The 71537-nt window shown below is 42.5% G+C and overlaps 1 protein-coding gene across 1 annotated transcript; it reads left to right on the forward strand.

The window, feature by feature from the left end:
* The first annotated feature begins 499 nt into the window (after positions 1-499).
* Positions 500-57970, forward strand: TAF4B (TATA-box binding protein associated factor 4b). Its single transcript, XM_075024301.1, has 14 exons — positions 500-621; positions 1409-1513; positions 5477-5644; positions 5752-5874; positions 8080-8169; positions 11483-12058; positions 17157-17292; positions 17831-17936; positions 23459-23628; positions 26489-26619; positions 32315-32440; positions 33495-33551; positions 46325-46444; positions 57748-57970. The coding sequence occupies exons 1-14, from the start codon at positions 508-510 to the stop codon at positions 57913-57915; spliced, it is 2190 nt and encodes a 729-aa protein (XP_074880402.1). The 5' UTR covers positions 500-507; the 3' UTR covers positions 57916-57970.
* Positions 57971-71537: the final 13567 nt, after the last annotated feature.

The raw sequence follows: 71537 nt of genomic DNA on the forward strand, positions 1-71537 counted from the left end.
CCATATCTTCACCTGTAAGTGTGTGCCTAAATGTTTAGAAAGTGAAAACGTGTAGAGGCAGCCAAGTGTGACAGTGGTGATGAATTCTGCCGGTTGAAGAACTGCTTCAGGAAGTTACTGTTAAAGTAGTCCCGGAGTGTGTGGGGGGGGTGTCTGTCTTTTTCACGTCCACAATACCATTTTGACTCGAATGATGAACTGCTTCGCTATTTGCACCTTGTATGCACATAGTGTTTCAACGTGACTGTCTAGTTAAGTTTTTCTCTTGACTTCAGGAATTGTTTTCTGTCATAAAATGCAGAGTAAAGTTGATGTATGCTTAGCTCTTACATTTCTTGGCAGCTGTTCCTTGGAGTAAGAAACTAAATACTAAATTATCTTATCAGAGTGGTCTAGTTATTTCTTCCACAGAAGCATAGGATAGCCATAACATCACTTAATTTCTAACAGTCTGGGTGTTTTTCTCCACCAGGAGCTGTTCTTATCAGAAGCAGTAATGGCCAGCTAATGCTGGTATCTCAACAAGCAATAGCACGAGCACAGAACCAGCCACAAAATAACACAAGCGTGAGACCATCTGTACCTACCAGCACACCTGCAATCAGAATATGTGCTGTACAGGTAACTTCTCTCATAGCTTTGATTTGATGTAGCTGTATGTTATGTAGTTATAACAGGGTTTGCAAATAAGTTATGGAGGGTTAAATAAGCATTTGAACGCTTTCTGAACAGCATGATGGTGTTTGGTGTTGACCACAAACTTCACTATGTGCTTTGCTTTCTCAGTTTGAAAAAACTGCTAGCTGTTACATATGGTATAATTCAAATTAAGGAATTCCTCTCTGATGATGATGTAAAGGGTTTTAAGGAGGAAAAAACCCAAAAACCCACAAACAAACCAAACAACCCAAAACCAAAAAACCTACCTGCATGGTTACTGCTAGTAACTGCAACCTTGCAATCCTGTGGAGGGATACTTCTCTGAAGTTGAGTGAAGCTGAGGACCTTTCGCATGTCCCCAGGATGTTTTTCCTTGTCTGAGCTCTGCTGACTTTTTGCTTCCATCTCTTGTAATGTGGTCAGCATGCAAGAGTAAGAGTGGGTACAAAAAAAGTAACCATCTGCATATTTCTTGCCAACATGCTTGTCCTTTAACCATTTTATTCTGATTAGACATTGTGCCTAAATATCTCCGAATCTGTTCTTGAGTGTTGAACTGATAGACAAATAGCTTTGAACAGTGTTTAAACTATATGGATTACGTGAATGATGCCTGTATTGTTACTGTATGAGCAGTTGTCTTGGTTTATGTTGGATAAGAGCAGGTACTAACTTCAGTGTCTGTTTTGTCATTGACTTGTCTGATAGCTGTTCTCTGCACATGTATAATTATTATTTTTTTTTTAAGAACTCTGGCACCCAGTTACTAAAGAAAGTAGCAACTACTCCTGTGAAAACATCTCAAACAACAAATGCTGTGGCTTCTACTGTTCAGTCACCTACTGTAATACAGGTAGGTGGGAAGCTTTATAGTGCAGTGGAATAAGAATAAGTGACAGAGAGAACTGAAGAAAATATGGATACATTCTTGTTATTTCTAACTCTAATCTGGTTTTCAGTAAGGCTGGTAACTTTCGTCCTCACAATAAATTCTCTCCTGAATGTCTTTTTTTAAATGCATAATTTTAATTATGCTTCCGCCAGTGTGTCAGATCATCTTATCTCACTACAGTAGAAAGCGCATGAACAACGGATAAAATAAATAGTTCAGAGAGCCATTTCCAGTGCTTTTGTACTCTGTGACAGAGCTCTTTCAAGCTCTAGCTGAAGCTTTTCTGGGAGATGGAGATTTCCTAATGCTCTCTTCTGTTGGGGTTCCCTGATTCCTTAGGGGGAAAAAAAGTATACCTGAGATGATCTTGAGGTGAAAATGAGCTGTCTGCACCAGTCAAGCTGTTTCTCAGGTGTACGTTTTTTTCCCCTCATTAAAAACTGAAGGAATGTCATAGCTGAAGACTTCCTGTCTTCTAATTGAGTTTGGCAGACAGGTTCCACAGATATGACTGTAAATAGACAGTGGTTGGAAATGCCTCATTATTTTTAGGTAGTGTTTTTGTCTTAATTCCTAGGTCTTATTTATCTTTTTTCAGAGAAAAATGTTGTAGGACTCTTCTGAGGAGGCTCTTGCCACCTCTGTAGAGTATGATACTTCTAGATACAGTTCATCCTCTATTCTTGGGGACCAGAGTTCTTGATAAGCACATGTGATGTAAAGAAAACTGCTTCTATCTGCAGCTAAAATTTTCTGTTCTCCTCATAATCTGGAGGATAAATTGGGAGGAAGCCTGGCTTGTACATACTTTTTTGTGAACAAGAGCTTGAAGGAGACTAGGCTGTAGCAGTTGACCAGGCGCTCTACTAAATGAGCAATATCAATCATTCAAAAAAACATGCTGGATGTATGTTCTTGACCTTGAGGGTGTTTGAAGGATTGGGGGATATGCTCACTGACAGTGGTAACTAACAGTCTGACTTACAAATTCGTTCCCCTGCTGTTCTTCTGTATCAGCAACTGAAAACTACTCACAGCTCTGTCATCTTTTTTTTTCTCGTCCTTCTCACTACATATGGATAATGTTCGGGCTAAAGGGGAAAACCCAGAGGCCTCTCAATACATTTTCTATTTTGTATGGAAACAACATACGCTTTGTGTCTAAGAACAGTAACCAGTATTCCTTACCCACTTTTATTTTTGAATACTAGCTTGCAAACCTTGTGCTTGTGATCTCCGCATAGAGATCTTTAGGATATAAAAGCAATAGTCATCTACTCTACTACCCTTGCACTGGGGAGAAGAGATGAAGGTAAAGATTTCTTCTGTCTGATGGATGAGGCTGCTTGCATCCTCACACTCTCATGTGGGTAAACATTGAGACTCCTCATGCTATTAACTTTCCCTTTTTTAACTTACATCTGCCTTTGACTTGGTTCTTCTGTACTTTCTTAGTTCAGTTTTGATGTAATCAATTTAACTTGTGTTCTGAGATATTTTAAGAGGTAGACATGCAATATTTTTTGTAAGCTGTATTTTTTTTCCATTGTAGAAACTTGAACACTTCTAATAAGCCATAGGGCTGGATTTAAACAGCAGGAACAATGACTCTAGGAAATGATGGCATCACAAAAAGTAGGAGACAGTGGAGAGGAAATAATCCTTGGCTTGGTTGCGTATCTCCTGTCCTGTGCGAAGTACAGCTTGGAACACTACTGTCTGCAAAACTCTCTTTAGTTACTGACTCCAGGATTATTCTCCTCATCTACAAAAATATTTCAATTTTTTGACATTCCTGAATGTTTTAAGCTCTGAAGTTAGACAAAATACCTGCACATTTTTATTTTTTACCTTCTTCCCAGATGGGGTAACGAAGCTGCAAAGTATCTAATTAGCATCATGCTGGGGCACTTTCATTTAGATGCAGAGCACTTCTCTTGAAATTACTTCAAAATATGCAGGATTAATGCCATTTTTTTTTTTTTTGCTACCGTTTCTCTGTTGTTCGAAGTGAGAATGAGAATTGTCAGTAGTGAAAAAGGTTGAGGGCAGATGACAGAAGTTAATTCCCATATATTCATCTTCCTGGGAAAAAGGTCCAGCAGACTTCCTGTTGTTCCCTCCCTTAGCTGATAAAATGCCGTTCTGGTCTTGATGTGTAAACATGCTGGAATTTGCAAGAGATCAGCTCCCATGAACCTCATGTTTTCGACTTTTAAAAGCCCAGGGCATTGCAGCTTGACAGATCTGTACTCTGTCCCCTTCCGTCTTCCTCCCGTCCATCTGTTTGTGGGATTCCCGTGCCCAGTTTGTGTCCCTGTGGTCTTAGAGCTGTTGAGCCTCATCCTTGGAAGAGGCAGTGGTGGTGGCAAAGATCCTGCAGAGAGCTATTAAAGTGTTACCAACAGTGGGAGCCTGAGCTGGAAAGCTTTCTGCTAGCTGCCTGCTTCTTTCATGTCAAGCTGGCAGCAGCTTGGTGGGGGACAGGGATGGGACACACGAAACGGGATGGACCCACCCAGGAAGAAAATAATTTATAAATAAATAAGAAAAGTGCCAGTTGTTTGCTATAGCTTTAAAAGTTTGTTCATTAATTTTCCCTATCCTGAAAGGCTTTTAAAAGCCCTTTGATATTCCACATGATGTCTGTCCAACTGTGATTAGTTTTTGTTTTATCCATGGTAGGGTAAGTTAGGCTCTTGTGTTGCTGTTTTATCATTAATGCAATTAGCTAGTATTAATTTGTGATTGTTGGACTAAACTGGGGTGTTTTAAACATGCTAAGAGTCAGTGAAAGCAGTTGTGCTGTGCAGATCTGAACCTGGAATTTGGCCTGCAAAACCAGACTTGCCCTTTCTCTTGAGAGGTTTGGAGGAAAACCAAACCCACCTTCAGGTTTCAAATGCTAACCTGAAACACTTGCTTTTCTGTAACCTGCAGGTTCAATCTGGCTTTTTAGTTTTCAGGTTGAGAAATTGGAAGTAGTGGGTTTTGTAGAGGCTAAGTCTTACTCATATTGTATTCTGTTGCATCAGAAGAACTGTGTTGCGTTTTTTCGGTGTGGGTTTTTTTTTCTCTTTAAAATCTGTAGTAGAAATACTTCAGTTTGGGAGGTTTTTCTCTGGAAACTACTATTTAGCTTGGTTTGCAAAGGAGAGAGGCAATTGTGTTCTTACTTTTTGCTAAGCCTTCATTAATCTCCTGTTGCTGGAGCTTCTGAATCTGTTGATAAATTCTAATGAGATTTTAAAAAGACGTCTCAAAATAACTGAATTTTGTGAGGGTTTGTGTCTGGGCAGAGAAGAGGGAGATCCAAATTGCTGCCCACAAGGGAAAGGCAGGAGGAACTTGTTGGGTGCATTTGCTCAGCTTGCCGCTTCTGCTGGCACATGTATCCTTCGAAAGTGGACTCGATGTCTTTTGCCTGCTGCTTGTGTGATAGGAAGAATAAGGGATATTGCAGTTGGGAGAGGAGCTGCAGGGGAAGAAAGGAAGATAAATAATCACTTAAGGTCGTATTTATCTTCAGAGTAGTATCACCTGGCTTAGCATTGTTCAAAATTCATTAGTTCTTGGGCTGTAGGAGCCTGACAAAGTTAATATATTGGTTTCTTCTAGACAACTTTACCTTTCTCTCTTCACTTGAAGTTGCAGGCAGTGCTTCAGTCTGGGTGAGCCTTTGTCATTTCTTCCCCCCTCCCTTGATTTAAAAACAGAATTATGGCTGGGGCGGGTTCTGTCACTTACTGTATTAAATAGAGCCTCTCAGAGCAAATTAATCTAAACTTTAAAAACAAAGATAAAAATAATTTCTTTATGTTTTAAATAGTAGTGTGGAGGGAGGGTGCTACCTTATACGCTAGCAAAATACAGTATGTTTGTCACGTTAGTCTTCGGTTAAAAAGTGTTAATTTTTCTTTTCAGCCAGCAGCTGCAACAGCTAGTGTTACTACAGTTACTGCTGTAAAGCCTTTGAGTACTGGAACACCTGTAAAACTTCCAGTTACAGGACCACCTGCACAAGCTATCTCCCAAAAGGCAGTCTCTGTGAAAGCAGAGGGCACAACAGTAGCACAGACCAGCGCTTCTACAGTAAGGGAAAAAAAAAGTTTTTAATTAAAAATTAACATTCTCTATATTCATCAGAGGTTGGAGATCCAATGCAACTTCTAACAGTCTTCTCTTTATTTCCACACTAGGAGATGCTAGAGAATGTGAAGAAATGCAAGAATTTTCTTGCTACACTAATAAAACTGGCATCTAGTGGACCTCAGGCCCCTGAGATGGGGCAGAATGTGAAGAATCTGGTGCAAAATCTTTTGGTGAGACTTTATTTTTTTAAACAAAGTACGCATCATTGGTGTATCGCTTTTGACATTGACTTAATCATAGTTTTATTCCTTGTCTTTTTTTTCTTCTTTTTAAACAGCTGAAGAGTTGGATTTGTGTCTGAGTACACCTGACCCTCTTTGAGTCTTACTTTGTAACTCTTATTTTAACTGGATCCCATGCTGTATTTTTTTTGCCCCTCACATTCCTGTTTCATTTTATGCACACAGATAACTGACAGCAGGAGGAGCTGATAGTGTTAACACAGCTCCTGGGTCTGAGCTGCTTTTTTTTTTCCATGTTAGTGTAGTTTTGAGTCCTCAATGGCAAGAGTATTACCACGGAGGTTGCAGTGCAATGCTAAGTCCATACTACTGCTTTACTCCAAGACAGAACTGACTTACAGGTTGACAGTGAAGTTCCAGGGGAACAAGCATGACATTATCTATCTCTTTAGACAGTGGGATGGGGAAAATAATGTGGGGACTGCCAATCTCTCCCTCTCCTTGCAGGTGGCTTCCGTATGCTGCTTTGTGCTGTACCCCAGCACAGCTGGGTTTTCTTGGTAACGATTTCTCCTGCCACTTCTTGTCTTGGCATTTGACCGCTGCTGCTGTTTTGTTGTTCCACCATAGCAGAAGGCTGTGGGCTGGTGGAGGGGGATGGCTTTGCTAGTGGTACCAAAGGACTTTTCAGTCTAGAAAAGTGTGGTGTAGACAGAGGTGTAATTTCAGAGAGCAGATTGTTAGAAGATGCAGCCTTGCAAAAATTGATTCCTCTGCCTTTGTATCCCTGCTGGACTATACACCTTGCTTCTGTAGGAAAATACTAGAGTTGTTGCTTCTTGTGCTTACAGTACTTTTATTTATTTATTTATTTTAAGAACAGTGGTTACCAGACATTAATACATCAGTAACTGTGCACTTGTTTGCTTGTTGTAGTATTTTAAAAATGCTGCTCTTCTGCCATTCAGTATGTGTACATGATTTAAATGCAGAGTAAATTAATGTTTCGTATGCATGAGGAAAATGAGTAAATGGCAGCTGTGAAGTAAAATGGCCCTTAAGGCAGCATCTCATGAAGTGGGGTGTCAAGTGCCTTGTATGCACTGAGATGTATAGCATACCAAATCACTGCATCTGTATCTGTGAGACCTCAGTGACCTGTATGCACAGCTCAGTGAGACCTAACAGGCGGCAGATCAAATGACTGAATAGGAGAGCATTTATATAGAGTTTGTCTGTGAATATACAGTCCTTACAAGTCCTGCACTGGTCATGTAGCCCCTTGGAACGGTTGTTCCGAAGGATAATATGGGCGAGACAAGCAGTTTCTCTGCAGAGGCAGAGATTGGTGCTGGGGTCCCTCTTCCTTGTGTGTCTGTACCTTCTTGGAGGAGGCAATGTTCTCGGTGTCTGTGGCAGGGTCTCACCTTGGAGGGTGAGAAAGGGCAGCAGTGTCTGGGGCTACCCACCACCTTAGCTCCATCGTGGTGACACTGAAGTAGTGAGTGAGGGGTCTCAGAAGTCTGCTGCAGCTTCCTCACCCTCCCAGGCCCTTGAGTCTGGTGTTTGTGTTGGGGCAGAGCCGAAAGCATTGAGAAAGGAGACTGTACTCTACAAGCCAGAGGGCTGTTATAGCAGTGGTATGTGGAAGTGATGTTCTCATGTTCAGCTTCTCCTGCTTCTGAAAGGCATGTGAAGTGCTCTGCTTTATTGTGCTATGTATGCATTAGACTAGAATTGTCTTGCAAAAACTACTGAGTTGTCTTTTGTCTCTGGTCCCTTTCAATTGATCTTTATGCAGATAAACTACCTTTACAGAAAAAAAAAAAGTACTTGTAGTCGATTTTACATATCTCTGCATGACAATGAGGTACTCAAAAGGATCAGTGCTACTTATAAACTTGTTTCTATCAGTTCACTTCAGTGAATGGATGTTTGAACAAGTATCCTTAAGTGTGTTAACTGCCTGTAGTTGAAGAAAGTAATTAAATTTGATAATACTATATCTAAATTATAACATCATTCTATCTTAAAATCTTTTGTTTAACAATACAGCAGGAGAAAAGCATTTGAGTACTGAAATTGAACAATTACATGGTAATGTAAATTTCCACAAATTTTTGATACATCTGGGGAAAAAATATGGTAGATTCATAGTTATAACTTACCATTGTAATTATACTTTCCTCTTAGGAAGCAAAAATTGAACCAGAAGAATTTACAAAAAAGCTATATATAGAGCTCAAGTCGTCTCCACAGCCGTATTTGGTTCCTTTTCTCAAGGTAAGTGTCCAATTGTGGATATATAGTATTTAATGAGGGGAGGGAGGAGGACCAGGAAAGGAAAGGAAAGAATCAGAGCATTCAGATAGGTACTTGCTCAGGTCAGTTGAGGAAATGGTGCTTAACCTAGCCCTGTTGCTCTTGGCAAGAGATTTTGGGAGGAGGGCGGATTTCAGAGGAGTAAGTTATGCTGTGTTCTTAAATTGGAGAATAATGACCCTCTAGTTGTTAGTGGAGACTAATGTTTTGCAAGCTGGTGCATCTATAGTAGAGCAGCTATACTAAGGTGACCTCTTACTTTCTTATCAAAACTGTAGCTCTTCTGAGTTCTAATACAGAAGACTGGCAGCAGTGGCTGTACACAGTTTATGCAATATGTAAGCTCAAAGAATCTACATAAAGCTAGTCATGTCTGCTGGTTTGTGTTTAACTGGAGACAGAAAAAACACCCACCCCTTTCTCCAGAAAGGGTCTGACAGGACTACTGCAGCTTAGGAGAAGTAACCCAGGACAACTCTACCTCCATTCAAGCAAATAATCACATAAATTAAAAAAAAAAAAAGAAAAAGCTCTCTTAACACTTTTAATCATATGGTAGAATGGTATTAACAAAATAAAAATGAACATCTTTGTTGTACAGCAAGCATTAAATCCCAGTGAAAACATGGAAAACTTGGTTACATTTACTTAATTGCAATGTACACGTATTCTTAGGCTTGATAGATCTGTACTTTTCCTTGGCATTCATTATAGGCATGGTGGAGAATCAAAGAAGAATAGTTAAGTGGTAAAGCTGGGACAGAGGTTTTCTGGAGTTTGTCCTCTTCCTTAGTATTTGACAGCACATGCAACAATGCATGTGATAATATTGATATTACTTTAGATGCTTGGTGTTAATCTGTTCAAGTGTGAGATAAATATTTTTGTTACAATGGCAGCCTTTAAATGCTTTGCTAGCAAGTTTGCCGTGAGTCTAGGAGACTACAGTCATCTCTGCAGGGCTTGATATAAAATTTTTATATTGGTCATTTATTCTCTGTTTAATTCCTTGGAGGCTTCTTAAATGCCCTTGCAAAAGCTAGAAAAACAAACAGCTCGAGTATGGGCTTTCCTGTGTCCAGCACAGCTCTGGGTGCAGAAGGACCGGGCTGTGAGTGTAGGGTCTGTGTGACTGGCAGAGGTTTCCTGTGAGCTGTGTGGAGTCTTAGCAGAGCTCTACCAACTCCCAGGGCGAGTTTGGCTTCCGAAGTGGCGTAGCTCCTTTCTGCAGGGCTCTGGCTGATGAACCCCCTGGACATGGGCTGGCTGCGCTTGCGTGGGGCCACCTTGAGTGCTGCTGTGCTGTGTTCCCAAAACAGCACAGGTGAACCTCAGTAGCTCTGCCCAGACCCAGCCTAAATCTGGCACAGCTAGACCTTCTCCAGGGCTGATGAGCCCCAATAGCCCTGGAACTAGCTCATGCGGAGGAGCCAAGGGGTGGCTGCATTGTACTTGCTAATGTTTCCACTCTGTCGGGTCCCCCAAGGGTTTATTATTTATTAGCTCAAGCACAGCGCTGTCCTCGTGCACTTGCAGAAGTGCTCAGCCTGAGTTAATAAACCATCCCACAATGTGGAGAGCTGCTACACTTGGTGCACAGACCTTGACGCAGTTCTACAGGAGTTAAGTTGGGTTCATCAGCATGGGTCAGGAGTGAAGTTGGGTCATCAGCTGTTGCGTGTTTCTCCTGCAGCATGCTGCCAGGTACTGGTAATCATCTAAGTTTTTCTGTTTTGGGCACTATCCGTACCCCATAGTCCTTGACAAGGTGCTCTCTCCCTGTTGCACACTGTATTAACAAAGAAATACTGTGACTTCAGAATCGTTTTTAGACATTGTCAAGGTCAGTTAGCTGACTTTGTAGTGTTACTCATCCTTTAAAATGTCTTGCACCCTGATTGCTTTTTTCTGAAATACCTTAAGGATGTTACACACACCAATTAGGTCTGTCCTGTAACTCTTGAGGAGCTGTGACAGGACTGAGTGCCAAATGGAAGCTGACTTTAGGAGCACTTCTCTAAGGTGCTACAAGGACTGGTGCAGGCCTTGTTCGTGGGGGAAATGCTTGCAGCTCGAGTCTGGAAAAAAATGTGATATGGCTTGTTGCCAATTCACTTTTAGCTAGTGAAGTGGAATTGTAGGGAGGACTCTCTGGAGTTGTCTCTTATCTTTGAGCTGCAGGTTTTTGATGAAGTTGTTGCACATGTTTTGTCTGTTCCAGTAAGTGGAAAAGTACAGTGACTTTGGCTGTGAAGCCTGCTTGATTTTCAAATCTGTGCTGAGTGTTTTTGGTAAATTGCATTAGGAGCATGAGGAAAGCTGAGCAGCCTTTTAAAAGAAAAGGAAGTGAATGTTAAAGATAGGTGTACGGCAGAAGGTCCAGATGTGCAAACAATTTGTTCACTTGGTATATTAGCACATGAGATGTTCCTTTTGCATGAAACCCAGAGCAGTAGCTCTATGCTGGAGACTCTTAAAAACTTCAAAAACTGTCAAAGGGGGAAAAAGGGGGTTTGAGAATATACAGGTAGCTGCAGAACTGATTTCCCCTGGTTCTGAGCCATAACAGGTTGTACATAGTCAAGGAGGAAAATCTGTAGAGGGCTTGAAGATTATTCTGTCCATTAACCTTCTGAAACACAGCTGTAGTAAAAAATGAGATGTTGCCAGGTGCCTTTACTGATGTTCTCCTGTTGCAGAGAACTATCTGGCTTAAGTTGTGCTGCTGCAGCTATACAGACATTCTTAAAGTGGTATCCCCCCCTAGTGTAGATACAGCTGTATTGGTATAGAAGTGCTCATATCTTCAGAGCTTGTTTCTGACTTTTATTGGATAATTTGTAGTTCTCTGTCAGACAGGCTCTGTGGAATAAACACAGCTGTTACAATATAGCAGGGATTTTTGGCAAAACAAAGTTTTTTGATGTAGTAAAGCAGTTAAAATGGTCTTACTCTGAAACATAAATTCCAAATTGAAAAATCTAAACAGAAGAATGAAGTTATGGGTGAGTTTCCCTATAGATGGGATTTGCTATGTGCAGTGAAGCTATGGTGACTGTTGACCTTTGCTCAGCCTGTGCTGGTGATTCTTATGGTCTTCACTGAGCCGTATCGTCATCAATGTAAGGGTCTCTGAATTCCAGCAAAACTTGTTTGAAATAAACAATTTATTATCTCATGAAAAATTAAATTGGAAAGACTCAGTTGCTAATGTATCAGTATTGTGGAAGACTCTGCTGATGTTACGTCCAGTGTTTTTTCGTTTTTCTTCTAGAAAAGCATGCTTGCCCTACGGCAATTAATGCCCAATGCTCAGAGCTTTATCCAGCAGTGTATGCAGCAGCAAGTTCCAACCCAAGAAGCTGTTTCGACTTGTACCTCTGCAGCACCAGCTCCTTCAATAGCAGTGGCAACCTCAGCTGGAGCAGCAACTTCTATTCCAGTTGTAAAACCAGCGTCTGCCTCTGTAACAGTCACAGCCCGCCCGGTTATAAAACCAGTCCTTGCCAGCACATCAGGTTCTGTGCAGACCGTGAAGCCTGTTTCTTCCTCTGCAGTGGTGACAGCATCTCTTCGGCCTGCAGCTTCGGCCCTCACCACGACGACAGCAACATCAGGGCAGGCTGCTGTCCAGACTGTCAAGCCGGTCTTCACCTCGGCAGTAGCAACATCCTCTCTCCAGTCTGCAAAGCCAGTGCTGGTCTCTACAGCAGCATCTTCAGCAACAGCCCCTCTCCAGCCTTCTCTGAAACCAGCCATTGGAACCCCAATCAGTATTAAAATCTCACAGCCGAACTCCATCGTTGCGCAGTCAGTGGGTACTCAGCAGGTGGTTAAAGTGAAACAGTTGGTAAGATGAATTTCTCTGCTTCTGTCTAACTGGGCTTCTTTACTTTGACTCTTACAGTTTTGTAAAGAGGATATCAATTTGGATCTTAATCTAGTTCTGTTTGTCATAGTTTAGGGATATTGAGCCCTTGCTGAAAAGGTGAATCTAAAGCCAAGCTGTAAGCTTGGTCTCTTTCAAGATGTGCTGACCACCATTCCACCAGACTGAACATCCAGCTTGAGACACAAGGGGTATGAGTTCTGACCCCTGCTATGAGTGCAGCCAAGCTAGGTTGGCATCTGAAAGAAAAGGCAGGAAATGCTAGTGTCAGAAATTGCTGACGGGATGCTTACGTTAATTACTATTAGATGCCCTGTTAGGGCTGTGCATCAGCTAGCCACCAGGGATTCCAGTCTCTCTACCTTGGTAGTTCCTACCCTGGATACTTTGCAGGCACAGGTGGCTTGATGATGTTTAGTGATATGTTAACTGAAACGTACATACTAGCTCAAGGAGCTTCTCAGAGCAGAGTTCTGACCTCCAAATTTACAAAGACATGTTAATTATGAAGTCATCCAAAAGTGAGCTTTTTCTAACAGGCCTCATTAGCTAACAAATTCCAGGAGGAATAAATGTCTTATTAAAACAATACCCTCAAAAGCAATGTGTTAACATTTTTTTTTTCTTGGCACAGGTTAACTTCTTGCTAATGTTAATGCTAAATACCAACAAACTGTGGATCACAGGTATACCCAAAAGAGCAATGTTGTGAAAGACATTAGGTTTGGTTTATGGGTGTTTGAGATACTGAGTAGTGTGCTAACTGGTCCACCTGTAAGTAATGTTCTCATTTTTTTGAGAGAGAACAGTCTCAATTCTTGCATAGGGCTTCCTTGTAAAGATTTTTTTTTTTCTTTAAAAAGAGGAGAAAACATTAGACTTCCTAAGAAGCTAGATTTACTTTCCACAGGGCATCTAGTGTGTGAATTTCCTCTGTGGTTTGTTTATTGTGTATACTCGATTTAACAGTATTCAGACCCCTAAAATGTTTTGCTTTTTAAATTTTCTTCCTTTCAAATGCATAAGGTGGATGTAATAACAAGAATCCTGCATTCTAAATAAAGACCTCATGCTACTAGATTCTCACCTTTCCAGACTTGCTTAAAAAGAACAAAGCACTCAACTATATGGACGGGATGGGGGATCCTTTTTATGAGTGGGTTTGTTTTAAAAAACAACCCCTCCCCCAAACCAACCAACCGACCAAACCCCCAAACAGTTATCAAGCATATGCACTGACAGTCTTCGATAGTAGTAGCTAAAGCCAAATTGGAAAAGGAGTTGGTACCCTTACTGTCTTTGAGGACTAAATTTGAAATTCCAGCCAGAAGAAAATGAGGGCTTCTTAGGTTGTACAAAGGCTGGAGAGCAGTTTGTTGGCTACACAGCAAGTCATGTAATCCAGGGGAAAGGTTGACCATCTGTACAAATAGACGAGGAAGCCTAACTCTACACTGGGGAGTCAAAACACTTCTTGAATATGATATTGGGGAACTCAAGAAATTACTTCTGCCTCCTCTGCTACTGCAGTGTGGCAGCCTATTGCAATTGCGGTTCTTCATTGTGCCTGCAAACATTGAATTTCATACAAAACATGTTTTTATCCTCGTTTGGGTAGATCACAGGCACAGAGACTAAAATGCTTGCTCTTCAAAATACCTGTTTAATTTTGGTCTGGGATATAGTCAAAGGGCTGAGATGACCACTTTGCAGCTTAGCCATATCAGGAGCTTGTATTTGTTCAGACAACCTATTAGCACAAAGAGCGAGTTAGTAGAAGCGGTTGCATCTTTTAGGGCTTCCCTGATGCCTTTCCTTGAAAGGACAGAGGGTCTGTTTCCTCCCACAAGAAAACAAATCTGGATCTCCTCTCCCTGAACAGAAGGGTCCTGCTGCCAGCTGAAAGGAAGCACACGCCAGCTGTGCAAATCTGTCCGTACAATGCTGCCAGCAATTTCTTTCCCTTCCAGCTCGCAGGGTTGTCTGATGCCACACACTCCCTCTGCATGCCCATTTCTAATTTAGGTCTCTTGTGCTTGAGGAATGTAAAGCGAACTTTCATGCGCCAGCTCCGTTGTAATGGTGGTGGTGCTTAAGAATGCAGCACTGCAGTATTTTAATATCAACATTGTGACCAGAGTGATGCAACATGTAACTTTTGTTTCTGTAGCATGATTATTGGAAGTCTGGGTTTGTATGCTGCACACTGAGGGACCTGTTCTTCTGGGATGCTGTTGGGATTGATCGATCGCATGCCTGTGCTGTGAGAGTTGTACGTTTGGAAGGGTTCCCTCCTGGTGACTTTCTTAGCACAGCCTCATTTAAGGGCATTGGCTTACAAAGAAGTTTCATCTTGGAAATAAAGCTTGTGTTGCTGTAGTATTGCTTTATCTCTTGTTAAAGCACAATAAATGAGAATTTACATTACTAGCTGCTGGCGTCCAATGGTGAGAAAGCTGCTGTGAGACTACAACTTCATGTTAAGCATAAAGAGCAGCAGTTTAATGGTGTAGTCCCTGCAATTACCAGTGAGACACGCTCCCTGGACATTGCTAATGGTTGAAGCAAGTAGTGAAGTGCTTGTGCTGTTCCAACTACTTGTTCTTAGTGAGTTGTTAGTGTCAAGTCCCCTCAGAGCTAAGCTTTCTTGAACAGAGTCTTCTCCATTATTTTTCAAGAGTTTTTTGTCCTGGATGTATGCTTTCGCATTCAGCTGGTGAGGCTTCCTTCGTAAAGCAATACTGCTTGTAGTGTGTGATGGTATCTCAACATGTCTCTGCTGATCTCTGAACTTTGCTTTATGAATGTAAAATAAGTTCAAATAAGGCTAATCAAAGTCTCTCTCAGGCAGCTGTCTATGCTGTCAGCTGGATGTTGCATTGCATTTTTTTTTTTTTACTTGAGAGTGTTGGTGCTTTTTATTCTGATGTCTCTGTCAACCTACTTAACGGGGCACAAAGGAACAGTCCTTTTTCTTCATTACTTCTGGCTGCTAAACTGAAGAAAAGAGACAGTAACTCTTTCTCACAGATATTACCTATTTTTGTAATACTACTTTCTGGCATTAGATCCTTGCTGAAATTTCTAGGATTATTGCCCTTTCCTGTTGCAAGTCCCAAGGACTTCCAGCTTTTGTTAGTCTAGCAGCTGGAATGGCAAACAGAAAATCAGCTTTACTGCCAACACATCCTTTCTGTTTCTCATTGATCTAGTCTCCTCGGTTACTTGACTTATTTCCCAGTCTCCATCTAAACTATTGATTTAACATTGCCTATCTCTGTTCTTTTGTCTGCCATACCTTAATCTTGAATTCTTGCACTTCCTCCTGTGCTGTGTTTTGCATGCTGAAGATCATTCTCACGGGTGGTAGGAAGGATCTCTAGGTGTGTGTCTGTGTGGGTGCTGGTGTGGAGCCTGTGAGTAGTTTGTCCAGGCTGGTTGGTGGCTCAGTGATTATCTGAACACACAAATGATGCTGTTAACGTTATTTGCAACTTCCAGTGTATGGAAGCTGGATCTTCCAGAAAGATTGAACTGCACTTTGGTAAAAGCACACAGAAGTAAATGTTAGTGTCTGTACTACTTCATGAGGAAGTGCTGCATGTGTGAGCCTTGACTCTGTCCACAGTCTGTCCCTCTACTCGTGTGGTTCTTTTCTCTTATGGGTCTTAGGTTTCTTCTCAAGAACTGGTTTTCAGACACCACCTTCAGCTCAGTTATTCTACGTTACTGCTGCTGTGCCAAACCATGATGCTATGAATATGGGAGATGGGTGGGGTGTATCTTGACTATTTGATACACAGAATACCTCTTTTTGTGAATGTGTGGTGCTTATGCTGATGATGTTTACTGATAAATCTGAAGCTAGATGACAGAAGGAGACAGCCTAATTTCTGAAGTATAATAAATGTCAATTCTTTAATTAAACCTGTACAGTGTTGCTGTACAAGCACTCTTTAGACTTTCTGTAGTTAGAATAAAAGATGTAGAGGAGAAAAAGTGGTTTCTTGACCCTGAAAATTCCTTTGTATTAGGTTTTTGCTGCTAAAAAACTAGATTTAATCTGAAGATGTTGATAATTTTATGCTTTGGTAAAAGCACATCTTTCTACTACTTGTAATCAAGAACTTTTCCAAAGGATGTATCAAAAGCTGCAGACCACATTCTGCTAGCTAGGAGGCTTAGAAATGAGGCTTTTAGGGATGCTGCAATTTTATTACTTTCTTGCATTTTAATAGCTGCCCTTGAAGAGGAAGAATTAGTATTTATGGGCTGTGCCTGTAGGTCTGTGTTGTGATGACATCCTGCTGTCTGGTTTTGTTTCTTTCAAGAGCCTCTTTAAACAAAACTATCAATCCCCTTCCTTTTTACCCTTCAGCAGTGTACTGATGTCTTTGTGTAGAGGCTCTACTCACTATAGGTGTTGCTAGTTAGTACTTCATGTTCCTGCTAACCGATGTGTGCAGTGTACTTTTGCTTAACATTTTGAAACACAGCATCTCAATTTACAGTCGATATTGCATCTCCAAAAATTCATTAGTAACTTTATAGTGTATACTCTTTAATTCTTGACAGGAAAAGGATTTCATGCAAGACTTCTGGCTGTTTTGGTGTTCTCTCTTTAACTAGGTGTACGTGATACCTACTCTTTTGAACTTACTGGCAAGCAGACTCAATACTCAATTGTTAGTCTCTTAAGCAAGACTTACGGAGAGGAAAGCCTCTTAGTGTAATGGATCGTATAAGACTCAGTGAAACTCGTCTAATATGGTTATAGAGAGTAGGGGTGAAGTGTCTGTTAGAGCTCACTGAATGAGCTGGAGCTTAAAGCTCACCACCAGTTGTTAAGATTTCTTGTCATGAAGTTAAAAAAAAACCCCAAAAACAACAACAAAAAAAAAAAAGTGAGGTTTTTCTGAGCATGCTGTTTCCTTTGAAGTGAAAGCTAGACACACATGCATGCCCAGCGGCACTTCTGGCTAAATGAACACGTTGATACTATTTACTTCTCTGTATGTTTAACTCTTCTTGCTCTTGATATTGGATATTCCACTTCCAGGTGGTCCAACAACCATCAGGAACCATTGTAAAGCAAGTATCCACACTCCCGCAACCTTCAACACTGACCCTACAGACATCTGCTGGGGAAAGGATGCCGCTGAATACACTTGTTCAAACTAACCAGTTTCCTGCAGGTAAAGTGGAACCTCTCTAATGGAGAAGGGAGAGGACTGCTGAGGTACAGAAATAAGTGCAGGCTGTTGGTAAATTTTAGGAATGTAAGAAGGTGGTTGTCTATTGGAAGCAACCAGTCTTCTTCTGGCATCTGTTAAAAGTATGTCAATCAAACAATTTTTACTTGCTGAAATACTGCGAGTGAGCTCCTTGCAGTGAACTTCTTTTAAACCGTGGCGCTTTTGAGAGTCGTTTCATGAGACTTTGCTTTTTCCTTCAACAGATCCAGGTTGACACATAAGATGAGTTTGTCTCAGTCAGCCAGTTTTCACTAAAACCTTTCACTGCTCAGCACAGAGGAGGATGTTTGCTGAGAGCGTGTAGGGTTTTTGGTCATACAGAACATGTAGAGTGTAAGACTCCAGAGTGTCTGGTTTTCCAATGGACCTAGTTAGTTGCTATTGAGTCTGCAGTAGCCTTTGCTAGAAGTATGAACTGGTTAAACATTTGTCTTAGCATTTTGCTTTCTACTATGGCATGTTCTTTGTTTTGTTTTAGGTTCCATTCTGAAACAAATTACCCTGCCAGGAAATAAAATTTTGTCGCTTCAAGCATCTCCTGTTCAGAAAGCTAAAATAAAAGAGAATGGAGCAACATCCTTCAGGTAAAAATAAAGAATATCAGAAGTTTACTATAGGAAGGAGCAAAAGGAACAGACAGCAAGCACAGAGGTGGGAACGGAGCCCAAATGAAAGCAACTTTCTTTAGAAAGTTGTTTATGATAGGTGTTTTTCACTTTATAATACTAATTGGCAAGGGGGAACCTAAAAAATTTTGACCTCGTAGCAGATGTTAATTATTCTTAATGAAAGAAAACTTTCCTGATGAAGTTGGATTTTCATCACTATTACAAGAGTGTAATGATATAAACAGTGTGCCTCAGTAAGTATCAGTTTTTCACTTGTAGAGGAGGCATATTGATCTCTCCATCCTGTGAGTACTATTAACTAATTTAAAGCAAAGTTACCTTGTACTAAAAGCTCTCCATAGGGTTAAAGCAGATATAACCTCTGTTTTTTACAGATGGCTGGATAGCATTGAACTGTTTGTTGGACTGGCTGGTAACCTGTCTAAGGCTCTGTGCTGTATTTTGAAATTTTTTATTAGCTCTTCTGACAAGCTTGTTCCTGTATGTAGAGGTGAAAGTCTTTGACTACACCTCTTAATTATGACTTCTGGCATATTCTCTAGGCCTTTAAATTATAAGAGTGCTTACAGCTTTTAGTTCTGGTAACGTTAACTTTTTGAAAGCAGAAATTATTTTTGTAGCTCTGAAATGTAATGTTGGAGCAGAGGTACAGGCTGCCATAAGCATTACTGGTCTTATGAGTTTAAGGCAAGCTTGAAGTTGCTCTTGCAGGGATATAAGCAGATATGACACATTTGTCTTGTTGACCAGTTGACTTCTCATCTCTTGAAAGCTACAGCTTTGTGTGCACTGATACAGACAGAGACCTGTTGTTGCTTACAGTAACATACAGTATACAATGAACACTTAAAACACTGGTAGCCAGAAGTTGAAATGAAAAGCTGATGTTAAAGCAATAGCTCTGTTCAGCTGTCTCAAGCTCTTATGAAATATACTTCAGAATATAATTTGGGATGTAATTTTGGGTAGTGATGTTTGGGAAGAAAATCACTTCATAAATAACATAATTTTATTTAAAAAAACCCAACAAACAAATGAACTCCTACAAAAAAAAATAGAAACAATTATTTTTTTTCTGTCATCTTCCAATTGGAGTGTATCAACTGTGTTACATGAAAAAGTTTGAATTCTTGAAGTTCCTTCCCTGAATCGTTAAATTCTTAGCACAGGAAAAACTCTGCTTCTACACTGTGGTCTGAGATGGATTTCTCTTCTTGCCTTTGGATTATGATTTTCAGAGTAGCTTAAGTCCATGAGAATTCAGATTTGAAATCTCTAGCTCAAATTTTTCCAGTAAGTCTCTTGTTTCTGAAGAATTTGTCTTTGGATACACTCCTGGTGCTTCTTTGCAATGCTATAACTAAACTTTCCAATTTCAAAATCTACGTATGAGAATCCTGATATACCTGAACGTGGGCAGCATGTACCTGAACTTCTGGCTTCCCTCAGTCAAGTATCTGTGTTCTCTGAGCATGTCTAGCACCACGTAGTGTTAATCTGGCCTGGGCAGTAGATGTTCCCCAGTAAGCCGTGAAGTGGTTTGCTCTCTTCTGTCCTGACTTTCAGTATTCCCAGCACAGCTATTCTTTGTGACCTGTGATCCATCACCTGCTGATCATGTGTGAGACAGAGAGAAGCACCGTGGTCCCCTTTCAGGTTTTGTGATGGGATTCATTATGGGCAGAGAGCATGTCTTGTAACTGATGTGATTATATATGTGACACTTCAAGCTACGTATTCTCCTTGCAGTATGTCATTGAGCCTGACTCTCTCTGCCATTGTGTCGACTAGGTTAGGGTAGGATTCAAGAACGTAATACTCACTAAGCTGTACTTAATAAACTGCAATTTGACCTTGTCTGCTCTTTAATGGGCTGGTTTAGGTTGCCTGAGATGAACAGTAGAAAAAATGGTGATTCCCTCCCCCCCCCCCTTTAAAAAAAAACTTCTAGAAATTATTTCAGCTCAACATGGGCATCACTAGCCCACTTGATTTCCCCATGGCATGTATTGTAAAGAGAAGTCAGTTTTAAAAGCATCAAGATTTTTATAAGCTTCTCTACATACTTCTGTAAAGTATATGCTAGGGCACTCTGGAAAAAATAAGTCATATTTGCATCTTCAGATATTTGTTTTGCATCTATTCTGTTTAATAGAGTTCATCAAAGCACATACAAGTCTGACTTGTGCATTTTGTCTGGAAGGTACTAGCAATCTCAACTAGCAGACAAACAGGAGTGAAACAGCAGAGTGGAGAACATCTGGGCAGCTGCTCCTCCGGCCTGATGGGGGGCGGGGGGGCATTGCTGGTTCTCACTCTGTTGGAATTGTTCTGTCCCATGTAGTTGTCCATGATGAAGCATGGAGGTTTGGGTTACGCGTGCCTTTCTAGTTTTCCCTTTGACTTATATAAAATGCAGTAAAGATGGATTCAGACGGTGACATGTGCGTTGGTCAAACACCAGAGGGTGCCACAGACTCACTTTTCAGCCATTATAGGCACATTCATAGCTGTGAAGTGCATCTGCATTGCTTGGGCTTTTTTTCCAGTAGAATATTCAGTATAAATAGCGAACCTGGCTTCATGCAGGGTAATGCTCAGAAAGAATTCTGTGTTCTGTTTTCCCCCTTGTCCTGATAAGATTAAATTACTGGAGACTTATAACAGCTGGGAGAGTTTTTCTTGTTGATTTCTGGGTGTGACATGATCAAATGCAAAAAGCATTAAAGGGAGTGGTGTAGAAGAGGGGCATTACGGTGGGATTGCTGAAAATGAAAGCAAGTCAGTGTGCAACAGAAACGTCTGCATGTATACTCTGGAATATTTTAAATCTATCACCTTAGTAGAATGAGAATAGCCTCCTGGAAGTACATGATACTTTGCTTAAAATGATTGGGATTTGTTTGAACAGCAAGGAAAAAAGAATAGTAGAAAGTACAAACTTAACGCAGCTTCTGAAACTTGTGTTAATCTTTAGTGAGCACTACTTCTGAGGAAACTTAATGCTAATTTCTTTGGGTTAAGTAAAATATAAGTGCAGCAGTGTTTTCATAGGTGCAAATTAATCTTTCATCAAGGATAGTGACTCGGTGACTTAATGCAAACTTATGTCCCACAGTGAAAAAGTTAGAATTGGTCCTTAAAAATAGCACAGGCAGAGATGTCTGCTTGCATATAAGCTCTTGTATGTGTGTACTCACAAGAGAGACTGCATGCATGGAAATATTAAAGAAGATAGCCTGAAAAAGCTGGGTTTAGAGAACTGAAACTTGTGTACGTAGAAAGGTGGATAGATGTATAGTATAGAAGTTTACCTCCTCCTTACTTGAGTATTTGGAGAGTGCGGCGCGATTAAAAGCTAAAATGATTTGCTGAAACCACGTGCTATGTACCTGAGGTGGAAGCGTCCTTACTTGGATTCTGTAAACAGCTCTGTTGGGATGATGTCAGGTTCCAGCATCTGCAGATCTGATAGCTTGTGATCTATGCTCTTGGTGCTAGCTGTGCTGATTTTGTGATCTCCTTTATCAGCAGAACCATGACAGTCACTGCACTTGAGGTGGGATTCTTGTCTCTGCCACTAGCTTCCCTGTAGGGGTCATTAAGAAGAGGAAACTGGAGTGTACTTGTGAAGATGAGTTAGCACTCAATTAGCATGCAGTGAAGCTTCATTTACACTCTTCCTGAAAGATCAGGGTCTCTGTTAGGCTGATAAAGCATGAGTATACACTTGGAACTGCTCCGTGGCTGGTTGTGAAGGGGTAGGAGGAGGGAAGCTGTTCTGGCAGCAGTGACTTAAGCTTTGAATCCTGTGATCACTTAACCATTCTGACAATCCCAGGGTTTTAACACTTTTCTTAGCACGATGGATTTGGGGCACAAGCCTAGCCAGGAAGCTATGTCTAGTTAGACCTAATGAATGAAGCTGGTTTGACAATCTGTTGGGTCTCCTTTTCCCTGAACAAATCATGTAGAAACTCCTAGCCATGAGGGCTCACAAACAAATGGCAGGAGGAGTAGGGGAAGGCTGGACTCCTTTCCTAGCCTAGCTTCTCTCTAGAAGTCTGTGGGAGAAGACTTGCACCATAGAAACCTATTGAAGCCCAAAGGAGAAAATGCATCTATAGTTTAAGAAAAAATCCTAACTCTTTCTTGTGTTTTTTGAGTATTGCTCAAACCCAACCCACATTCTAGTAACTTCAGCTTTTACCTGTTGCCAGTCAGAAGACAGCCTCCAAGAGATCCCATTTCACCTAACAATGGCAAGTTTTTGACAAACCCCTTGTTCAAGAGTTATTTAGGTCACAGAGTATTTTCTGAAGATTTACTTCATCAAACCTTCCCTGTAAATACTTTTCAGGAGGGGTGTGTGTCTGGTTTGGGGATTTTTGTTTTCTTTTGTTTTCCAGATCCAAAGACCTTCAGACTGAGTGCTTCTACCTGTCTGTATTAATAGTTCTGACTTGCATTCTGGTTCTTAACACTTGAAGCCACCATTAGGGCCTTTGTCACTTTGTGAAGCAGAAAAGGCTTTCTTTTGATGATCTAAACTTAATTGAAAATAACTTGCGTATTTTCATTGCTAAAGTCTTGCAAAAAACCTTTCCCATATAAAATTTATTCAGTATTTTAACAAAATTATCTTTCTTTTTTCAAAGCTGAGGCACACAGCCTATTTGCTTAACATGAGCTCTGCCATGATTATAGCTAGTCTTAGTTATGTTAGCCCTAGGTACACCAGACTTCAGTTTTTATTTTGAACATGTAGACCAAAGCTGCTACAGCAGAATCCAGCTAACAGAGGGATGTTAAAACTAGAGTTCTGCCTCTGTTCCTCAGAAGCATAGCATCCTCCCCGCTACATACATAAGTACTGTATGGTAGGACTGATTCAAAGGGCAAGGTCTGGCTGGTTCTGTATACTACTGACAAGGAGAGTTTGTATCGTATTTTTTAAGGGAACTCACTAAAATAAAAGTGAAGATCAGGTTTGTGCTAATATGCTTGTGCTGTAAGCTTCAGTTTGTAGGATACGCATCTCAGAAAATGGGCCTGTTTATAAGTTCAATGAGTCAGCATTCAGCTTTATTCAACGCTTGGTTCTACCTGGTGAATTGGAGTTTTAGAACAAATTTCAGGCTTTAAGAGCAGTGGTGCAGGGTGGGGGGCTTTTAGGGACTTTTAATCCAGGTTTACCTCAGTCCTTGGTTTCCGAGCTTGCTCAGGATTTCAGTTTCATGTAAAGGATTTGCATGCCTAGCAACTGAGGTGTTAGTCAAGCTAACGTTTGAGAGGCACTTGACTGAAATGTGAAAGCTTTTAGGAGCTGTCTGCCCATGTCCACGCCCACACTAAACATCTATTGTATAGGGGTAGCCTCCAAGATACGGGACTGTGGCTGTTTGTTGATAGTTGAGAGGCTTTTTCTTTGTATGCATTCTGAACGAAGTATAAAATGTTGGTTTTCTCTTTACTAGAGATGAAGATGACATAAATGATGTGACTTCAATGGCTGGAGTCAGTCTTAACGAGGAGAACACGTGCATTTTGGCAACAAACTCTGAGCTTATTGGTACAGTGATCCGTTCTTGTGCAGATGAACCTTTTCTCTCCTCAGGAGCGCTTCAGAAGATGATCTTGAACATAGGTGAGAACAAAGCATATGTAACAGAGATATAGGAATGTAATATTTCCTTGCCTGTTTCATCAGCCAGCCTCCAATCTTTGAAGAAGGAGCTGGAACTATAAAGATCTGCCATCTCAATTCATGTGTTTCTACCAAACTATACTGAGTTTTTACTTCCTCTTCTAGGAAACAACTAAGGTTTTTGATTTTTTTTTTTTTTTTTTTGTCTAAGTTATTTACATGGAAGTAGTCTGAAGCACAACCAGAAAAAAGAAATTGGTGCTACTTTTACACGTGAGAATGGATTGACTATATTACTCTTAATGGAACACATAACAACCATATAGATGCTAGTGTCAAATCAAACACTTAAGCGTGCTTTTCTATTTCTGCAGCTCCTAACTTGATGCATTACGCTGACTTTCCTAACAGCTTTTGCATTCCTCAGCCTGTTCAGATATATGTACTCTATTGACAAACATTACAGATCCCGCCCATGTGATTAGGAATAAGTTTCAAACTGCCAATATGCATGGGGCAGACCTTTGTTTATGAGTCCTGCTATGGAAAAATCTTTCATTAATTTTATGTGAAAGAGATGTTAAAGCTGTTTGTATCTATGAATAATACTGTGGAACGTATGTTGAATGGCTGAGACTCAACTGTAACAGGAAGTTTTAGTGTATGTATCATCTCAGCTGTTAGTTTCTGAGCAAAATAATAACTGTTGCTTAGCAATGTTGTATTCCGTCAGAGCAGGGAGCATGCATTTGTGTAGCACCACACTGACTGGTACCACTGCTGTCTACAGCAAGCTGGGTGAATGTTGCTCAACTCCTTGCTCCTGCTGTCTGCCTGGTAGCTTGCCATACTGGAACAGTGAGTTTTACAGCTGAGCGTTCAGGAGAGCTTGCAGTTCCTACATGCAGTCATAATTCTGTCACAGTGGTTTAACTACATGATTGCAAAGTCTTTCTGCATGCAACTTGTTCCTAGCCTAAACTAAGCAGCTAGCCTGTGACATGCATGTAACCTGCAAATGCTATCTGCTACATCCCACACTGGTTAGCCAGATGTGCCATCTGAGCTGTATGGGGCATAGCTGAGTGAAGTAAGTGCTGTGCTACTAGTTGAAAAGGGAAAGTATACGCTGAAACTGGTGTCTAGAAGCTTTTCTCAAAATTCAGTAGAGGATTAACCAGTCATCCATGGAAAGTAGATATAAGGAAAGATAAAGACTGCTACAAAAACATAAACAGAAAGTACTTTTAGATAATTGTCTGGTTTGGAGTGTGAAGACAGTTCATTGAAAGATGGAAAATACAAGCCTGGCTGTTTCATGGCTGGCATGGTAGCTGCTCCATCAATCATCATCATAACAACAATAATAATTATTTTATTTAAATATTTATTCAATCATTATTTAATTATTTATTAAAAACTTATATTTTATTCTTATAATAAAGTTTATTATTATTAATGTCACAAATGAAAAGTGCTTTGATTGCAAGGAAAGGAATACTGTCAGGGAGTACAGCAATTCAGAAAATGAATGCTTCCTCTCTTGAACTGAGCCGACTTTGGTTTAGGAAGTGTGTGTGTGTGTGTGTGTGGAGGGAGGTCTTGAGGTTTGGGGGCATTTTGTTTTGTCTTTAAGTTGATGTTTCAGTATTCTGATGGGAATACTACTGAGGAAGTGTTGAAAGGTGCTTGAGCAAAATGAGTTTGCACTCAGCTAATGTACAGGTCAATGCTTACTGTCCGAGATCAAATAGTGGGAACGCTTTGATCGTATCTGGGAAAACTTTGTAGATTCTGCCTGTCTTGTGAGATTGTTATTCATTTTCAGTTAGAGTAGCAAAGGCAAATGAAATAGGTGATTAGGTTTTTTACAGTGTACTGTTTATCCATTCTTAACACTACACTTGGCAATAAATACTGAAATGGGTTTTGAAGGCGTGCTCTATATTGCACCATAAAGTATTACAGCTGCTGTAAATGCAGTGAGGGGCAAGGAAGAGCGCTTCTGATGGGTACGGCATATGAAGCGAGTGAAACCGCTGCCTGCCATGCCTACCAGGGAAAAGTTGCTGACATCCAGGTGTCTAGACGGAGTTGCGTCGAGCGATCGATGGTGTCAACCACGGGAAGGCTTCTCTGTCGGCAGCCTGCAGCCGCAGGAAGGTTGCGGAGGTGATGCCCAGCTCTGGGCACGGGGCTGGGACAGCTCTGCCCAGAGCTGTCGGCAGCCTCGGTCGCAGCTGCTGAAACGCAGAGAGGCAGCCCGAGAGAAAAGGTTGAAGGTGGTGGCACGATGACTCCGGCTGGACTTGATCTGTGGTGTCCGAGCTGCTGCCGTGGGATGGCTGGGTCTGTCCGCCCCGTGCCGGGCAGCCGAGGCAGGTGAGAGGGTCCCGTGCGCCTGGAGTGCGCTGCAAAAGCTATCCTTGCTCATCGAATAAATGTCATGAGTTGTTAACAAGTATGGTGTCAAGCAGGGCAAAATGTAATTCTCTATTTTTTTTAATTACTGGAATTAACAGAATATGGCACTAATTTTTACAGCTACCGCTTCTCCCCCTCCCCGAACATGAAGCTTGATTTGTGTTCTTATTAACTTTGTCCTATAAATGACCTTGCAAGGAGAGCGGTTCTGGAGGCTAAGTGAAACAATGTCTATATTTTCTGAAGCTCCAGGCTAAGTTTTATTAATGTAATGTCTAAGATCTTTGAAGTTGTGACTTTACCAGGAAAATCATAATCTCCAAACCTTTATTCATAATGGGTATGACTTCCAGGGGGAACAGAATACCTGCTGTGCTAATTATTTCAATTATCAGCTACTACTAAAACACGTAATGGATTTTCTCTGCTTCCACAGGTAAAAGGCATGACATTATGGAACTTAACTCTGATGTTGTGAACTTGATCTCCCACGCTACACAGGAGAGATTACGAGGGCTTCTAGAAAAACTAACTGTAATTGCTCAGCACAGAGTATCAACCCACAAGGTAAAGGAAATCATTAAGCAAGTTTTGCACTTAAGTTTTCCTGCTTTGCAGCCTTGCAGGTACACCTCTTCCAAGTATAGGCACATCATATGCAATACATGCATTTTCAGTATCTACCAAAGGGTGGGTTTGTTTTAACTGTTTATAGCCTCTAACTATTCCTTACATTTTCCATTCGACTTGTTGGATAGGTGCTCTTAAAACCCAGCATAAGAGTAAATAAATGCATGCATTTCTTCTCTTCCACAGAAGTGGTGGCTCTTCTACAAAAGCCGTCTTGCATGGTAAATGTAAAGCTATTTTTGAATGCTCTTGGTGGTTGGGTTGATTTAGGGGCTTGTGTTTGCTTTATGCATTTACTGTTGGTGGAACTGAAGTACTAGCTTAGTAAAAAGCCTTGGGAAACTGAATTGAGTATTTTATTTTTAGAAGTGCTCCATGTGAAGGCAGAGACCCCTTTGATCTTAAAGGTTCTGGAACGTTTTTTCTGCCAGTGCTAGTTAAGATTCCCTCCCCTCCCTCTTGTATTAGCTTCATTCAGTATAAAGTGTATTGGGTTCCAGTGAGCCAGTATCCCTTAAGATGCTTGTACAGTACAAATGGGAAGCTTTGAGACTTCTTTTTTTGTCATTAAATAATAAGATATAAGTCCTTACATTTTCAGTCCAAAGCTGTTTTAGAAAAAAATTGGAAGTTAGAAGCAGATGTATCTGTCAACTCTTAAGTTCTTGTTTGTTTGTTTGGGTTTTTTTACAGGACCTTTATACTTAATGAAATTTAACAAGACCAACTGACTGATGGGATAGGAGTTATTTTTGTACTGAACACTTTTTATAGGCTTTTAAGCACTGGAGAAGCAATAGTAAAGAGCAGGAACTATTTGGAAACTTCCAAGTATTTATAGTGATGTCTGGAGCAGTTGGAGTATGCTGTTCCTTGCCAGAAGAGGATGCAGTAGAAAAAAAATCAATACAGAAAAAGTAGAGTTTTTTATGAGAAGTCTTTAGAAATCTACACATGTTCTGTGTTGTCTCTCCAAAGTGGGAGATCCAATATTGCTTGTGAGCAAAAGTGAGGTGAAAGCTGAAGTCCTGAGTAACCAGTAGATCTTAAGTGTCTTGCAGACGCTAAGAACACAAGGGAATGTTTTTGGACAGTGGGCTTGATGGGGCTGGTTTCTTTCTCATTGAACTAAAGCAATAGAAAAACTGATAGGTTTTTGTCTGATTGAATTGCCAGAAGCAAAGATAAGATTGTAAGACTACAATAAGCTTGATTTCTTTTCCTCTTTTCTCAAAAACAAAACAAACAAACAAAAAAGTAATGGGCATAATAATCCTGAAGGCACAGGTACCCTCTTTCTTTAGGAAGATGGTATTACACTACAGAGGAGTGTCCTACAGGATTGCGTTTGTGAGTAATATTATGGTGAGAGATGCTAACAGGCTTTTAGAAATCTGAGTTCAAGAACAGAACACTACAGGGTTTTGGAGCCCTGTTATGTATTTACACAGTCCTGTATTCCATCTGCCCCAGAGCTTGCCCCATCCTCTTTTCCCTCTAGGCTATTGATAGGTACCAGTGTGCAATGTGGGCTCTATGTATTTCAGAGAATTATCCAGAAACTCTCCAAGAGAATTGGGTAGTTGCCCTGTAAGTCTTTGTATTGGCCTATCTTAATTACAAAAAGATGGGACAGTAATAGGGATAGGTGTGGTGAAACCAAGGTAACTATTGTTAGGGTAGAAGTTGGTGTGAAAAGCCAATAATTCATGGGATTGTGCTCAGGAAACTCTTCTTCCCACTTTGCTCAGCTCATGCCTAGCAGCTTGCATCTGATGGTAGCCCTGCAGAGAGAGAGTTGGCAAGGTAAAAGCTTCATACCATGCCACCATGTAGACTTGCCAACTTTTGCCCCTTTTTTGCTAAATTTAAGAAAGAAAGAAAGAAAAAAAAAGGTATATAATTGGAAGCTCCTAACTTAATTAGGATAAGACTATCATGGTGGTCTCTATCTGAAGTAGGAATAGCTTTTCAGATTGTTGTAAGCTGCTCTCTGTGCTGCAACTCTTGTGGCAGTGCCTTTATAGAGCCTTGGTAGGATCATAAAGGCAATTAGCTAGCTGGTTTAGTTCCTTGGCTGCTTCCCTCCTATAATCCGGAGAACTGCAGAGGTATAAGAGTATGCATGTGACATAATATGATACCCAAGACCAGAATGAATAATGACAACTAAACAGTACAACGATTAAAAAATGTTTTTGATGCGGGTGGATTCAGCACAGCATGATCTGACTGCCACTCTCCTGTGTTTGGAGCCATGGCACATGGCTTCGAGAGGCATGGTACGGTGCTGTGCTATAAACATTGCTCCATGAAAACAGCTTCCCCATGTGCAGTAGCAGTAAAACACTGCAACCCTAAACTGCACTATCTGTAGGGCAATATGGTGTGGCCGCTGCATTGGTTTAAGGGTTAAGCTCTAAATGTAGTGAAGGAATGAGCACTCCTAGATGTGAAAATAGCCAGCCTCTTCCTCCCCATCCCATGCCACCATCAAGCTGCAGAGTGCAGAACTAACTTATCAGAAGCCTTTCTGTTATTAACTTGATTTAGGAGTTGACTATGAAAAGCCAAAGCTTAATAGGTTCCCACATAGTAGCTGAGCCTCTGCAACTGCCGTCCTCAGCAAGGCTGTTCAGCATGACTTAAACTGTTCAGGTTCTGTGGGAGAACTGGTCTTTGTGGGATTCTTCCAACTTCTTCCCTGGTGGACTGAAGTGAGGCGCAGCTTCCCTGTGTGTGGGTTTTTCCTTTCTGCCCCTGGACATAAAATACGTTCCTGGTGCTAAACCACAAGTGTCTTAGTCAGGTTTCAGGTTCATTTACAGGTAGGCGACAATCTAGGAAGGAAGTTGCAAATCACAGACAAGGCATTATCGCTGTTCTTGAATTTGTTGCCAGCTCTCGTCTCATTAAAGATATACCTGGGAATGCTTTACTTCAATGCTGTGTGTTTCAAATATGTGTAAACCTAACATAAAAATTTTGGTAGGAATTGGCTGTGCTTTAAGAACACATCGGTGGAGAAGTCTTGAGTGTATGCATTTCTCTTGAAGAAAAAAAAAGTATGGGGGATGAGTTTATAACAAGATTGTATAGGTGTGCTAATGTGCTATTGTTGTGTGAAAGCAATAGTTTTTTTCAGGATAGCAGAAAAACTTCCTTTTGCTTTTGGTGAACTCCAGATTAAATTTAGCTCAGTTAAAGTAAGAATGACTTTTTAACTGTCAGATACACAAGTTCAGCTTTGGCACATCCATATCTAACCATTGCTCTGTATTGTGGTTACGTGCTTTATCTATCAGTAACTTAAATTCTGGCCTCGATTACACTTGTAACTTTAGTTTTGTTGGGACTGCACTGTTGTAGCAGGGGACAGGTTTTGGCCTTGTGTGAGTAAGTTAAACTGTTACATGACAAACACTGGATCCAACTTGCTTCATCATAACAGTAATGTCCAGAAGTTATTAACAGGTATACAGTATGATGTTTTCTGTCTAAGCAATTCAGTGGTGAATGATCACAGAAGACAAGTTTATTGAGCAGGACAAAATGTAACTGCAGGTATTAGTCTTCCAAAAATTCCTGAAATAAGGCATCTTAAAACAGTTGTTGATGAGCTGAAATACTATTATGGATCCACCCATTTCTTATTCCATATAAGCTCATGGTAGTGTATTGGGGGGCTTCTGGTTGAGAGGCTTGCATTCCTAATTGGCATAGGGTCTTGGATTTGGCTTTAAAAATCTAAGTATCTGATTCTGACTTTGGGCATTCCAAAGCAAAACATTTCTAAACTTTGGAAAAAATAATCTTCTGGTAATACGGTTTTCTTCTTTGTCCCTTTAAAAGGATTGTGGCATGGTGTTGGATTATTATAAACTGCTGCTTCAAAACAAATTGTACTAATGGACTGAGACTGACTGAAAGTAGTGTATATTTTGTGGGGAGCCATAAAAAAAATCTCAAGCAGTAATGGAAGAGAGACGAAAGGTTTGTTGGACTTTTTTGCAGAGCCACAGACTCTGCTTGGGAAAGAAATTGTCCTTGGTTGCAACACATGGTGTGGTCTGAGCCACAATTGGTGGTACGTGACAATGTGGTAGCTCACTGAAAAGGACCAAACTTAATACAGGAAGAGGGATTGATTTCATGTTCTGGCTGGGTTGTGAGAATTCAGATTGGGAGACAACAGTGCCCCACAAGAAGACTTTTACTTTCCTTCCAGCTCTGAAAAGGATATGACTGGGTATGGGAAGAAATCTTGAGTATAGTGTGTTTGAAAACTAAAAATTTAGCAACTGAAGTCACTGATAGTCCGTATACTTAAAATATACCCTTGCCTAAAATACAGCTGTAAAATATACTGTGCTTATTCCAGAATAGTTGTGTGTCAAGGTTGCTTCATTAAAGTATGAGGTTGGGGTAGGGTAGAAAGAAGGGTTGCTGAAAGTATATAATGTGTTTGGCTGGTAAAAGCCCAAGGATAAATTTCTCAGGAAAAGGCAAGTTCACAAGGTAACACAGAAAGAAGACGAGTCTAGGACATGCATTAAAGAGTGGTATAAGCAAGTGGCACAGACATTCCTCATCTGCAATGGGCTCGCAGCCTTGTTTTGCCTAATGCCCTCTGGCCAACACATGCCTTAAATAGCCTGTCTTTGGAAGAGCAGAATAGTAAAAACTAGCTTTTCATTGCCTGTTGACCACATTTTAGATCTTTCCTTTCCCTGTCTTCTCTCCTATCTGAAGTAAAACTAAACTCAGGCTTTCCAGTGAGGGCAAAAACAGTCTGAAAAATAAATTACTGATTGTTGGGTTTTAGTCCGAAAGGACCATAGCCTTGTTTCAATGCATGCGTGTCCAGTTATTTTTGGAAGTATTCATTAGTATTCACTGGCCCGGCTTTGCACAGGGGGCTGGACCAGATGACTTCCACAGGTCACCTTTCAACATAAACTGTTCTATGACTTGAGAGCATCCACTGAGGCAAAAATAAGTATTCCTAAAGCTATAATAAACCATATATAACTTATGTCACCTTCCACACCTCCAAGATTCATTATAACTAGTTCTAAACCGCCCCTCCACTCCATAAAAGCTCTTTTTGGAAATACCAGGTGAGGCTTATTTCAAGTTCTGGATCAAATGGATGAAACTAGAACACTGAACACTAGAAACTTAAAATGTCAAATTTTATTTTTTCTTCACCCTTTCTCTTTAAAGGGGAAAGGTTATGATGTTCTGTTGCTTTACAATTCTTCTTTTTTAACTCTTAACCAGTCCAGAAGACAGTCTTGTATGTCTGTTTACTGGATATGAAGTTGCTGTTTAAAACAAAGTTTCAGCCTTTAGACTTAAAGACTTTATTGTTGTTATAGTCAATAAAGACTAGATGTTGTTAGTGTCACTTGTTCAATAACCTCTTACTAGTCACAGATGCCAGGAAACATGCTTCAGTGGAAAGGAGATGTGTAAATGACTACCTCCCATCTGAAGTATTTTCAAAACAGCCTATACTTTTCAGCTTTGAAAAAATGATGTTCTTCTTTTCAGGTTGTTCCCATTGGGTTTGTTAGGTCTAGTGGTGTGTATAAAAGTCTGGTTGTCTGTAACAAACTTCTCTTTCCAGGGGAGTGATAGGTATATCGTATCTAGTGACACCAGAGCACAGCTGAGATTTCTTGAAAAGCTTGATCACCTAGAAAAGCAGAGAAAGGATGAAGAGGAACGTGAAATGTTGCTTCGAGCAGCCAAGGTAAGAACTTCACTTCTTGTTCTCCAAGGAAGTAGTGGTATCCTTTAGACTGGTGAACATCTTCAGGTTTCTCCTATTTCTGCTTTAAGTTTAGTAACCATTAATCCTGTAACTGGAAATCCGTAATGTTTAGGATAGCTTAGGCTATACAGAAAAGGATTTTGGCCTTTTACATTCTTTAAAAGAATCACAGTTCTTCTTTCAAATGTGTGGTGGGGTGAACTCTTCTTTTGAGATTATTCCTACTGGTCAAAATGAAAAAAAAATGTATTCACATAGCTGTGAACGTCTTTCCTGGCTCTATTTCTGGCTCTGAAATTGGTATGTCTTTCTTCATATCTGTGTATGGCACTGCTTGAAAATACGGGTTCACTATGCTTGTTCAGGCTGGAGCCTGGTGAGATCCACTGGCCTGCCAGATGTATTTGTTTTCTGTAGTCAGATCAGAGGGCTAGTCTTGGAGGTGGTACCCTAGCATCTGCAAACCCCTGATGGGAGCCACTGCCAGTACAGAATAAGTACCCTTCTTCTGCCTTCCCTCCCCTCAAGAACAGGAGCAAGAAAAAATAAAGATCAGTAGATGTTGCTCCATCAGGTGTAACTTGATAATCTTCTGTTTGTTGGGGTTTTTTTTGGTTTTGTTTCAAGCTGAATTCTGGAGCCCCTTGGGTGGAAGCCTAATCTAGAGTTGAAAGAATTGTGTTGTACTTGCATGAGTATGACTCCCTTTCTTTCTTATAGTTCCTGTCCTTTTTAAGTGTCTGCTGCTGACATGAACAACATCATGCCTAGACTGGACCTGACTGACAGTGTTAGCATCATTTTCAGCTTAATCTTGCTTCAGGCTAGAGCAGAGGCAGCCGGCCCAGATGAGGAGGGGGGTGCACGTATGTGTGTGGAGGGGGAGGGAAGCCAGTCTGGATTGAGGCATTCACCCCTGGGGCTAAATCTTTCAATCATCAGAGAAAATTGTCATTTATTAAATATTTAACGGATATGATGGTGTTTGGATGCCAGTAATTTCTATTCAATCTTTTTCTTCTTCCTTTGGTAGAGCCGTTCCAATAAAGAAGATCCAGAGCAACTGCGGTTAAAGCAGAAAGCGAAAGAGGTAGGACTTTCCAGTTACCATGCATGCCTTTGTGTGTTGAGAGAAGGTTGGCAGCCCTGTCCTGGCAATTAGGTCAGGGTTTATTTTGCTGCTGCATACCATTTGCAGAGGCCTTGGGGAAGGACAGGAACTGCCACAGGCAAGGGCAGCGCTTCAAATGAGGTCAATGAATTATGAGCTCTCTTTTTTAACATTTTATTTTCGTAGTTTCTGTCCTGTCTAGAAATGGTCCTTTGTAAACTGCAGCAGTACACTTGGTAGGAATATAATGTGGGATTAGAAAAAAAAAAAAAAAAAAAGAAACTTTGAGATTTAGCATCTGGGACTGTACAATAGGCTACATTTTTCCAGGGTAATTGTTCGTTTTGTAAATCTGATACTGCTTATAATTCTTTGGCTGGGAGGCGGTACTGGGATTTAGTTTTAAATGGAAAACGCCTCTGGCTTTTAATTTTCTGGGCCCAGCAGTTTTCTGTTCTGGAATGGAGCCCTTGTTTCACACAGTTCATGTTTAGCTGCAGGGGTTTTAGTTTATAGCTTAGACTGGTTAAGCTTTTACTCCCAGAGGCCTCTGCATAGCAACTGTAGAAATCAACAAATAAGTTCATTTATGTCTGCAGCCTCCTCTCAGTAGCTGACTTTTTACATTTCCCAATATCCATTTCCTGACTTTTCTAGCCTGAGAGAAAAAAGCTCCACTAATTGGAGCTTATTTTAATTGAGCCTTAATATTGGATCTCACTGGAGTTGCCCCCAGAGCTACTGGGAACAGAATGAAATGAAAGTACCTAAGGTTGAAGATGTGTGTGCGTGTGTATGTGTGTGTGAAATTTTTCACTTGACCTACAGATTCTTTTCCCTGCTGAATAAATCATCAAGCCTGTTCACATTTCTGATTAAGGATCTGACAGCGGATGATAATAAAGACAATTGAGGTGTGAGACGTGTGATACAGAGCTGAAGAAATTGGTTTCTATAGTTACTTGACTGATTTCATGCAATTTTTAAGGATCTTTGTGCTAAATGAGAGTGATTTTCTGAGCAACCTTTTTCCTTAACTGTGCCTCTTGAACTATGAAATTTGTTGTTGCTTAACATTGCTGCACTTGGCTCCTAGGTGCCAGCAGCAGCAGCAGGTTATTTATGAATGCTTTAAAGGCCCTTATTGTTTGGATTAATGTAGGAGCCCAGGCAAAACAAATGGAAATCCAGTAAAATAGTATTAGAATCAATGCTCTGGATTTGCACCATAGTAGAAGAAATTTGTAAAAGAAGAGGAGAGAGAGAAGGAACTTGCTTTAGTATCTGTCTTTTAATTCTTTCTTTCTGCTTATCACTCTTTCTTCATGCTTACAGTCTGTGAGTACAAAGTTGCCCTAAAGCCCTTCCCAGTTTGCCTCTAGTGCCACCAGGATCAACAGTCAGTGGGTGATGCTAATTTGTCTTGTTTTGTAGGTGGCTTTACCTCTGCATCATCTGGTTGTTTCTAGAGGTTCTTTATTTTAATAAAACACTGCAAAGCAATTAGTTTATCCAACTTCTTTTCTCTTTTCCTCTGAACAATAATGTGTAGGATCTTGAAAAATATTACGTGATTTGGATATTTAGAACAGAAAGAAGTTATATGTGTGTGTTTTGGGTTACTTTTTAGATTAGTTGGTATTGTTAATGAGATCTCTGTTAAAAAGTGGAATATTGATGTACAAAAAAGGAGCCAACAGAGTGGAGAAGGTGTCTGAGTTTAGTACTTAATGTTCTGTTAAGTGCTTGAGTTCACATCCTTCAGTGCATCTTATGTTGTGCCAGTCTAACAGCCTTCATCACACTTGTCCTGCTTATTTCTCCGTGCTGTGCTGCTCCCATAGTGATGGTCTCCAACTGCTTCACCAAAAGAAGAGGCAGATGTGCTTCTTGGGACAACGCGTATCTCTCTGTTGGTATTGCCTTGCCCTCTGTTCTGCTGCTTTGTTCTCCAGAAAATGAGGCAGCCAGAACTTCTCCAGGCTTCACATGCCACATGGGAAACCCACCTTCTGTGCCGGGGATCTGTGAGACCATCTCAAGCTTGAGTAGAAATGAGCCCAAATGCAGCCCTGGTCAGTTTTGGCACTTTATTGACAGTTTGGAGATAAATGGTCAGCACACATTTGCATTAAAAAAATACAAACATGAGTAGAGCTGGAATAAGAGCAAAACAAAAATCAACAAATATCCCAAGGCTGAAAGTGGTAACGCAGAGGCACTGTGTATACTGGGATGAAAGCCTGAAAAGGGTCACCATTGTCTGTCTGTCTTGTCATTTTGTGAGTGTAGTATGCTCCTAAGGAACCACACTTGGGAATTTTGATACCTCTGCCAGCTGGAATCGGATCCTTTCCAGGCCACTCTGGTTGAGTATCCACTGGAAAGCCTGATCTGATCCACTTTAAGAATGAATATGGGCCTTCCTTCCTCAAAGCTGACTTTTATGTGTTGATGGTGACCCCTGGGAGAAGGGAGAGGGTGTTGGGTAATGGCACTGGAGCAAGTTCTAAAGCAATGTTTCCCAAAATGCAGAGTGTACATCCTAACAATGAATTCTCATAAATCCAGGATGTGCTGTCATCCAGCAGCTGGAGGCAACATCTTAACATTGCTGGAAGTACATCCAGAGACTCAGCAGTAGATGCTTTTATCCAAAAGGCTATACATAATTGCTGTGACCTTTTCATCCCTTTTTGCATGACCTATTGCCTCAAACTTCCCCTGTGCTAAGTCATTTACTTTCCTATATTCTTATTCTATGTAGCTCACTATGAATTAAATCTTTATTTACTTCCCCCTTTCACCTGTTTCAGCAGATTTTAATACCTATGGAAAGTGCGCATTCCTTCCAAGACAGCTGCAAGGCTTGCCCCGAGCTGCTCCTTTGTGCACTCAAGAATTTTGTGTTTGCTCACCTCATGGGCCAGCTCTTTGTGCAACAGCGTTCCCAAAGTCTGGGTGAATTACCCCCACTTTTCATTCAGCCTTATCTGCCACTTCAAGCTGAGGGGATACAGTCCTTGCATTGTCTCCAATGCTTGCACTTTTAAACCATAACTTTTTTTAGGTGCTTTCTGCTATTTCCTGTTCTACTTTCAACTATACTTCCAGTTATGAAGAAAATGTTCAGCTGATGCAATTCTTGTAGCTGTATTTATAGTTTAACTCTGGCTTCATCCCTTTTCTGAAATGAGCTTACTTAAATTGAGTAGGTGTAGGATACTGTCAAATGTGCAAGTATGCCTTATGAACAGTGCATCCCAGAAGACCTGTAAAAAATGTCAGTATTAAACAGTATATACTGTAAATTTAAATATAAACCCTGATCTTTTGTACTTCTGTCTTTCCTCTTCAAAAGCGAGCATGCTTATAATATGGCTTCAGGAAGCATAAGGCTGAGGCTGGGCAAACCTTTCAGATTGTACATGTGCAAGATTGCTGCTTGGGGTTGAGCAGGTGAACAGGTGTCGTACTGATAGCATCTTTGCTTATTCCGTAGTAGCTACCTTCGTCTCTGCTCTTACCTTGCAGCATCTATCAGTAGATGAAGGTGAGCAACCACATTTTAAACTAGGGGAAGGAGCATGTGGAGCAAGCACCTGATGGGCAGCAGACTTGCCTGCCCCATTCCTTGCTCTTCCAGCAGCTTTGTTCACTTACGACTGCACAGGTCCCTTGTTCCTGCTTGCTTGATGTACTTGCGCATTTAACTGTTAAGATTTTGACATAGATGTCACAGGACGTCAATAGGTGAGATGCTGAGAAATACCTTTAGTATCAACTGACTGGGAGGAAAACAGCAAACCCTAGGGTTTTTTGTAGACACAAACCAAACCCTATCAAAAACATAGAACAAAAAGTTTGCATGATTCCAGTGAGTTTCTGGGAGTTATACAGTAATGACAGAAATTCAGTTGTTCTGTATTATCTTTTTTCAAAAATCCTCTTTTTTTTTTCTATGACGTGTGTCCATCTTAACTCTTTCCCTTATTTCCTCTCACATTCTCAGATAACAACTAACTGTAACCTGATTCTTTGCTGCTCTCCCTGCTGTCTCCAACTTATATTTTCAAGCTGTTTCCTTTTTCCCCCACACCTCTTGGGCTGCTTCTGTATTTAGTCTTCTGAACCCAATGGTTCAAATTCTTTAAGACCACTCTTGTGGCAGGGGAAAAGGAAACTCCCTAGTTAACCATAACCTCTCAAAAAGCAAACGATGCTGTGAGCAAAATAAGATCTCATCGCGATCAATTGGCTTTTTATGAGCCTTCAGTGACATCCTGAGAGCTTCTGCTTAATTATCTGATTTATATTATCTTTATTGTTCTGTAGTGTTTCTTACCTGCTACTGCATGTTTTGGAAAAAAAAAGCATGATTATTGAGCAGACATAAGTTTTGTTATCCTGCAGTGTAGCCCTACAAATAACAAAGGGTTATCATCAGAGATTCTGTGTTACAAGTCTTGCAGAAAGTTAGGGATGGAAATGCTGTGAAGTGTTAGATTATTGAGCAAACTAAAAAGTGAACCAAGTCCCTGTTTATGTGGCATTCATATTGATGTATTGAAGGAGCATAAGAAAAGAGCAGCTGAGTGTGTCGGATACCCTAAAACCAGCTGGCTGGAAGATTGTAGCAACTATCTTTATCCAGTGAAAAACAAAAGTCCCCCCAAAACTCCATTAAGCCTGGTTTGGGATTTTCAAATAGCCTTTTCTAAGTTTCTCTGAGAGACTATAATGGACATGTAACAAGCTGAAAGCATGACCTTGAATTAGAAACTTGCTAATAAAAGGGAATTTTAGGGCTAAAAGTATGACGAAAAGATGATAATGGAGAACCAGAGAGTTCCGTGCCAAGAACAAGTGTTGGGTGGACTGCATGATGAGATGGAGAAACTTGCAGGTGGAAGGTAAGTCCTAAAGGTTCTCTAGCTTTGAGACCTCAAGAGTGAGTGAATGAATATGCAGTGTTACAGCAGCTGAAAGTCATTCAAAATATCATGCATTTGGAAGAACTGCAGTTGGTTTTAAAGTAGTGTCTTGCAAGGGCTGGACACTGTCCCGTTGTGATAATGCAAGACTGCTGACAGTCCTTGAGCAGTCTTAACAAAAACTACAGAATATATTGCTTTGGTGTGATGTGCTGTAGTCTTTTCTTGGCCTTCCAACAAAAGTAGCCTAGGCAGCATCTGAAAATGTGCATAGAGAGCCTGATGCTGGATGCCAGACACCCAGGAACTTCACTGAGCCTCCAAGTCAGGCAAGCTGATGGGACTGCACAGGGGAAAGCATGCTCCAGGTGTTCTAGGATACACAGAAATGCGTCAATAATTGTTAAACAAAACAAACCAAAAAACTGGTAAAAGGCAATACACGTTTCACACTTGGGAAATTCCTAACAAGAATGGGCAAAATAAAGAGTCAGGAAGTCACTGAACCCTGGATTTTTTTCTTGAATTCTTTTGGGGAGTTAATTATTTATATATTAGGGAATCTCGGATATCAACTGAAGGAATTTGTTTTTTCCTTATGGGTAGGTTACTTCATGGCTATCCTGGAAAAATTTTCTGTTGTTCTCCAAAACATCTTATTGCACCCTTTTGTTCTAGACAGGCAAGGAACCTGGTCTTGGGCGACACAGCCACAGTAGGCCCTGTTCTGCCACTGAAGCATGCGTGTAGAAAATTAACCTGAAAGAAATCTACAGTATTACATTCAGCCCTATTATAAGTTAGGACTGCGTATCAAACCACTGCATGCTATTCTGCCTTTCTGCTGTTAAATCTAAATTACAACAGAGGGAAGAGTCAGTGGAAACTAATTGTATGGCTAATTAAAACAGTTTGAAAGGAAGCAATTGCAAGAAGAGAAATTGCATTACAGGCAAGAGGAGAGGATGGTAAATGTTTAAATATGCAGCCTTCAAATGTCAGTTTTCCTCAGAGAATGTCCCCCATATGAGAAGTCTGCTATTCAGCTGCATTCAACCTGTAGGGCAGAAAATTTTGTATAGGAAAGGTAGAGGCTGGAGGCAGTAATGCTCAGTCAGCTTTATGACAACCAGTGTGAGAGGCTCGGGATTGAAAACAGATTTTTAAAGTTTATTTTTCATTTTCGTCACAAGTTCCTTGAAACGCTTAAAGGGAACGCGAAAAAAATTTAGTTCTTTTTTTCCAAAGACAATGAAGGGAGAAGCGACTGAGAGCAGTAGAAAACTTTCAAGGCACTAAATGGAGGACACAATGAAACCCAGTGAAACTTTGATTAAAAAAAGGTAGTAAAAAAAAAAAATAAAGAAGGATAGAAGAGAGAGAAATCAGTTCAGTGGGATCAGTTGGCCCCACTTAAAAGGTACCTCAATATTTAGTTCTTTAAAAATGTACAGTAAAGGGCAGTAGTAAGGACCCATGTAAGTGTTCAGGTTCCTTTTTCACTGATGCAAGCTAGAAAAAAGTAAATGTTGGTATTTGGTCACAGTTGCTTTGATTTACTTTGAATTTTAATATTCATTAATTTATTGTTTAATTTCTTTATTGTGGAAGCTGAAAGAATCAGGGTCTTCTGCCACTTTTGTATGCTTATATTCCTTGCCTTTTTCCCCTGCAAGTCTTACACAAATTCATGTTCATCTACCTTAGTGCTTTTATTACTCCTGATGTACTTATTGCTGGATAGCACACATAACCCTTAGGCTTACATTAACTTGTCTTCAGCCTTCCCTGGTTTCCTTTTCTGCCAGTTCTTCTGTTACTTTAAATATTTATTTAATCTGTCCCATACTCTGTCAGCCTACAATGTCATACATGGAGACAGCCCTGCTTTTTTCTTGATATTAAACCCAGTATCTTATACATATGCTTTTTAGTCTTTCCCTTGCATTAATTATAACCAAGTCCAGAATTGTGGTGTTCAGCTTCCCCATCTGTCTTACCAGCATTTCTTCTGAGCTCATTTACATCCATACAGCTGTATTTATTTGTTATTGCATTGCCAAGACTATTTTGGGCTTGTTTTTTTTCAACATAAGTTCCTAGCACTTCAATCTGAGAAGCAGAGGAAAGAAATCTCTTCATTTATTTCTTAGTACTTTATATATTGAAGTTCCTGCAGAAGTGGACAGTGGTAGGAATTTCTTGAGATGCATGTTATCTGGCAGCATCATGCAGACAAGTGCCACCTGTCTGGCTTTTCTTTAACCTCACACCTAGTTGACTTTATTTGTAGTAGCATATACTTTTTACTTTATTCAGTTGTGTTTAAGGGATTCTTTGCAGTGTTTAGGGAAAATCTTGCGAGATTTGCATAGCTTGAATTACTGGAGCTCTGATAATGCTAACAACCACATACCATGTACTTCGTAACTGAAAGGGTTTTAAAACCAACTAGCAGTATTGCTTTAAAAAAAAAGTCTGGGTATCTCATAGCTGAGGTACTTCGTGTCTTCTTATGCAACTTGAAATTTAATTTTTAATATTAAAATGCCACAGAAATGTCATTGGTGTAGTAGTAAAAATAGATTTTGCGTATTTTTTGAAATGTGGAGTATGAGACATAGGTGGGATAGAATTTCTGTGAGCAGGAAAAGAAATATTTTTCTCAGTAGAGGATTGAGTGAAGAACAGAGAGGTCAATTTTAAAACCTTTCATTTTGTGTGATTACAGCCATGCTGCAAATGCCATTTCACTATAAGGGAGGACTTTAAAACATACCTTACCTCTTGATTTGTGCTGCAGGTCAGATTAACTAAAATGGTTATTGTGTCACCCTAGAGATTCCTGCTTGCTGCAAGACCAGACTTTAAACCCTATTTTTATTATTAAAAAGGCCAGCAGCAACAAAGACTATTTTACAAGTTCTGAGACGTTTTCATAGCAATTTGATCTTTATACACAGGTTTTTAGAACTCTTTGTACTGTGATTCTTAGCGTATGTAAAAATCAGAAAGAGGGGAGAAGGTGCATGAACATTCATTTGCCTCTTGCCTGGAGACTGTCCCGTCAATGCCCTTCTTGAGGAATGAATTTTGAACAGAACGCCTGTTGGACTTCTGTGTCGTGGTGGAACAGCAGCAACTTTCAGCAGATGAAGTAGGTCAGATTGAGGGGAAACCTGCTAGTTTGTAGGTCCCACGTGTGGCGCAGGTGCCCCCTGCTCCTCTTGAATTGATATTACACACTTCCATCTTCAAGGGAGAAAAATAATCTATTTTCAAGATACAAACCTGGGTATGACAGTTGTATCTTATTTTAGTCAGAGACACCATTATTAGTAAGACTGGCCCCTAGAAGGGAAACAATGCTATAGATGCAGCTTCTCTATATTATATTTTAATAAAGTATATATACTACTTTTACTGTCTTTCACTTGCTGCAGTGATCTTTCTGCCCTAACTTGTGTGTTACAAAACTGTCTGTTAAAGATTTGATTCAACATGGTTGTCTCTTGCTCTTTCCTAATCTTGTTTAGGAAAATCTGGCAGTAGTTAGCCAGCCAGTATCCTCGGGTATCCCTTGATGTTATCTGCCTGTCTTCTCCTTATCCTGTGCTTTTAACTGCTCACACAATGTTTGGACATTTAATCTCACACTTTTTAATGGAACAAAACTTGATGAAAAGATGATTTTGCTGGCTTCGGCAGGGTAATTTGGATGCCTGCCCGTATCACTTAATGGGGATCTGTTGAGTCCATTATGGAGATTGAATGTTTAAATTCATTTGTCTTAATTATGTTCTCAGAAAAATCCCCAAGATGTCTAAAATGCAATAAGACTATGATTTCTTTTTTTCTGTTGCTCCAAAACCCTGGTGAGATTCTGCCTGACTTGAAAAATCCTTTGACTGGTTATGAGGTTGAAAATGTATTGGGGAGAGTAGATGACGGTAATAACATGTGTTTCCGACATTGTCTTGGGAACTGCGTGGTCAAAGATGCATCAATTCTGTTTCTAGAAAGCACATCTTTTTCATACCATCCACCAAGTGTCATCCTGTTCTTTGTATCAGTGGGTTTTCTGCCAGCACTGACCTCCACTAGCAGTGCTCACTCCTGCAGGGCTGGTGTGGTTTAATCCCAGCCAGCAACTAAGCACCACGCAGCCACCCACTCGCTTCCCCCCCACCCAGTGGGATGGGGGAGAGAATTGGGGGAAAAAAAAGGTAAAATTAGTGGGTTGAAGTAAGAACAGTTTAGTAGAACAGAAAGGAAGAAACTAATAATGATAACAACAATAATAAAGTGACAATAATAATAAAATGACAATAACAATAAAAGGATTGAAATATACAAAACAAGTGATGCACAATGCAGTTGCTCACCACCCACCGACCGGTGCCCAGTTAGTTCCCGAGGAGTGATCCCTCCCAGCCCCGCTCCCCCCAGTTTATAGACTGGGCATGACGTTACATGGTATGGAATACCCCTTTGGCCACTTTGGGTCAGCTGCCCTTGCCGTGTCCCCTCCCAACTTCTTGTGCCCCTCCAGCCTTCTTGCTGGCTGGGCATGAGAAGCTGAAAAACCCTTGACTTAGTCTAAACACTACTTAGCAACAACTGAAAACATCAGTGTTATCAACATTCTTCTCATACTGAACCCAAAACATAACACTGTACCAGCTACTAGGAAGAAAATTAACTCTATCCTAGCCGAAACCAGGAGAAGGGCATCTGTGTCGACAGCATGCTTCGTCAGCTTGAATTCTGTGGGGTAAATGGTGATGGTGCCTGAGCACTACCCAGTCCTCAGCCAGAGCAGCATTCTGGTACTCCACAAAGAGGCACTCCACCCCATGCTGCTGCCAACCTGAAGCTCCCTCGGTCATAGCTCTGCCTCTTGTCCTTGGTCTTTACCATGGCTGCCTATCAACATCAACTGTAAAAAGGAGAGGGGGGGTCTTATTTCAATGCTGCTTCAAGCCAGTGACCAAATGTTCAGCAGCCACCCATTTTTGACATGCCTAACTGCAGTGAAACTGTTTTGCGTGTGTTTTGTAGGGTTGAGGGAGAGGGGGGGATATGTTTTCCAATGACTCCCAGGGATGGAAGCACAAGGCTAGGCTAATAAAGGCTTTTGTTTGTTTTTTTTTTGTTTGTTGGTTTTAAGTTTAATGGTTTTGAAAGTCCTTTTCATTTTAAGTGTAATGATTCTTAAAAGTAAGGCAAATCGTCTCCCCCCTTCTGGTTTTCTTTGCCACTGGAGCCTTTCTGAATTTAATCTGCCCCCAGAGGGATGCCATGTGTGTGGCATGTTGTAATGCCTCTTCTCATGGCAAGAAGACTGTGGTGTACCTGTGACCACCGTGACAACTGAACTACACTTGCTAGCAGGACGGTGTACTTCTACAGGGGTGCTCCGTAGCTGCCTGTAAGTGGGGGTGGCTCCAGGTGTTGGAGGCCTGGGCGGCTGGGTCTGGAAGTCAGTGTGTGCCTCCGCCAAAGAATCTCAGCATTTTATTGCTCCTGGTTAATCCAGGGAGTGATGAAGATGTCGCATAAAAAGAGTTTCTAAGCCTCAGTGTTCACAGAGTTTGTGAAGTTTCGAGTTATGTTTTTGGATTTGGTCTTATTCCCCCCATCCCTGATGGGTTGCAGTGTGTTCCTGAATATAAATATACGTATTTAAGACTGAGATTAAAGAGAATTTTATCTTAAACATTTTATGCAAGTAGGCTAGCTGGAGGTAACCTCAGACAACTGCAGAACACTAGTAGTTTTCAAGTTTAAGGGACATAAAACCTTATAGTCTGTAAAACATTCTTGAAAGCAATACAGTATATTTTGAAAAAAAACCAAACAAAATCCCATTCAGAACTGAATGAACTCTGATAAATAAGGTTATAAGTGTTTATACCGCACACAAAAGCAACAATAGTGTGTGGGGTAAGTGAATGATGGTATCTAGCATTGAAGAAGTACTATTGCGTTCCTGCAACCAAAAGCCTACATAGTGTGATCAAAGCTGACTTGCAAATAGTGTTGTTTTCATAACTGAAGCATTTGTCTCATCTTCAAAAAAAACCACCCCCAAACACCAAAAAAATGCCGCCCCCCCCCCCAACTAGTCTCAACGTATGTATGTCAGTCTTGCATTCCCTGATTTTTGCTGAAAAATCTTGAACATGCGTATAGTTTGAGTCTTACAGGGGTGGATGTCCTTTTAGGAGTCTTGCACTGAAAATACCATTTTGCTTTACATAGCCTAGCTGCCGCAGTACTTGATGTGAGGCTGCCAGCATCACTGAAGTAAGAATGAGTCTACCTAACTGAAGTAAAATAAGACTTGCAAAAAACCCCCCACAAAAAACCAGTCCTCCTTCCCAAAACACCCCCCCAAAACCCCACAGTATTTCTGTATTGTGGATTTTAGTAGCAGGTGGGGGAGTAATGCCATATAGGTGCTACAAGCTCAGTTCTTAACAGCTGAATTTCTCTTCTCCAGTTGGGATTTCTGAGAGCTGAAAGCAAGCAAAAACACAGTGTATTGCAAGCTTAGTAAGCAAAAGATCTGTACTGACTGGATGAGGAATTCCAATTAATTAATTGGTTTTATGATTGTAGGGGATGGAGGGGAGTAAGAATTGGATGCTTTGCTACCATGATATGGCTGTACTTTCTTTAAAGATATGCACACATATCCATGCAGAGAATTCCCATCCAAAAAATTTTGTAAGTCCTGGGAATGGGGAGAGCATGGGCTAAGGAGCTGTCCTAGTTGCATGTCAGATCATCTAAGGGTTAACATCAAACCCAGAGGTTTGTGTTTAAGGACAAACTCAACCTGAGTAAATAGAAAAGCTTCCTTCTCTACAGAGAGAGAAATCACTCCCCTCCACCCATGCTCCAATTTGGATGGCTGGCAGATCTAAAGCAGTGTGGTTGAATTAGCAAGGTGGCCAATCCAAGCTAGTAAGTCTGTTACCAGACTTGACTGGGCCAAGCTCCAGAGCAGCTGGCATCTATAGTTATCAATTAGAACGAAGTAGAATGATGTACCTCAAAATGCAGAGATAAAACCTTTACTTTTTTAATCCTCTTGACTATGGGTTTCTCTCCCATCCCAAGTTTACCAAACCTAGGTAGAAGTTGTTTCTAAGGATTTCTTCATGTTGAACAGGTTTTGGAGGTCAGTGAAAATAAATATATGCAGCGTATCTCTAACTTGCTTCAGATACACCTGAACATCCAAATATGTACTGAGAAAAGAAGGAATATCAGTGCACTGTCAGCATCCTGTTCAGCTGGATAATAAGATGTTTCAGAATACCAATATTGAGTGCTGGTTTCAGGTAATACAGCATGAAGAAATTGAGTGTCTTGCTTGTGCAGTCATGAATTGAGATTTTGAATTAAGAATGTGCCCAGTTCACAGAACTCAGTAACTTAAGCTTTTAATACTAATCCAGCCTCATAAACCAGTTCTGATCAATTTTTTCTGTTAATCAGAAATAGCAAAGCTTATGAGCTGCAGAACCATCAGCAAGGCACCTGTTAAGGCTGCATTGATACTACAATGCGATCTCCATAAAAAGTGTTACTTACACGGTGCTATTTCTAGGGTCGTTAGTGTTTCAAGGCTCTAAGTGTGACTGAGTATTGGAATCTGTCAAAAGTGTCCAGAAAGACAGGAGAAGATGCTGTGAAATACATTGTTTCAGTAGGGATTGCAGAGCTGTCTGAAGCTGCCATAAAGAGAACAAGACTTTTAGTATACTGTATGTTGTAATTGATGGAGATGTTTTCCTTTTCAATTAGATGCAACAGTTGGAGTTAGCACAAATGCAACAAAAAGAAGCCAACCTCACAGCTTTGGCAGCCATTGGACCAAGGAAGAAAAGACCATTGGATTCATCAAATGTTGGATCTGGGCTGGAGGTACGGCGGTGACTTGCATGTTGTTGTATCTTCATACTGAATTATTTTTATCCTTCCCTGTAGGAAGAAGTGAGAATTCTCTTAGACTAAATGGCTGGTTACATACTGTAAGAAAACTAGTCTGTGTGTTAGATACTTGAAAGGATTGTTTCTGGTAAATTTCATGGGGATGTTTAATTGTGTGTTATAGGAAGAAGTGTGGATAAGAGCACTGTGTGTAAGGGACTGAATGAAATGATGGCTCAGAGAAACTTCCATCTGCAGTGGAGGGTAACGAAGCTGTGGTGGTCTTCCACAGCAGCTAGTTGTCATGGCCCCTCAGTTGAAGTCATGATGGCTGTTTTGAATGGCTTTTGAAATGAGAAAGAGGAGCAAAACTGGCACCTTGGCTCTTGCTTCGAGATTTGGCTGGGGACTTTTTTCCATGCACAATGCACGGGGACTCTTTTCAAATATACTGTGAGTTTGCCTTGGCTAGATCCCTCCAAAAATCATTCAATAAATAAATAAAGCTAGACCATTCAATTCCTGCAATGAGCCAGATCACCTTTCCTGGCTCATGCTGCATTTTAAAAGTGCCTTGGAGGTGCTTTTAACTAATCTTGGTCTGAACAAATCTCTTAATATTGTGCTGGTGATTAACTGTTTCTGGGACCTGGGAAGCTTACGGGGCTGCAGAAGTTCTTTCCAAGGAGAATGACAGCCTACTTCTGTTAGCGATCATCTTGGCTGGAGACGGGAGAAATGTGTTGCAGGCTGTCATTCAAGTGTTGTTTCCAGTTTTGCCCCTTGTTCTCATGAAGCCTCAATGTTGCTCAAGTGAACGGCTGGTTGGCTTGTGGCCCAAGCACAGTGAGCAGAAGTCTGGAAAGTAACTCCTGTTTGGAAGAAGTGGTGGTAAAGTTGTCCTTTCTGATAAACCTTAAGTCTTTTTCATTCTTGTGGCCTAGGAAGCTTAAATACATGCTAGGATTGAAAATACTCTGGCATTTTTGCATGCTAGAGTCTGGAAGGACCTCATATAAAGCTAATTATTTGCAGTGTAACTGAGACAGTGGTGGCATCTGTCCTGTAGGTTTTCCCTCAGCCTGGACTGTGGCAAGAGACCTCTCTAATGAGGTGAGGTAGACTTGTTTCTCTGATTTTTCTTTTCCTGATGTGGAGACACAATTAGCTCCTTGAATGCTTCCTGTTTATTGCAAGTAAACTGAAGGAATCTGTATCTAAACAAGCCGCAGAAAGCAGTGTTCCTAGCTGTTGAGCAGCTATTCTTCACTTCTTTGAAGTTTTTTAATGCACTTTCACGTGAAGCTGAAGGTATAGTTATTTTTTTATAATACCACTGGAAAAACTTGAAAAAATGAGTCTAGCTAAAGAACAGTTTTCCCCATCCTTTTCTTCTCTTCCCCCAAGCTTCTATCGAGTAACTATTCCTGTTTTTCGCAGTGGTTTTCTGTAATTATTGCCGGATTTGTTTCTGAATATTTAACAAGTCTGCCTGTTAAGTATTTTCCAGTTATTTCTCATCGTCTGCAGTATGTCTGCTTTATTAAAAACTTCATGAGATTGTGCAAAAGACAGAGAAATAACAGTGTTGCTATTGAAAACTGGCAGTCCATTCTTTACGTTGCCAGTTTAAAAGTACGTGGACATAACGTGCCTAAGACTGACCAATAAACCTTGATAGCGTTTCATTGTCACAAATTTACCTGCTGTATTTTGAGTTGCTTCTCATATAGCTTGCCTTACTAGACTGAGTTGTGAGGGCAGTAGGTGAAAGTAATTCTGCCAGTGAAACTACTTTTGTTTCTTGCATGCAATCTTGCATTCCAGTGTCTAGTACTTAGGCTTTATGCTACCAGAAAGCAATTCTCTGCGGATCTTTTTTCTTTTTTGCAAAATTATGCATGATAGTAAACTTGAGAAGGTTGTTTAGACTTAGACGTTTAGGTGTCCCAATATATCTAAGTAGGATTTATAAAAGCCTAAAGATTTCTCATGTAGAATAAAGAATTGTTTTGACAAACACTCTCTAGTTCAAGAAGCAGAACGTTTGTAATACATTCATGATAACATGGCAAAACATCCTGAGCAGTAAACAACATTCCATTCTTCAGAGATGAAAGGAGGTCTTTGAAACTGAAAGCAAGTACAATATGGCCTTAGGCTGATACACATTTGGGCATCTTTAAAATCATCTTTTTGGGCAACCTGTCTGAGAATAATTTAAACAGGCAGAATGTACTTTCTCATTTCAAGTTGCAAATACAGACAGCTTTACTCTCAAGTAATGTTAAATGTCAGAACTTCCTGACTGCAATGGCAAGGAGTAAATCTGTGCATAATACTCCTGTGACCAGTTTTATTTTTTTTTAAAGCCTAATATCTTGGTAGACAGGTATGATGGAAGATGTTATTCCTAAATATGAATGATCATTTGACAGGATTGAATGAAATCACTGATGCTAACTGCATTTGTTTTTTTAACTAAGACTTCAACTTTCCTTGGATAACGTTCTTTGTACAATGTTTCTATCTCTTATGTCCATGTTAGAGCAAAGTTGACTCTGTTAAGCTTCTTTTTATCATTGCCTACTGCAATAATTAAAGGAAAGGAATTGTTTCAAGCCATTATTGGTGTAAACTGAAGCCCTAAGGTATTTGAGGAGACAGGGAAGAAATACTCACAGTATGTATTTAAAAAGTGAAACTCTGTAAGCAAATTTGTTATATATTTGCCTGCCTTTATTCAGTACCAAAATGTAATGCGTACTGGAAAAGTCAGCTCAGCAGACTGGGCTGGTATGGATCTGCTACCTTCTTTTGCAATAACAGTAAGTGTGAAGGGCTAAGAACAGCATTTTGTTAGCATATCGTGTTTCTTTTCTCCACAAATGAGTATCTGTGTTTTATTGGGATGGTTCTTCAGCCCTGGGTATCTGCTTCCTCCATACTCTGTCACCTGGCTTTGCACCTCTTCTGGAAAGTTTTTTTCATGGGATAGTTGAATGCCTGATTCCTGCACATTCATCCTGTCTTGCTCTCTGAAATTCTGCTTTCTTTACTTGGTCTTTTAAGGAGACTTAATATGGATTATTTTAATCTGGGAACTAGAACATGTGGTGATATGAGCATAGTGTGACAGGTAGCAAATAAAGAAAGAGGTTCTTGCCCAGAGGAGTGTCTGTCAACTAATTTGGACCTAAAAGCAATGTAAAAAGGGTAAACTATATCTTGCCATGATTATTGCTTATGTATCAGTAAACTTGAAATAGCAATAGGGGCAAATCCATGAAGATCATGGAATGAAACAATAAGGCTAATGCTCTAGGCCTAATTAAAAAAAAAAAAAGCATCAGTATAATGGGAATTCTTTTCCCTTTCTGGTTGGAAACACTCGTTTGGGTAGTTTTGCATATTCTCTTCACTGCAACTTAACATTTGAATGGTATTGTTCAGAAAGAGGAATTTGAGAAAGCCCTGGTAAGAAAATCCCTCTATTGTGAAAATGTGTTAATTGGTGCTACTTGTATTCCAGAGGTGGTAATATCTTCATCTCTCTCATTCTGGTCCCTCTGGACACTTTTGGATACAATGAGGGAGAGAGGCCTTTGGATATGATTCATATGTGGTTTTGGGTTTGTGTATTTATTACCCACCTCTTCTCTCCCAGTTTGGGGGCATGTGGTGAACAGTAATGAATTAAAGGGGGGGAAGAACTGAAAAATAACTTGACTTGAGAAGGGAGAACATTTCTAAAACAAATCAGAAAAAAGTAAACTTGAAGCCACAGACTTATTTTCCTGATTCTGTGTTGTGTTTCATAGTTTTTATTGGTTAGTAACATGCCCCATAATGTTTTCAATGCTGAGAAATAGGCAAGGATTATTTTGGATTAAGTTTTACTGCTTTTCTGATGGCAAAACTATTTTCAAAACAGCTTTGTCTCATTCTCACTGTAACTGGAGTCTTAGAAGTTTGAAAACCCTTGCAGATACTGCAGCTTTTTTTCAGTGAGGAAACAGGCGGCAGTTCTGCGTCCTTAAACTTTCTTTCGTTCTATCCGAAGGTGTCCCGGGTCCCAGCTCATCTTTGGTCTTGAACTGAAAGCAGTATACTTGTGTAGTATCATGCAGAAGGGAGGAAAAGAAGTCTAGATAGGTTTTTGAAAGTAGAGTTAGGACACCAGCTCTAACTCTTACGGTCAGCTTCTGAAGACTCTGGTTGGACCATTCTTCTGCTTAATACAGGAAAACTTACTTGGATGCCTGCACTTCTGTGTAATTTTTTGGGGGAGACTGCTTGCTTCTCATCTGTTTTCTGGCTCAGCGATAACACATTAACTACTTGGAAGTGATGCAGTCTGTCTCGCCCCAACGTGCTGCTGGTGGTGGGTTGTTCACTTGCCTTCTTCCAGATTGGTCACATTGACTGACTCGGGGGTAAATCTTGTGTCTTTTCTTTTTGCCTGTTCCACTGGCAAAGGATATTTCCTTCCAGATACTGCTTGTGGCTGTTCTGTCCACTGCCAAGACTGGCTGCTCTGTTAGTAAGTGTGGGTCTTGCCTTGCCACCCATAGTCTAGCTCTGCTGTGGAAACTTAGGCTACTGCAAGTAGCTGCTACAAAAGTAAATGATGCAACTGATATCCTGGGGTCAGTGCAGAGGCATTCAAGCACTTTATTTCTGTCAAACTCCTAGCTCTGGCCAACATGCATAAAATAATGTGATACTTCCACGGTGATGCACATCTAATGCAGCAGTCCACAAATAAGCTTGTATTCTTCTTCTGGGAAGAAGTTTGGCAAGAAGAAATAGGAGAAATGTCTTGTTTACCACACTGGTCATTGTTCCATTTTTAGTATTGATGGTGGGTGGAGAAAACAAACTTGTCATCTTCTCTTCTAGGGCTAGGTCTCTGCCACATCTGATCATTATTAGCAGAACTTAAACTTACCCTTCTTGTTTACAGCTTAGGATGCTGGTATTCATGTTGATTAAACATTCTGTATATGGTGCTTGTTTAAGCTTTGGGAATGCTCTTTAGGCTGACCTAGGAAGAACGAAGCCTTTGAGCAACAAGTCCTTTTCTGCAGATTAAAAGAAGACCCCAACTCTTCCAAATGATTGGGGAAGAGAGATGTTTTGGTTTTTCCACTGTGACAATCAAATTGCTTTCAAGTTTTTTGGCATTGGTGGGAGGGGGTGTGTGGTAGTTAAGGGGTATGTGGCTTTAAACTCTTATAAGTGGTAGCTGTAGAAGTTACTGCCGCCTTTTTGGCCATAAGCTTTTCTGATGAGAGGACATGCTAGCACAATTCATCAACTTCAGTATTGGTGTTAAGGGTGTGACTGTGTCTAAATGTGAATTAAAGGCAGAAATTGGCTCTGTAGTGAATGACGATAGGTTTGCTGCTCCCTGTATATCAATGGTGTGCAGAGAGGCTGCTGGCTGGTGCTTGGCATTGGTACATGATAGGCTGCTAAAGTATTTCTTTAAAAGCTGCAGAAAATGAATTTAAAAGCAATCAAATTAAATTGGACCTAGACTACTTGCATGTAAGTAGGTGTTCAGAGCAAGGCTACAAAAGCTATTTCTACACTTCAGGGATTTCCCTCTCTTTCTGTGTCTCTTTCTGTCTCTACCAGCCCTTCCCCCAGCCCATAGGTCTGAAGTGATACAGGAGGTTTTTGGGTTTTGAGGTGGGGGTGGGGTGTGTGTTTTTGGTTTTTTCCTACTTTGCATATGCTTAATGCATGCAGACTCTTGATTTCAGTTCCTAGTTCTTATTCAAGCTATCAAACAACTGAAGAGTCTACGGCGTGGTCATACCTTTAGGGAAGAGGGGAGCTAAAAGTGTTACTGCAATTATAAAATATGGCTTCAGCATCTTACTTACCTGCTGCATAGACCTAACTAAGCACAGCCCTGTCAGCTAGAGAGTTTCAATTTCAGTGCCGAATTTCCTGGCTGCTGTCAATCTAGGCCATACACTAGATGTGAATTTTTTTCCCATGTTAAATAGGCAAAAATATTCTTGACTGCCATTCACACACTTCAGAAATACCATTCATTGGCCCATATTGTGCCTTCTCTGTGCTAGAGATGAACTTAATTCTTCTTATGTGTGAAAGATATCTGCAATTTAAATGACTAATTGCATTGTAGCTTTAGGCTGAACATATTGGTAACGCACAAACGTTGATGACATGTGAAGGGTCAAGAGATTTATAATTTAGTTGACAATACATTGCTTAAAATGATGTGGCAAAGAGCCAGAAAATTTCAGCTTAATAATTGTCTATTAACTAACATGACATATTTGTATAGTATTCATTACCTCCAGGTACAGATTAAGCATCTGATGTAGCCATACAAAGTGACATGCGTACATGAATCTTGGGCATAATAGTGAATAAACTGACATTACATTTGCAGTAATTTGTTTCAATATGTAAAACATGTTGTTGCCTACATTTGAAAGGACTTGTAGAATGTTGCAATGAAATCGGGGGAAAAATGTGTAGTTGAATAGCTTGCTTTATTATATAGACCTGACAGCTTCGTGAGGCCTCTTTGTAGGCTGCAAATAACATCATAAATATACATGTTTGTTTTCAGCTGCTCAAGAAGCAGCCCAGAAATAGAGATCTAAAAGCCTTTCAGACATTGGCTTGATTTACCCTAATGGTCTATAAGGTTAAAAAAAAAAAAATCCCCAAAACCCCAACCACCTAGCACAACCAACTTATTTTAAAAAAAGAATCATATAAATATTGAGTAATGTAGTATTCTAGTATTGTGAATGTGGGAGTATTTCTATCAGACTGAGGCTTGTTAGAATACACAGCATCAGTAGGCTGGCTTGTCACCCAAATAATATCAACTTCTTTCACTTTCTATTCTCTGGCCTAAATTAGGCACTTAGTTGTACAACCAAAACTGTCACAATTCTGACAAGATCTCTTCCTTCCCCCTTGCCGCTGGGGTAGACCCAGGAAAGTGTTTGAGGACTCCACAATGTGTTAATGGCTTTTTAACCTTTTTTCCTCCTGTGAGACAGGAATGTGTTCTGTGTTTTACAGCTGGGAAACTCATGTACAGGGTACACTTAGATAACACCAACCCCAGTGTGACCACAGGTGACAGAGCTGGGGGTTGAACCTGGATGCTTTTGCTCCAATTCGCTAGGTGCTCTTGCCACCTTTCAGCAACCTCTCTGCTGCACGCAGCTGTAATTTTTCAGTGTTTGAAGATGTCGCTGAAAACTGTCTCGTGACTTTGCTTCCTTCTGCTGGTGGTATTTTTATAACGTGCAGCAGAGCTGCAATGACAGTTTGCTCTCTTGGGATCTTGGCTCTGGGACTGGGATGTGTTTATGCCACACCAAAAATTGAAATGAGAACTTTGGCTTGTCTTTTAACATTTAACTGAACACTTTGCTCCCTTAAAGCACCCCCTCCCAAGCATTTAAAATTTTGAATGTGATTGGTGTGAAGCCACTGACCTTGAGAAGGGAGCATGTACTCTGCCAGGAACAGCTCACTGAGCCTGACCCGAACTTGGTGGGAAGGTGTCTGCTGACCCCTCTGAGCTTTGTATCGGGGCCTGTAGACTAGCTCTGAGAAATTTTGATATCCTTGTCGGTACCTGTGATCCAGACTTGTAGATCACATGCTCCAGATACCTTGGAGACTAGGAATCAGGTGGTGGTGGTAGCTCAGGTAAAGGAAGACCCTTGTTGTGAGCTGTGGCTCTGTATCAACTTCACTCTTGCCTTTTCAGAGAGAGTTGGTATTTAATTCTTGGTCCAGCCACTGGAGAGAGCCCTAGAGATCTTAAAAGAGGTTTCAGGAGCAACCTCTCAACAAAACTAGCTGCACAACAGGCGTGGGACTACAGCAGGAGCTCCACAGTGTCTTCTGCTGTCAAGATCAGTGAGAGAACTGATCTCTGTCAGGTGTATGTAAAAGGCTCTGAGGATCAAGAAGGGGCCATGGCGTGTTGCTTTGGCAAAGCTGCTGATTTGACTTGACTCTGAGGATAGGCCAAAAGCAGGACAACAGCTGTTGTGGCCTCCTGGGGCTGGTTTTAAGGCAGCTGGTGGTCTCGGTACTGTGAAGGGTGGTTTCCAGTGGTACAGAGCCACATTGCAGCAGTGCCTTACCCGGCTTACGAACAGAGTCTGTCAGCTGTTGATACCGAGGTTGACTGGTAGTGTTTATGCTGGTAGTTATCCCTCCCAGGCTGCATGTACTCTGTGTTGTTTCTCTTTCGGAAGGAAAGCAGGATGCTGGGGGTTCAGTGAAAGGAAGGAACTTCAGGATATGGCTGATGTTGTCCAGTCTCCCCTGGAATGTTTCCAATTAAAAAAAAAAAGAGAAAATGAAAAAAAGACAAAATGCAGTTGCTAGTTAAGGCACTAATAATTAGATGTTGCAGAAGGGGGGTGCAGGCTGGTTGCAGTACCCTTTACCAGAATTGGTTCTATGGGGATGCATTTTATATTCACTTATCTTTGTACTTGTCTGTGGCCTGGTTGAAAAGCAGCACTTTTCACTTCTCCTCAGAAGAGGCTCACAAAGCTGTCTTAGGGTAGGCTGAAGACTTCTGCAGTGAAGAAACGGCCAAAATAGCAAGATGCAAGCGGTTGCTGCCCAACTGGGAGCAACGTAATAGAGATGTCTGGGAGCAAGGAGTGGGCTGGTGTTGTCCTAATCAGGGTATTTAAGGTCTCAAAAGCAGCGTGGGGAGCTTCTGTGCAGGAAGGGGTATATGAGATGTAAAGGAGAGGACTGCTGACTGTTGCCTAGGGCCAGACGAGGCTGACTTGCTGCCCAACAGGCACTTGCTCAAGAGGAGGCTCTGAGAGCTGAGCACCAGAGGACCCTCCCCTAAAGTGTCCCTTGTGTCAGCTGGAGGGCTCAGAGTTGGGCACTTCTTAAATAAGGTCTTGGACATTAACAGAGGCACCTATGATGGTTCATTGTGATGCACAGATGGCATCTTAATTTCAAGTGTTTTCACTTTTTGTTTATTACAAAAACACAAGCAGTACACCCTCCACTGCTTGGTCTAAAGCAGCTATGGAGGACAGTAGGTAAAAGAAGTTAGTGCTCATCCCCGTGTAAACTTAGTTCAGAGTGAGTTTCCCCAGTGCAGTCCCAGTCTAGGCTGGAATGACCTAGGCTGTCTGTTGGCTTCTTTAATTTTAAACCATCATGCACTTTGAGGGAAGGACTTTTTCTTTTAACTTGGATGTGGTAGCAGCTGCTGGTTTAACTATGTTCAGTAACTAGTCAAAGAGCCCTGGCTCCTGAAATGCTGTACTCAGTAGCTCTGATAAGCCAGTGTGATGCTACATAAAACTTGGAAGTATGACCTGACTGTCTTAGCAAACAGGAGTCTGGGATAAGCTTTGCCTTTGGATGTGATATTACAGCATAACATAGCTTTACGTCTCTGCACTGGGCGTGATGGGTAAGAAGTTAAGAATAAACAAATCCATAACTCTGTCTCAAACACAGGCAGCTTGATGTTTCTGCCCTATTGTAGCATCTTGCAGTTCCAACAGCTTCGGAAGCAGGCTGGGGGATTTGTGCTGTCTGCCTTCTTTTTGTAAGGGAGTGAACAGGATTGAGGTGGCTTTGGTGTCTTTTTAAAGGTAAGACTTCTAGTCTAATGACTATTTAGTGAGAAAATACTTTCACCTCAATAAAGTTCTTTGAATTATAAAGGGCATTGCTGTTGGGTTACTGAAAACCCTTGGGGTTTGTTTCATTTATAACATTGCCTCAGGCCTTCTGCTGCATCCTGTTGGATTGACCTCCTTTTCAACCCGTGCTGGCAGCTGCATTGCAGAGCTATCTTTTCCCTGGATCCTTCAGGGTTGTCATATGACAAACTTGAACTGTGACCCTTTTGTGTCTTACCAGGACAGCAGTGCCCGCTCTGTGCGATGTGGCCAGCAGTCTTCCCCACGCACGCATTTGTTCCAAGCCATTTAACAAACTGAAAGTTTAAAATGATGGCATTTCATAGTGTTTAATAGTATCGACTGTAAAGCAAATGAAATGGTGCTGAATACCCTGCATGCTGCTAGTAAGAAATACAGTTTCCATTTCTGCAATATGCCCTGGGTTTTCTGTGGTTAGTGTGTGCTCTCTGGTGAATCTCTTTACTTTTTAAATAAATTTCAATGCTTCCCCCTCTAACAACAGTAGCATTCACTGCTATAGATATTCCAGCACTGGTATTTGTTTCTAATATATGGGGGTTTTAACCAGATTTCTCTAAGCAAAGTGGGCAAAGTCATTTTGCTGAAGTCTTGCAGAGAGTGTTAGGGTAAGAATTGATATAGTTAACACGGCATCCAAGCAACACCATCTCCAAGTGGTGTTGATGCTGGCAGGCATTGCCTTGCTGAAGTTACAGAGACTGAGCACTCGTATTTGTACAAATTGCATTCATTACCAAGAACCCTCCAGTAGTGATAAGAGACTGGCTGTGTAGCATAGATTGGCTCCAAGATAAGTAGCCAGTCTATTGTGCAGCTCATGGTAATCTTCCTCCTCCCCGCCCCTAATAATAAATCTTGGGGCATTTTGGAATGCGTGGGGGTTGCTCATTCCAGTAGCCTGAATGTATAACTACTAAACATCATCAGCTCCTACCAATTGTGCTTTCATAACCAAGCGAGGCAGCAGACTGAGATGGATATGCTCATATACAGTGTTCTGAACACGCAGATGCTTCGACTGTGTGTATTTGTTGCTCCCTTAAAGGACAATTCACAGGTGATGGCCAGGGTAAGAGTTTCTCCAGGCCATGTTTCAAGGCTAGAGCCCACTCGCAGTGATGATTTTCTCCAAGAAGAGATGTGAACGTCTGGAACTTGGGGGTTTGCACATGGGAGTAAGAGCCATGCACAACCTGAGGCTCTGCACAGGAACTGCGGTAGTACCTTCTTCGTAGTGAGCTTGTCCTGTCTCAGTGCAAGTGTCTATGTAGTATGACTTCAGTGAAATGGCAGTTATTTATCTTACCATAATAATATAGTTTTAAAGAAAGATAGAATTTTCTGGTTGCTTTGACTGAAATAAACCACCAGCTGGCAAGTGCTTGCTTTGTCTTTTAAAGTATCTAATGTGCAAGGACTTCTGGATTGCTGGTTTTCAAGATGTAAAGCTGAACATCAGCAGGCTAGTTTTATGCAAGTAGACAGTATAATCCGACCAGTTCGGTTAAAAACTTGACTTTACATGGAATTCTAATATTTTTTCTCTCTCCCTCCCCCATTCAGGGTTTGAATGGCAATGGAATTGCTCCTGGATCATCAGGTTTTAGCCTTACGAAACAGCTGCTCTGTCCAAGAATAACCCGCGTCTGTCTCAGGGACTTGATATTCTGCATGGAACAAGAGAGGGAGATGAAGCATTCTCTAACCTTGTACCGTGCTCTTCTGAAATGATTTGAATTTTACATTTCACCTTGCTGTCTACTGCCAAAGAAAACACTGAAGCATTGTTGCACTGTCTTGAAATTCCAATTTCTGGAAAATGATCCGTTGTAAGGATAACTCTTGTTTACAGATAAACATTTTTATTAAATACCTAACTTAGCACCTGTAGGGTTTTTAATAATGTTTGGTTTAAACCAGTCTGTAAACCAGTGAAAACACTGAGCTACACACACAAGTACCTGACTACCTGCTTGCATTTAACTGTCTTGCAGGCTCTGAGGGCTTGATATGTGTCCTTAGTTTATGTATGTCGCTTGCTTCAGTACTCCAGAGCCTGCAACATCTGTTCTATGTGTAGTGCCTTCTTCTAATCCAACCTTATTTAGGGGAACCAGTAACACTTTAAAGGCACTGCATAGCATGGCAACTGTATTTAATCATGAACCAGCAGTCAGTCAACATGCTAATGTATTGCCTATCTGACTCAGCAGCTCCTTAAATTTTCTGGGTTTAGAATTGCTACTGGATGCTCATTTGTGAAAGCAAAGTAGCAAGTGAAAGGAATGAGGGGTGCTTTCTCCCCCCAAACCTTGCCTCAACTGCCCTCTCCCTTTCCTCTGAGAAAGTGACTGAGGGAAGGAGAACAAATCGATGGTTCTTGTGATTGAAGTACATCAGACAGTGTAGTTAGGGTATACTTTGATGTTCGGGGAAAGTCTGGTGTTACTAAACTTGGAATACAAGGAGCGCAAGAGCCTAAAAAGGAAGGGTGAACAGAAGAAACAGTTTATCTTTCTGCAGATAAAAAAATAGCATTGAACTTGAGCATAGATGTAGATGAAATGGACAAAAGCAACCTGTGCTGACTGCAAAAAAGGGAGAACCTGAGATGCATTGAAACTTTGCAGCTGCAGACTCTGTTAAGGAGAAGCAGTGTTTGCAAAGCACAGGATTCACAGCTTTATTTAGAATATCGATTTAATACCTTAATGTGGTATAACAGGGAAACTTCCCAAATAGAAAGTATTTAGACAGTTGCCTGGTTTCCATTCAGTGAGAAGGACGACTCTGGACTATTAAGACTGCTAGAATAGATTCAAAGATTTTCTACTTGCTGGTAAAGACTGCCTTGTAGTGGAAGGAAAACCCTCTGAGTCACTCTTCTCCCCAGCCTCCAAACATTTTGCCTCCCGTGACACAGTGCTGTATAGCACGGCTGTTTCCCAGGACTGGTAGGAAAGGCACTGACTGTATTGAATGGCTTCCTGCTGAAACTTTTTTCTTTTAAGGAACAAGCTTCCTATGGTTATTTGGCATGCTACTTCAGAACTTGAAGCGATGATTCAAATGCCCTCCACTGTTAGAACCACTGCAGATAGTTACCAAATTCAGTAAGTTTTGAATCGGTTATGGGTTTTTTGTTGGAACAGTAGTAAACAACTCTAGTACATGAATGCTGTAAATTATTTATATATGTGTATATAGCATATATATATATATAAGAAAAGCAGTACTTTGACTAAGCTATAGTTTGCAAGATATTGATGGCATCAGGCAAAATTGTTTTGTATAATTAAATGCTTAGCTTTACTTTTTATGTAAAGTGCAGCATTTTCCATATTTGTGTACTGTTATTGATCAGATGTTTAAAATTATTTTAAATACTGCATTAAAGCAATTATTTTATTAAAAATAATAAATCGGTCACTTTGTTTCCTAACATGAGAAATTCAGCGTCTGAAGCTGTCATCACCATGACTAATGGCGTGCCTCTGAGAGCGAGCCCCGGCTATCTGCCCATCACAGTAATTGGCATGGTTGCCTCACGTGACGTATTAATGATAAACATCTATATTTTAAGGTTTTTAAACAGAACTAGGTGACAGAGCAAAGGATTACTTGAAGGAGGGGGTGGGCAGGGAGAAAAAGCAACTTCTCATTTGTCTGATTTCCCCCAGTCAGTCAGCACAGAGGCTGGGGGGTTTTTTTTGTTTTATTTTTTTTAACAGGTGAGCACTTCGCATGTGTTCTGGGAAGTAAAAACACAGGAACAGTCTCAGACTTCAGCAATGTGTGGAGTGGAAGCATTGTCCTCAATTATTTTTAAAGCAACTCACAATTAATTAAGTGCAGGTTGGAGATCAAAGACGAGCATCTGCATATTGGCCTGCCTCTTCGTCTTATTTAAACCAATATGATACTAAAATGAAAGGTGCTGGAGAAAATAGCTTAATTGATAAACAGATACAAATAAAGTACCATAGACGATTCAAGTGTTCTATGGCCTGCCTATGATGCAGATTGCATGATTTCATTGCTGCCATAGCAAGTAGTCTCTTTCACCAGTAGTTCTTCCCTGTGTGCCACCTCTTCCCCCTCAAAACACACCCCAACCCCCAAAATTTTATCCTGTAAGGAGTAGCAGGCGTTTTCAGAAAGGTTTTTCAGCAGATCTTTGGGCCTAGTTTCAGACAGGGACAGACAAGGCCTTGGTGCAAAGACTAAAAATACTTGCCTCCCTCCCAAGGGTTCATCCTGCCACTCATTCGAGCTCAGCTTTGCTTCTGAGAAGAACAAGTGTCCTCTAAAGTGGCACTTAGGAGACACTTGGGCTTCGCTCAGCCACACCAGGAGTTAAAGGAGAGATGACCAGGCGTTCACTTCCCCCTTTTTCCCCAACCTTGCTGCCCTTTATGAGAATAATAAAATCCCAGTAATAAGGTGATGAGGACAAACCCTGCCATCGTGCTCCCTTTGCCTCTTCGTTCTCGGCATGCTCCTGTTCAAGCTTGGGAACCTAGCAGCAGAGCCGTCTATGCCACCGATTCTGTGAGGGGTCTAAAGCTTGCTCCAGGCGCTTCTTGCTGTCCAGATGGCCTGCTAGCCTAGTGGCTATTTCTGATGCACTGAGCTGTCTGGGCAGCTATCCCTGCCACTCAAGTATTCAGCCTTTGGAGAAAACTGTGTACACAGTTGTGGGGGGAAAGCTGTTGTTGCTGGCTCTTGACTACTACTCTTTTAGCAGCATAGTATGCCAAGTTTTGTACGTTACATGGTGACAAAAGGGGCCCTGCACTCTTTCTCCTCCAGCTGTTGCTTTTTCCCTTTATTGCTATTTCAAGTCTTGCCACTGAATCCAGCCCTTTGCACTGTCTTTGACTCCAGCTTTTCCCTTCTCCCCCTGGGAAAGACTAGCCGGAGTGCACTAACACACCCTGCAGCTTTGTTCGAGGTTTAATGAGGAAGGTAGCAGGGGCCCGTGAGACGTTGCTAGATGATTCCTGAAAGCCATTGCACTGTCTTGGACACTTTGACACAAGTAGCTTAAGGCTACTGTTTGCATCAAGTTGTTCCAGGCCCACTCTCTTATAGGCACCTGTGTCCTGCCATGTGAGTGCACTGCGCTCGGCAAAAATGCTGTCAGCTGTTCTCCAGGTTCATCTCTGCTCTGTTCTTTGCTTTCCTCTTCATTTGTAAACACTGGGGTGAAGGAGGAAAGACTAAAGCAAGCGAGGATGCCCTGAAGGGGCAGACAGTCCAAGTGATTGGACTTGGTGAAATGGGCTTGCTCCCAGCGACTTTTCAAATGAGGGCTGCTGGGTTTCTGAGGCCAAGCGCTGCACACACTTCCCTCTTCACGTAGCACACGTGATGTCTACAGATACTCCAAGAGTTGGATCCAGCCGTTGTTATCCAAAGTCCCACGGCTGTAGCCTGCGGCTCTGGAGATAACCGCAGTGAAGGCTTTACTCCTTTGATGAGCGCAAAATCGAGTACCAAGACTGAAGAACGGAGCACACCGGACCTCTCTGTTTTGCCATTTTGGGTACTGGGTTCGTTACCGCGTGTCAGTGGCTTGTCCCACCCTCATTTGGTAGAAAGGCTGCCTATCTGCAGGCCACAATGCCAGTGCTCCACTTGGTGCAGGCAGGGCTTTTGTAAGCTAGATGAGCACCCCTTTTGGCTTTGTAACACTTTGAAGGAATAAGCAAGAAACCTTGTCTTTTCCTTCCAGATACATCAGTCCTTGTTCCTACCACTTCTTCTTTCCTCTTTTACTGCAGGCATGAGCTGGTCACTCCTCACCTGCTTTCTGTAGCTATTCTGGTGTGTTAGCTGCTAACTTTGCTACCCAGTCTTTCCTCAGGATCCCCTGCTTCACAGTTTGCAGGGTGCCTCCAGTCAGCCTGCTTTTGAAAGGGTTTTTGCTGTGGAGGAGGGAGGAAAAGGAGGTTCTCCATCCAGGACTTGAAAGTTGAATGGCTATTCTGGAGTGGAAGGAGGTGGTGGTGCAGGTCAGCTCACGTCAGCCGTGAGGCTGCTACTTTCTGTGCAGGGAGCACATCCTCGCAGGAAGTTTGTGTTTCATGGTGGCCAAGACTTCTGCCATTATGTCCTGCTTTGGTCAAGAGTTTTCTACAAGGTCCTTGCAGCAGTAGGTACTTCCCACCTTCCAAGGGATGTTTGTTTCCCCAGCAGAGCCACCTAAAGTTCCAGCCAGAGACCCCATCAGAGACAGTCATCTGTTCTTTTCCCCAACCCCCCATCCCACAGTCCTGCAGCTCTTCCAGGTATCTCCTCTTCAGTCCATTTCTGTCTCAGAAGTAGGAAAGGGTATGGAGCCATGTCTCACATGATTGAGGTGGACATTGGGTGGTATCAAGACCTGCGCTGAAGCCCCAGGGGGTGACCAGTACGTGTTTCTCTGGAACTCTGCCCATCGGGTAGCGTCGCTGAAAGACTGCCTCCCCTGGGGCTCTGCCCTGGGAGGAGAGAGCAAAGGTGGGGGTCTTCTGCATGGGTACTGGGAAGGCAAAAAAGTCGTTTTCATCTCAGCAGCTTGGCATGCATGCTCCCGCTCCACAGGCTTTACTTGAAGAACTGCAGTTATCGGTAAGCAGTTACTCTCTCTGCCAGATCACAGGGAATATTATTTTTAAATCTATTCGGAATGAAAAATTATCTGACAGATCATCTGTATCTGGTTTTGAGAGCTAATTCATAATTTTGTGTAGTTCCCCAAGCTTCTTGAGATATTTGCACTTCCGCTTTGAAGTGTTGAGCATGACGGGGTTTATTATTTACAGTTATTTGGAGGTGTTTCTTATTTCTGTCCTTAGAAGCCTGAAGGGAGGAGGGGAAGTATTTTTTTTTTTCAGGTAATTATGTGTGAATATACATGTACTCTGTGTGTATAAGGATGGCTAAATAACTTTTAAAAATAAATACCCTACTTCTTGTAAAGACTGAGTTATAACATCTCCCAGGTGTGAAACTCCAGCAGCAAGGAAAGAGAGAGGAAGGAGACAAATTCTTGAAGAGGTTGCAAGTTTTAATACATTAAAATCCTTTGATACCTTTGTGCAAAATTGGGCAGAGAATAACGACTCCCTTGAAGAACTGATCAGTGGGACTTCTCAAGAAGGGAGGGTAGGAAAAGGAGAAGGCACTCGGAGGATTGAAGACAGAGCTCACTCCTCTCTCCAGGATCTTCAGCGATAACTTTATGTGCATTCTGGCAGAGGCTTTCATTTACAGAAATGACAGAAAAGGGCCTTTCTAGAAAAAAAAAAAATCCATCAAATTAAGTGGGTATGTGTATGCAGGCTATGTATTTAATGAAGTAGACTAATTGAGGAAGAAATCCTTAAATCGTTGCTTCCTGTTCAATGCAGTTTTCATTCTTCATGTCCCTCAAAATCTGGAGAAACCCTCTGTAATCATCTCATCTTTCTTTGAAGGAGTGGCAAGAAGGATCATCACCAGCTGCAGCCCAGTGCTGCGGTCGAGCCACAGAGCTGAAGCACTGCGGGATGCAGGACAGGGGGCACGTGTGCTGTCCACAGGAGTTGATGGCCTGACTAATGCTGAAAGAAGAGGCTGGAATGAGCAGAAGATGTGTAGATACAGCATGGGCTATTCAACATCTCAGAGCTGAAGCAGTTTTCCTCTACTGATGTGAATAAACCATGGATGGGGGCTCACAGCCCGTGTGAGCATCTGTCTCGCATCAAGCTGACATGGTAATCGGCGTTGTGCTACCTCTTGTCAGGGCCAGGGCTGTTATTTTCTGCACCCTGCCTTTCACCAGCTGATTCATTAGCCCTTTGCAGCATGGCTGACAGGCGGTGTGAACTCAAACAGGCCTCATCTCACACAGCTCTCAGAGTCTTTGCTTCTAATTTGAACGCTTTAGCCTTCTTTATTACAGGGGAAAAAAATTGAAAGTGACCCAAACTTCAGGTACAGAGGGCAAATATTAAAAGTAAGGTTGGGTTTGCCTTTGAAATTCCTTGCTGCTTAGAGACTGTTGGTAAGTGTTGCCCCAGAGCTGGGGAGGATGGCTCCAGAAAGAGATCCCCTCGAGTGTGCAATCAGCCCTTCACAGCAATCTGCTGGGGATGCTGAAACAGAAATCAGTGTTTCGAGTTTTTTTTCCCATGCTGTAAAGAAGAACCTGTGGGAAGGTTCTGCCTGTGTCCTTACACAAAACCAGGATATCCAGTAATTAGTGAGAGATACCTCCAGGGCAAGCTCAAATTTTGCAACACTTCCCAAGGCAGGGAAAATGCTCTGGGCTAGGGCAGTCTTGGGAAGAGAGTGAGTCAGGAGGCTTGCTTTTTTTTTTTTTTTTTTTTCTCTCTATAGTCTTGATCAAGTCAAAACTTAAGAATACTCTGCAGGGACCCTACTCTTCCAGACGTCCCTATACCTGGGTGAGGCTCCTCCACCTCCTGAGGTAGACGGCTGCCTTTTCAGGCTTTTTCTCTCTAACAGGATAAAAAGTTTGCAGTCCTGAGCCGCGGCTGAGTTTCCGACGCTGGCTGGGAGCGGGGAAGCCGAGCTGACCCTAGGGTCAGTATCCCCCCAGGGAGAAAGCTGGGGACACGCAGCCCAGCCCTTGCAGGGGTGCTGCCTCTTTTGGTGATTCCCTCCCCCCAGAAACACAGCGCTCTGCTCGAGAAGGGATTTAAAACCCAGTATAGCTGTCGCCTGCCTCGGGCGGCGCTTCGGCACGTAGAAGAAGTCGAAGCAGCGTAGGGTTCGGGCAGGGTGGGTGGCACGGGGGCCATGGGCGGTGGGAGCTGGTGGCGACTCGCCCGTGGGTCCTGCGCGGGGACCGTGTCCCGGGAAGGGCGGTGGGGCTGCGCTGGCGGAGGTGCCCTTGAGAAAGCCGCCTGCTTGGCGGAGGGCCCAGAGGAGCCAGCGCCGCCTCGCCGCCCCGCCGCCCCGGGGCCGCCGGGCATGCCCGGCCCGGCCCAGCCTGCCGGGGGCCCGCGGAGCTGCCGCGGGACTGCCCTGCCCCTCGGCTGTGCCGGGCTGGGGTCCGGTGGCTCTTGGCCAGAGGATGAGCTTGTAGGCCCATAGGTGGGAGGCCTGGCTGCGGGGACTTTGAGCCCTCGCTGGGCCGACTGACCCCCCCCGGGTGCTCCTTGATCCGTCATGGCACCGTACGCGCAGTCTCCTCGGACATGGCCCACGTTGAGGAGGTGTCCTTGGCGCGCCAGTCTCCATCATGGGCAGTAAGCCGTACGTAAGGGGCTTGAGCTCCTGACATCGTCAGCACAAATGCTCCCTGACTCTTTGAACGACGATCCCCAGGCGCGTCTGGCTGAGATGCGGGTGCAATAGCCCAGCTCGTCTTTCCCACTCTTGCCTTTCATCCCTTCCACCTGGTTTCTGTGGCGTTGGATCTCCTTCCCACCTCCCATTCCCCCCACCAGCTGCCTTAGTTTTGCATTTTGCCCCCATGCTAGTGCCTTGCAGCACGAACATGCTGTAGCACTGCCTGCCTTCCCTCGCTGGTCTCCCTGCCCACTGCCCTTTCTCGGTGTTTAAAGCCCTAGGAAGTATTTGTAAGCATGGAGTGAACTGTCTGCTTTGCCCAAGCACCCTCGGGCCTGGCTTTAACTTCTGTGCTCAGGTAAAACCCAAGTGAAATGCTCACGGCCAAGAAAGGTCCAGACCGGGTACTCCCACCCTCATCTTGCACAGCTTGTTGGGCACTTCTGCTCCTCCCAAAAGCTTGCCTTCCTCTTCAGCTTCCATGGCTGCTCTAGTTCTCCTCCCCATTCCTCAAATAATCTGTTTCCCTTGGAAGACTACCATTCCTGCCCAGCCTTCTTCAGGCTCGTTGCTTTCATTGCCTTCCAAAGGAGACATCTGCACAAACAGCTCCTCAGCTGCCACTTGTCTAGGCTAATGGCTCACAGACATTGATTGCAAACCTGTTGTCCTCTGCACAGGCAGAAACTGTGAGCACCTGGAGACCCTGTGGGCATGTTGAGACGTTAAATCAAATTCAACAGGGCTAAAATAGGGCTCAGTTACTTTCTCTTCCCATAATCTTTTTTAATGGCTAGGCAATGTCACTCCTGTTGCACTTGCCCTCTCAAGAGCTTCCAAATCTTGGACGTGACTTCTGGAAAGCCTTGAGGAGTGCTGGCTGCAAGGGTCTCCACCATCATCTCTGGCTTCCCAAGGTGTCGGAAATGCAGGTTCCCTTTTCCACAGGGGAGGACAGCCATGGTGGAACAGTTTTGTTTTCCTAGACCCCTGTGTGCATCTACTGCAGAAAGGAGGCAGGCTGTCCTAGGCAGCTACAACGCTTTTAGGCTATTAAGCCGTCTCCTTCAAGTTGGGCTTTGCTGTGATGCCAATAAAAACTTGCTGTTGTTAGGCTTCTGCAACATCACAGTGAACGCCGCGAGAAGGAAGCACTCGCTTCTCAGCAGCTAAAGCCTTCCATGCAGTTTTGGTAGTCCCCCTTCCCAATGTGCCATCCTCTGGGGATCTCCTTGGCATGTTGCTTGAGGCAGTGGAGCCCCAGGGTAGCAGGGGCTATTTATACCTCCCTAATATTTACCACAATGAGGCCCTTACCTGAAATTAGCTGCAAGTCCCAAGCCCACCACCAAGGCCACATCTCAGAGCACCTCTCATGCCTGGCCCCCACACCCTAATTCAGAGCCGGCACCCTGCAAACCCTCTCCCTTGCAGCCGGGCTCCCTTTTGCTCCCTGACTGCTGCTCTGTCTTCAAGTGGGCAGGGATCCCTCGCAGGGAATGGAAAACAGTTTCCACTCCCATGGGTGTGGGGTTTTGCCTTCTATCGTGTCAGCAGCAGGCTGTCTATGGGAATACAAATGGTGCTCAGCACAGACTTCAGATAATACTGTTTCTTTGAGCTAAGGTAGCACTTATGGCCCTGATTGATATCTACAGCAATAAAAAATACAGCCCCTGCCACGACTGGATGAAAAAAATATTTGAGAGGAAAAACCAGGATTTTTTGCTACCTGACTGAATATGGGTCCAAAACTCTCATAGTCACTCTCCCAAAACAAAACCATCCTCTTTTCGTGATGCCAGGAGAGGCCCTTAGATGCTCTCTTATGGGCTTACATGCCTGCGTGCACTGCAGACCTCCCTCCCCAGAGCCACTGATGAGGGCAGAAGCTCAGCTTTCCCACAGAAACACGTGGGGACAGACAGGTCACATCCACCGTGACGGTCCAGGGCTTGTCTGCCACCCCTGGCATGGCTGCAGTGGGGGGACAGCATTTTCCTGCTGCTCCTTGGGGAGAGGAGCCCTTGCCCAGTCAATCCCGCCCCAGGGCAAAGCAAGAGCAGGGAGGAGTCGCTCCAACCCGTTGTTATTTTAGAGTCTAAAGTTGTGGGGGATTTTTTGTTGTTGTTTAGTGAGCAGCTCACTGTGAATTTAATAGATGAGTTTTGCTATCGGTAACAACTCCCCTAACCCCTGAGCAGTTTATTTCATGTATACAACAGTAAAAAAGGGAAAAGTAAGAACACCTCTGGGGAAAATAAGGGGTTGGGAAATGGCTGTAAGTGCAAGCACAGGATTGCCAAACCCACACGTTCAAAAAGCATGAATCAGATCTCCAGGAATCACAAGACTGGTGGTCTGAATTTCAAATACGAAATCTGGGCAGTTTCTGAAGGGTATTTCCCTCCACATTTTCAATGCTCTAGGGGAAGCTGCATGCCCTCCGTTGGGGAGAGAGTGCTGACAGGCTGGAGTCGAGGCTTCTGTGTGCTTATAGGAACCCATCTTCCCTATGCTGGAGCCCGAGACCGTCATCCCACCCTCCCAATCCCCCAAGCCTGCCTCACTGCAGTGCTTTCCTCTGCTGTGGGGCATCGCTGCTGCTCCGTCACATCCCTGCTGAGGGTCCTGGAAGAACTGCCGAGCCCCAGTGCCCATCTCGCCACAGTGGGTAATGACAGCCACTTGCACCAGGGTCGGTCTTCTCCCCGTGGAGAGGTGGCGAGGAAGCGGCATCTCTATTTTGTCCCGCAGACTTTCATAAGAGAGAGCCACTGCTTTGAATAGTTCAAAGACTTACGTAGCCTGGGCCATAAAACCAAAGCAGCACTGCCCAAGGTAGGGAGAGTTGCCCGCGACGCCTGTTTTGAAGGGACATGAATTGCTTTCCACACTACGCAAGCGCTCACTATAAGACAGAGCTGAAGATATTTTATCTGGGGGTACAAAATTAATAGCTCCTCCCCCAAAATCACCCCAACCCCCCAAAAACCTGAGAAGGAGAGCGCTGTGGCAAAATTCCCCAGTGCTAGATTAAGTCGCCCAATTTGTTGGCGCCTGAGCCCCTAGGCAGCGAGCAGCCTTCACCTGCAGCTCCTAATATGGATGTGCTGGCAGGAGAGGGAAGCTTCCTCTGTCTCCTGCCTCACTGGAGGGCCTCTAGATCTATAGCTGATCTAAACTGCTGTTGCCCAACTCAGCCTTGCAGAGTCAGCTTTGCTGCAAGTCCTTTCTTGTCGAGCCCTCTGGAGTCCCTCAGCCACTGCCAGTGCCGCGATGTTGGTCCTTGCAAGCTCTTCGGTTGTGCTACAGCTGCTCAGCTACAGCCGTCCACACCAGAGGACCAGCAGGGTGACCTCTGTGGGAGAGGACTCCCAAGGATGATTGCCTACACAGTGCTGTGAGATGGTCTTCCCAAGCCCACACATGTTAGTGTTGCCTCCCTGCACTGGACCAACACATCTTCTGCTTCAGCAGAACCACTCTCATCCTTGCGTGTTGCTCTTACATCCCAGCTCACAGTTACAGGAGCGTACCGTCGGGACTCATCAGTGTGAAACATGGGGAAATCCCAGGCTGCACGGCTCTTCCCGAGCTCCCGTCAGGTAGGCAAATTACGTGTCACAGGGAGAGGATTCAGGAGTTAGAGGGAATTGCATGCAAATGGGAAGAGCAACCAAAGAGCCCCAGTTCTCCCAGACCTGCTGAGGCTGAAGTCTGCAGTTGGCAGTGCACCTGCTTTGGTGAGGGGTGGAGCTGCAGCCGTGCAATGGGTAAAACTTCACAGCCTTTCTCCTTCAAAGCCGAGCATCGTATTTTGCTCCAAAGCACTTGTACCACCCACCCTTGGAAGAGGAATGCAGGTGACTTCCAACCCAACGGGCAGGGACAGCAACCAGCAGGCAGTGAAACCACTCATGTCTAACAGGAGCAGTAGCTCTTGCAATGGTAGCTCACAAGCATGAGCTGGTCGGCTTCCAGGGCAGAACTGACTCACAGCTGGTTTATGGTTACCTGTGAGCTGTCATGCCCGGCTCTGGGCTCCCCAGGGCCTGGTGCAGCAACATCTGCTTCCTGAGTTCAGTGAAAGGGAAAAGGCGCCTCGCTCCCTATTGATGAGCATGAATTAATCCACTCTTGCCCTAGGTTGGAGGTAATACCAATAGCACCAAGCACTCCCTCCTGCTGCATAACAAGCAAGTGTGGGAGTATCCTGGCCTGAAGGACCAGGCATATTAGCTTGACCCGTAAGTGAAGTGTCTACATCAAAGAAGAGGTGAGAATAATGCGTACACGCACAGCCAGCGGCAGCAGCGCCTCGTAAACGTGCCTGCTCGCCTTGTTAGAGGCCCTTTATCTGGTAGATGGTCTCATTTTCCAATATAAATACACACTTGCAAGTGGGAGACAAACACGTGTGTGGCACAGGAGAAGCTGTAAGAGCAAAATGAGCCTAGCACATGTGGAGATCTCAGGAAAAGAGCATTCTCAGAGCCCAGGAGGACAGACCCAGCCATACCCCAGCATAATTCTTGCTTTGATTCATCTTCTCCCAGTCTCTCTTCAACCACAGCTACCTGAGGGGGAGAGAAAAGACCAGAAGTCCTTCTCAACGCTCACTGGGGTCATATACAGTACATCAGCCTACACTTGGTTGGAGCAAGGTGATGAGACCTTTGGCTGCTTCCAGGCTGACTCTGCACTGTAGTGTCTCCAGAGGAGGAAAGTTAGCTCTCTTTTTGCTCTCAATCCACACCTGCCCCTCACACCCCTCTCTTGCTTGCAACAACAGAGCAGCCCATGTGGGCCATGTTTCCTGGGAGACCTGCCAACATGATATGTGGGCCTCCTGGTCTCTCACAGCGCTGGCTCCAGGGATAGAGGACGTGGAGCTCCACAGCAAAGCCATCTCTGGGTGCTCTCTGCCAGCAAAAGCTGTGCTACAGCTGCGTTTCCATCCGAATGCTGCTCTAGGTCAACACAGTGAACACCCTCCAGATCTGCATGGGGTTCCCACTCTTCCTCAGGGCCAGGAGTGCATAGTGTGGGGTGCAAGGCTTAGCCTTCCAAGCCTCTTGTCCACATTGCAAACCTGGTGAGTGAATCCTACTTGCTCAGTTTCCTGATACGACTTTCCATGTCCAGATGCTGTCTGCACCATGGCTGGCGAGCCGTTCCCTGCAACTCCCTTGCACACTTCTCCCAACTGCCTCTCCCCTGGCAGCCGCATGCAGTGGTTATTTTGGGACTGGGAACATCAGCCCACAAGCAGCAAGTGAGCGCATTTACTCATCCCAAGCTCCCCATCAAGTTCTTCAATGTGTGCAGGCTCTGGAAGAGTTCTCAGGTTGTTTTTATGAAGAAATACCAGTCTGGTTTTAGCTACATGTGCCATCAGCCTGCTGAACTCTCCTTCTCCTTTGAAGGGGAGGGGTTTCCTACCCCTTGCTGTGAACTTTTGCTGCTCACAATGGTACTTTGGTCTGGGCAAGATGGCCTCAGAGGGGATGGCTCTGTTCTTGATTTCTGAATACCGCTGACTCTTTGAAAGACTGGATTTGCTGCTTGGTCTTTGCCCTTGGAGCAGCAGCCCTTACCCAGCTAAATTCAGCTGGGGGAATTCCACCTGTAAGATTTGCAAGTAAGGGCAAAGACATCCTCTGCCTTGTCCCTGTCAAGTTTCTGCTCCCCAAGGCCTTGCTTTCTCTGTTGGTAGTTCCTGCATGCAGCAGCAAGCCTGCTCCCCATGTGTTTCACTAAAGCCGAGATGCCCACACATTTTTTCCATTGTGAACCTGGCTACATCCCTGCCAGCTCACGCAACCGGCTATTGTTAAGTAATTGTTTGAGTCATCCACTGAGCCCACGCCCAAGCAGACTTTTCAGATTTAACACATGGGAGATTCACTACTGTTGGCATGGCTTTGGGGTACTCTACCTCCTGCCTCTGCCTGGGAGGGTGACGGCGATGAAGACACTCCAGATGATGGGCTAAATGTGGCCATTTTCAAGCCCATCCTTGGGATCCCAGCTCCCAGCCACCAGTAACAGAAACTTAATGT

This window comes from Buteo buteo, chromosome 3 (assembly GCF_964188355.1).
Source record: "Buteo buteo chromosome 3, bButBut1.hap1.1, whole genome shotgun sequence".
NCBI classification, from domain to species: Eukaryota; Metazoa; Chordata; class Aves; order Accipitriformes; family Accipitridae; genus Buteo; species Buteo buteo.

What these genes read in the sequence shown, in the direction of transcription:
- TAF4B (XM_075024301.1), top strand. Translation starts at nt 508, where the DNA reads ATGCTGGTATCTCAACAAGCAATAGCACGAGCACAGAACCAGCCACAA. An exon ending in TGGTTAAAGTGAAACAGTTG is followed by an intron (nt 12,059 to 17,156) that starts GTAAGATGAATT and finishes TTCCACTTCCAG; the next exon opens with GTGGTCCAACAACCATCAGG. An exon ending in GAAGATGATCTTGAACATAG is followed by an intron (nt 23,629 to 26,488) that starts GTGAGAACAAAG and finishes CTGCTTCCACAG; the next exon opens with GTAAAAGGCATGACATTATG.